The sequence below is a fragment of the Cervus canadensis genome, chromosome 16, assembly GCF_019320065.1.
Source record: "Cervus canadensis isolate Bull #8, Minnesota chromosome 16, ASM1932006v1, whole genome shotgun sequence".
Taxonomy (NCBI): domain Eukaryota; kingdom Metazoa; phylum Chordata; class Mammalia; order Artiodactyla; family Cervidae; genus Cervus; species Cervus canadensis.
In genome coordinates, this window is record NC_057401.1 from 62,428,777 (window position 1) to 62,499,261 (window position 70,485).

At 44.7% G+C, this 70,485-nt stretch overlaps 2 protein-coding genes across 11 annotated transcripts; one reads left to right on the forward strand and one right to left on the reverse strand.

Moving 5' to 3' along the window:
• Nucleotides 1-12,332: 12,332 nt before the first annotated feature.
• FASTKD3 (FAST kinase domains 3) lies at nucleotides 12,333-23,346 on the reverse strand. Of its 4 annotated transcripts, none has more exons than XM_043489081.1 (7): nucleotides 23,254-23,346; nucleotides 19,348-20,812; nucleotides 17,929-18,014; nucleotides 15,546-15,720; nucleotides 14,213-14,282; nucleotides 13,762-13,876; nucleotides 12,333-12,667 (listed from the first exon to the last, which is right to left on the reverse strand). In XM_043489081.1, the coding sequence occupies exons 2-7, from the start codon at nucleotides 20,777-20,779 to the stop codon at nucleotides 12,569-12,571; spliced, it is 1,977 nt and encodes a 658-aa protein (XP_043345016.1). In that variant the 5' UTR covers nucleotides 20,780-20,812; nucleotides 23,254-23,346; the 3' UTR covers nucleotides 12,333-12,568. The 4 variants fall into 4 exon arrangements, 3 of the variants coding, with proteins under 3 accessions (XP_043345016.1, XP_043345014.1, XP_043345017.1); XM_043489079.1 differs by having other exon boundaries at nucleotides 19,348-20,825; nucleotides 23,254-23,337; XR_006273430.1 differs by lacking the exon at nucleotides 12,333-12,667 and having other exon boundaries at nucleotides 13,800-13,876; nucleotides 14,213-14,396; nucleotides 19,348-20,825; nucleotides 23,254-23,337.
• Nucleotides 23,347-23,444: 98 nt separating this feature from the next.
• On the forward strand, nucleotides 23,445-56,456 carry MTRR (5-methyltetrahydrofolate-homocysteine methyltransferase reductase). Of its 7 annotated transcripts, XR_006273367.1 has the most exons (16): nucleotides 23,462-23,621; nucleotides 25,722-25,886; nucleotides 28,109-28,262; nucleotides 31,036-31,153; nucleotides 33,724-34,102; nucleotides 38,499-38,621; nucleotides 40,468-40,621; nucleotides 41,704-41,792; nucleotides 44,827-45,007; nucleotides 47,227-47,269; nucleotides 47,827-48,013; nucleotides 50,518-50,636; nucleotides 51,837-51,929; nucleotides 52,045-52,227; nucleotides 54,888-55,417; nucleotides 55,989-56,456. XR_006273367.1 is itself a non-coding variant. In XM_043488813.1 (15 exons), exons 2-15 carry the CDS (start codon nucleotides 25,758-25,760, stop codon nucleotides 55,027-55,029), a joined length of 2,094 nt encoding a protein of 697 aa, XP_043344748.1. In that variant the 5' UTR covers nucleotides 23,445-23,523; nucleotides 25,722-25,757; the 3' UTR covers nucleotides 55,030-56,456. The 7 variants fall into 7 exon arrangements, 6 of the variants coding, with proteins under 6 accessions (XP_043344748.1, XP_043344747.1, XP_043344752.1 ...); XM_043488813.1 differs by having other exon boundaries at nucleotides 23,445-23,523; nucleotides 54,888-56,456; XM_043488812.1 differs by having other exon boundaries at nucleotides 54,888-56,456.
• The last annotated feature ends 14,029 nt before the right edge of the window (nucleotides 56,457-70,485 follow it).

The window sequence follows — 70,485 nt, forward strand, 5'->3', positions numbered from 1 at the left end:
CGGGACCAGGGCCCAGGCTTGACCACTCAAGAGCTTTTGTGTAGCAGAGTTTTATTAAAGTATGAAATGGACAGGGAAATCTTCTGACACAGACATCAGAAGGGGGGCGGAGAGCGGCCCCCTCGCTAGTGTCAGCAAGGGAGTTATATCCTTTTTCAATTGGTTATTAAAATAAATCAAAAGAATGTCTCAAGGTTGTAAAAATCTTACTAGACCCACTCCCACAGTTTACATTTTAAGATGGCAGGATTAGAACTAACAATAGAAAGATCTCACCAGACCCACTCCCATAATATACATTTTAAGATAACAGGATTAATCAGAAGGTTTTCAAGAAGGAGAAACTGTCCTCAAACAGGATACATTGTTGTTAGATAATCCTCCGTACAAAGTTTAAGCTGAGTTGTTTTGCTGTGTAATCATCAACTCCAGGATTAAAGAAAAAAAAAAAAACATTTTATGTGACTAAGACTAATGTGTCTTTTTCTCCTCCTTGACAATTTCAGACCCCTCTCTCCTCCTGGAGGACCCTGGACTTCTTATCAACCTACCTAGGAATTGACTCTTTCAGGTACACAAGCCCCTTCTCCATGACAAGGCAGTGATCCATGAAGGGGAAGGACCTGGATGCTCTTGCTTTATTTGAGAAGTAATTCCAGGGATCAGGGGCAAGGCGCCCGAGGAGTGCGGGCAGCAGGAAAGTCCATATAAGGCTGATTCTCAAGGTCACCCCTCAGGGCAACTGGGGCTCGACCTTGCCCAGGACTCTGTGAGGAGCGTGGAGCAGCATCTCAGAATCACCAGCAGTTCACCATGGAGGCACCTTTTATTTCTCATTCCCCGTCCTCCTGGGGTGAGACTTCCTTCCTTATCGTTCACTCCCGACCTTGTGTGACCCTAGCCCAGTGCTGCCTTGGCGCCCCTGTGGGTCTACCTGGTGTCAGAGAAGCCTGGGGGCCTGACTGTGAAAGTCTCCAGCATCACTTGAGGTGTAATGTGTGGTTAGGAGGTGGTGCAGCCCTGTGGAATGGCCACCACCCCGGGGGTGAATTCACATCCTGCAGGGCTGGAACCGGAGGTGGAGGAAACAGTAGACAAGATGAACTTTGCTGGTTTCAATTATTAACAGATTTTAGTTCCTTTTTAAAAAATACTTTCCTATACGATCCTATTACATATCCCAGGTACGTGAGTGGAATACAAGGTCAAAAAGTCTAATGTATTTAAGTCCCTTGTGTCTGTGACTTGTACTTGCCAAGTCCTATGTGAGGGAAGGGAAGGATAAAGGAACAAAAACCCTACTTTTAAAATAAGTGGGATAGTACCCACAAGCAAGCTGAGGATGAATAACTGCAGGTCAGATAGCTGTGTTGCAGTTGACAGCCTCGGTAATCTGGGAGGCTATTGTTCACTCATTCAGTCGTGTCTGGCTCTTTGCGACCCCATGGACTGCAGCACGCCAGGCTTCCCTGTCCTTCACTATCTCCCAGAGTTTGTTCAAACTTATGTCCATTGAGTCAGTGATGCCATCCAACCATCTCATCCTCTGCTGCCCCCTTCTCCTCCTGCCCTCAAACTATCCCCGCCTCAGAGTCTTTTCCAATGAGTTTTGGAGCTTCAGCTTCAGCTTCAGCATCAGTCCTTCTGATGAATATTCAGGGTCGACTGCCTTTAGGATTGACTGGGACGTCTGCTTTCCAAATCCCATTCCACCATCACAGAATCTACACCGGTGCCCAGAGCTGACGTTGGAGGATGACTTTGCTCTGGTCTGGTTAAAACTTACTGTTTAGGCAGCCTGCTCTGTGGGGCCACCAGGACCTCAGCTGCCTGCAACTCCCCACTGGGTCTGTGAATCCAGCAAATTTAGTTTGTTATGAACTCAAGGGATATGGCAGAACGCTCCTGCTACACATGTTCCAAATGTTTGACAGAATAAAATCGTAACCTTGGCTCCATCAACGGGAGCCACAGCCCATCCTCCAGATCATCTTCAGCAGATGTGGGGTATGGGCAGTGATAACGTGGTGGGGTAACAAGCCTTGATCTTATTCGATACTTCCTCCCTGGTAAAGAGGCCAGGTCAATTCACTTCCCTGTAGGATACTGCCAGTAGACTTAGAAAACATGTTTGTCATCAGGTTTTTCCTGGAGGCTGACTCGTTCAATTGATGGAGTCCCTATGAGTCCCTTTAAGCATCAAACTACATTTCAAGGCATTTAAGTGTAAATTTAATTGTGATTTGTTCCCCTTGTTGATTTTGAAATCAAAATGAATGTGATTTCATGGATGTCCCAAATGAAAAATCCCCAATACCCGTGACTCTAGCAGTGAGCAGGACCGCCTGTCAGAAAGGGGTCTGACCCCAGGGCTGAGACAGGAGAGGTGACTGAGCCTGGGACATCCTCTTCTGCCAAGAAATTTTCAAAAGCGGATATGTCCAGGTCAAAAGGATAGACAGATCAACATGAAGGGTATTCCACTGTGGCAGGGAGGAAGCCAGTGCTGACTCTATGTTGGAAACTGTTTCTTTGACTTGCTTTTATTATTGTGAGTGAAAGTCACTCAATCGTGTCTGACTCTTTGGGACCCCATGGACTATATGGTCCATGGAATTCTCCAGGCCAGAATACTGGAGTGGGTAGCCTGTCCCTTCTCCAGAGGATCTTCCCAACCCAGAGATTGAACCCAGGTCTCTTGCATTACAGGCAGATTCTTTACCTGCTGAGCCACAGGGAAGCCCTTTTTAAATTAGTATTATTTATTATTATAATCATATTCAATGGCTTGCCTAGAGGACCCTGCCCCTCTGCTTGACTGTAGACTTAAGTGCCTTTGTTCAGCTTAAGGAGAGATAACTTGTCCCTGCCCACCTGTGAATAGAAGAGATTAACACACCCTTCTGAAGGCTGGATGTTCCCTTGGAGATGTTTTACAAGACTGAAGACCCATACACTTTATTTCCCCACTGCATCTTCCTCTCTATCTGACTTTTGACTTCAGTTCCTCCTTGCTTCTTTCTTTCTGATCTATAAAACAACCTGGCATCCAGGCTCCAATAAGATGGTTATCTTGAGGCGCTAGCCTGCCATCTTGAGAGTCTGCCGGCTCCCGGATTAAAGTCTCTTCCTTGCCTCACCACCTCGTCTCTCGGCTTCACTGGCCTATCGTGTGGCGAGCAGAGCGAGCTTGGACTCTGTAACACCACCAGTCTAAAATACAAGGTAAACATCCAAAAGATGACTGTAATAGACTGAAGCACATCAAGTATATAAAACATCATGAATTCACAGATAGCCTAAAACAAACAACAAACAAAAAACTGACCAGAAAAGCAGCTCTTTATTCTAAAACCTGATAAAAGGAAAGACACATTTATCTTGTTTTTTCTGTTTAATTCATCATTTTAAAATTTTTATTGGAGTATAGTTGACGTAAGATGTGTTAGTTTCTGCTGTCCAGTGAAGTGAATCATTTATACACGTATCCATATGTATACATATATCTACTCTTTTTTAGATTCTTTTCCCATATGGGTCATTACAGAGGCTCGAGAAGAGTTACCTGTGTGAAATGAAATGTTTTCTGCTTTATGCTCTACCAGTAAACAAGCCTTTTCCAAATGCAAATTTCTGAGCCCAGGTGAAAAACACAGCCAGCTATTTGGAAGCCATTAGCTACTTTCCTCCCTGGTAAGCGCTGAGGAACTGGGGGATATTTACAGGCAGCCATTCACCACATTCGCCATCTCTTACAGTCCACAAGGAATTAGTGTGTGAACAATAAAGAAAGCAGGATTGGCCCCAGATAGCTAGAGGCTTATGAAAGAAATGATTTCAGCAAGTCCAGATGCTTGCATTTTCCCACACATAGAAGATCGCTAAATCTCTTCATGTAGGAGATTTTGTTTTCTTTTGATTAACAGTAATCTTCACATATTCAGATTACCTGGCCCTGGCTGCAAAATTGTATATAGCTTGACTCTTCCCCCGCCTCCTTGGAGTCAGCTCTCTTGGGGTCACCTGAGATCCTGTCTCCCGGACTCAAGTCCTAATATTCCCACTGAATAAAACCTCTCAATTCTGAGGTTGTGTGTATTATTTTTAGTCGACACCTGCATTATACAGTAGGTTATCAATTTTTATATATAGTAGTGGTATGTATATGTCAATCCCAATCGCCCAATTTATCCCTCCTTCCCTTTCCCCCGGTAACATAAGTTTGTGTATAAACCTTATTTTGTGCTTAGTCATTCAGTCTTGTCCAACTTTTTGTGACCATGTGGCCTGTAGCCTGCCACGCTCCTCTGTCCATGGGGATTCTCCAGGCAAGAATACTGGAGTGGGTAGCCTTTCCCTTCTCGAGGGGATCTTCCCAATCCAGGGATCGAACCCAGGTTTCCACATTGCAGGTGGATTCTTCAACGTCTGAGCCACCAGGGGAGGCCAAACCTTATTTTCAGTTCAGTTCAGTTGCTCAGTCATGTCCGACTCTTTGCAACCCCATGAACCGCAGCACGCCAGGCCTCCCTGTCCATCACCAACTCCCAGAGTCCACCCAAACCCATGTCCATTGAGTTGGTGATGCCATCCAACCATCTCATCCTCTGTCATCCCCTTCTCCTCCTGCCCTCAGTCTTTCCCAGCATCAGGGTCTTTTTAAATGAGTCAGCTCTCTGCATCAGGTGGCCAATGTATTGGAGTTTCAGCTTCAACATCAGTCCTTCCAATGAACACCCAGGACTGATCTCCTTTAGGATGGACTGGTTGGATCTCCTTGCAGTCCAAGGGACTCTCAAGAGTCTTCTCCAACACCACAGTTCAAAAGCATCGATTCTTCGGCGCTCAGCTTTCTTTACAGTCCAACTCTTATATCCATATATGACTACTGGAAAAACCATAGCCTTGACTAGATGGACTTTGGTGGCAAACTAATGTCTCTGCTTTTTAATATGCTGTCTAGGTTGGTCATAACTTTCCTTCCAAGGAGTAAGCATCTTTTAATTTCATGGCTGCAATCACCATCCACACTGATTATGGAGCCCAGAAAAATAAAGTCAGCCACTGTTTCTACTGTTTCCCCATCTATTTGCCATGAAGTGATGGAACTGGATGCCATGATCTTAGTTTTCTGAATGTTGAGCTTTAAGCCAGCTTTTTCACTCTCCTCTTTCACTTTCATCAAGAGGCTCTTTAGTTCTTCTTCACTTTCTGCCATAAGGGTGGTGTCATCCGCATATCTGAGGTTATTGATATTTCTCCCAGCAATCTTGATTCCAGCTTATGCTCCATCCAGCCCAGCATTTCTCATGATGCACTCTGCATACAAGTTAAACAAGCAGGGTTATTTTAGAGTTCAACAATAGTTGATTGGAGAAATTTCTTCTTTATAGATGAATACAAGCAGATAAAAGTAGAAGGAATGATAGAGTGAGGAAATCTTTTTTAAAACACCTATTGGAAGAATGAGTCTAGACAACTGTCATTAATAGATGCTAAAGCCCTTAGGTGTAGACGGGGTCTACAGAGGAGGGATCAGGCTGGTGGTAAGCCAGGAACTCACTATCAATCTTAATGAATACCACTAAGAGGGTAACAGGACATTATGGTATGATGCAAAACAAATACACAGTACCTCCTCTGAAGCAGCCTTGCTGGAAAAATTAAGCTGAATCTAAGCAAGCCTCTGGATCTTTTCATTTAATAGGAAATTCAGCAGAGAAACCAGTTAGAAAATGTCAGATCAATGCTGTGGGACTTTTTCCACGGCAAATTGACCTGACTTCTCCAGTGAATTCATGACACCTAACCTAGGTGAGGAGGCGGGTAGTTACAGACATGAGATTTAAGACTTAGAGGTGTAACACCTAACATTAGTATGTGGACTTTGTTCAGATCCTGATTCAAAGGACTCAACATTTAAAAGATATTCTTGAAAGACAAATGCCATATGATACCGCTTACTTGTGGAATCTAAAATATGGCGCAGATGGACCTGTCTACAAAGGAGAAACAGACTCAAAAACTTAGACAACAGACTTGAGGTTGCCAAGAGGGAGAGAAGTATGGGACAGATGGACTGGGAGTTTGGGATTAGCAGATACAAACTATTCTACCTACAGTGGTCCTACTGTATAGCATAGGGAACTAAAGTCAGTATCCTGGGGTAAAGCATCATGGAAAAGAACATAAAAAAGAATGTATATAGGTATAACTGAGTCAGTTAGCTGTACAGTAGAAATTAACACAACATTGTAAATCAACTATACTTCAATAACAAAAATTAATTAAAAAAAATATTTCTGAGGCAGCATAGAAAACCTGGAATATAGACCGGGTATTAAATGACCATAGGCAAGAATTATCAGCTTTGTTTGTTGTAAGAAAAAAAAGTTTATTGGTTATGGATTCATACTGAAGTGTTTAGGATAAAAGTAGATGATCGTTTGGATTTTTCTAGAAACATTCCAATATAGGAAAAGAAAGAAAAAGAATAAGGGAATAAAGAGATGAAACAGGATTGGAAAATAAGGGTATTTTTTCATGATGATTAAAGAAACATGAATCCATTATGCTAGTCTTTCTAATCGTGCATGTATGCTCATTCGCTCACTCATGTCTGACTCTGATCCCATGGACTGTATCGCCTACCAGGCTCCTCTGTCCATGGAATTTTCCAGGCGAGAATACTGGGGTGGGTTGCCATTTCTACTCCAGGAGATCTTCCTGACCCAGGGATCAAACTCACGTCTCCTGCAATGACAGGCGGATTCTCCACCACTGAGCCGCCTGGGAAGCCCTCTTCCTAAGCTTGTGTGTGCTCAATGCTTTCCATAATAAAAGTCACAGTCGAGTCACTGAGATATTGCTTCTTGCAAATGTTAGATCCTAGAATACAAGTTCAAGACACAAAGAGTGTGCCCTATATGCTAGAGACTGCAAGGAGTCACGGAGAGAGATGTTCGGGCTTTTCTGAGATGGGATTTCAAGCATGTTAAGGCAAACTATCTTATGATGGAGCAGGCAACCGAGGTGCGTTCCGTTCTTATTACAGAAGAGGTTTTATAGAACAAGGTTTCTCAGCACGGTGTCTGGCAAGCAGCAAAAGGAGTGGCTGTGGGCTCTTTCTTGGGGGCGGCTTAACCAGTGAGGCAGCGCTACTGTCGGCAGAAACCAGCAATCGAGAGATCAAGCACCACACTCGGAGAGCTGGAGATCTCAGGTTAATTACGCCGGTGGGCCCAGAGGTGTGAACACTCCAAGCTCTGAGGCCCAAACAAAGGGGTTACAGAGTGTTTATGTACAGATGATAGTGGGCAACACTAGCTGCTATATGCTGGTTTAAACTAAGGTGTTTCCCAGGTGCGGGGACAGCGGTCAAGACCGGGAGGGGGATGCCTGACCTTTACACACGCAGGCATGATTAAGCAGGCTTGCAGGGGCCGGGCGATTGCAAAGATCAGGACAAGGGTGAGTGAGACAAGCTCCAGCTCCTAGTATTGTAAGCCCCCACTTTCTGAGACTACCTGACCTACGTGATCCAGACTTTGCAAGGAGCAAGCTGAGTTACAGAGGCAGGAGGAGCAGGAGGTGATGGAAAAATTTCCACTTTTCCTCTTCGCTACTGCTCCTTGTTGGGGGTCTCTGACGGGCTCCATTTCTGCAACAGTAGCAAGGAGGCCTGACTGCACCGTAACTCACTTACTAATGACAAGAGCCCGTGTGGCTCGCTGGGGATTTACTGTTTTCCAGTTCCTGCCGTACAGCTGACCAGGAACATCTTGTTTCATGATCCTGAAACTGGGTGGGACCCTAAGGGGCCTTCCCGCGTCGGATCCTCCCCCCACACCCTCTACTGAGGCTCCTCTCTGAAGTGCCTAGATAATAGCATCTGATGCACACTTCCTGAGTTGATTTACAGATGCTAAAACCACCACCAAATGGAAGAAATTAGCCACTCGATGACCCTGAGCACTTAGCCCCCAGACCTGCTGGCGCCTGAGGATTGATTCCGTCAACCCCTGCAACAAGGCCCCTTTATGTCTGCGTCAGCCAATCACAGAATTGTGCAGGAGCTGATCACAGCCCCTGAGAGGCCCTCCCCATCACTTGGCTTTTAAAAACGCTTTGCTGAAGTCCAAAGAGTTGATGCTTTTGAACTGTGGTGTTGGAGAAGACTCTTGAGAGTCCCTTGGACTGCAAGGCGATCCAACCAGTCCATCCTAAAGGAGATCAGTTCTGGGTGTTCATTGGAAGGACTGATGTTGAAGCTGAAACTCCAGTACTTGAGGCCACCTGATGAGCTGACTCATTTGAGAAGACCCTGATGCTGGGAAAGACAGGGCAGGAGGAGAAGGGGACGACAGAGGATGAGATGGTTGGATGGCATCACCCACTCAATGGACATGAATTTGGTGGACTCCGGGAGTTGGTGATGGACAGGGAGGCCTGGCGCATCAGAGTTCAGGTCTTTTAAGGCTAGATGCCTGGACTCCTTGCCTGGTGGCCTGTAATAAACCCTGTGCTTTCCTTCAACACAACCCAGTGTCAGCCGACTGGCTTTTCTGCGCATGTGAGCAGACCCAAGCGTGGTTTGGTCACAATCCTACACTAAGTGTTCAGACTCCAAGTGGATCTGGATATGTTTCCAGTTGGGGAAATTTCAGGTTTCGGAGGTTAACTCATCATCATGGATACAAGAGTCCCCCTTCCCTGAATTTGTACTCAGTCTTCCAGTGGGGCCAGCGTTTTTTTTTTTTTTTTTTTTTTTTAGAGGGAACTGATCTCCCCCTACTCCTGGAATTCTATTAAATATGCTCAATTCTGCTTCTTTCTATTCTTTCTTCCACCTAACAAATACTTACCACGTCTCCATATGCACCCAGGTGTGCAGAAATTCTGTAGGTAGGATCCTGGTCTTCAAGATCCAGCCAGAATCTCTTCATCCCAAGATACCACCTACCCTCTTCTGATAGGCCTGGTTCAGCCAAAGTGCATTCTTTCTTTTGTTCAGGCAAAACTGTCACCCACAGCGCCGGGCCTGTAAAACACACGTTTATTAGGGACCATTCCATTATCATTGCTGAATGTCCGAACCTTTGCTGCCCTCTAGTGGCTGGTCCGAAGATAATCACTTGCTTTCAGGGGCTGTATTTGTTAACTTCTTTCACCTATTTTTTTCTTTGCTTTAGTTTCCCCGCTTTGCTTTACTTAAAAAAAAAAAAAAAATCAAGATTATGTCTTATTTAAAAATGTTATTAATACATTGCAACAAGGTCTATATCATACTGTATATGTAATTTAAAAAGAAAATTCACATCATATTTGTTTACATAGGGTTAGGGTTAGGTAGACTGAAATTTTACTGGCCTGAGGATTCAGCTTATAAGCACACATGGCTTTATAATCTTATGGAGCTTGCCAAATTTACTCCAATTGGTGAAATCAGCAATCTCATATCTATTTGTTAGCCTAAACTCTTTTCCTAACATATCCCCACACATTTTCAGGATTAAAATTTGCTTTAAAACAAAGTGCCATTTAGTTTCAACCCTGAGAGCTCAGTTGGTAAAGAATCCACCTGCAATGCAGGAGACTCCAGTTGATTCCTGGGTTGGGAAGATCCGCTGGAGAAGGGAAAGGCTACCCATTCCAGTATTCTGGACTGGAGAATTCCATGGACTGTATAGCCCATGGGGTCGCAAAGAGTTGGACAGGACTGAGCGACTTTCACTTTCACTCCCATTTCCTGTGGCAGCCTGTCTGCTTTGTGCTGGGTGCTCTGGGCACAGCAGTCAGAAACCTGCCTCCGTCCTCTGAATTCAGCTCACGAATTACTCCAGGAAGCCCCTTCTCTCCCCCCGGCAGGCCCGAACTCTGCCTTCCAGAGTCCTGCTCCTGCTTCAGGACTGCCAGCTGGCTCATCATTGTAATCACCCCCTTGTTTGTCTCACCCCACGCAGAGCCTCTCCTCTTTCCTGCGTCCCTCCGGAGCTCTGACGTTCAGTGGGAGCCCAGCATCATCGGGGCTCTTTAATGAATGTTTGGTGAGTGAATGAATGGAGAGCCCAGTGAGACAAAGGTTCAGCAGAGTACATTACTAAAACTGTAGAACCAGTGTCTCATTCCGATTAGAACAATAAGGAACAAAAGTCCCAATGGATGAGAATTCAGGTAAATGGAAAAGGTGGATGAAGGTTTTAGGCTATGCTGCTTTTTTCATAGCATATTTAACGAATTACTGTAACCTCTTTGTACTGAAGCTTCCACAAAACCCCGCAAGGATCAGATTCAGAGTTTTCAGGTCGGTGAAGAGGTGGAGCTTAGGGGAGAGTGGTGTCTGGAGAGGGTAGGGTAACCCCACAACCTTCCCCATTCCTTGCCCAAGCATCTCTTCCCTCTGGCTGTTCCTGAGTTACATCCTCTTATAATCAACCTATATTCTGGTAAAACATTTCCTTGAGTTATGTCAGCTGCTGTAGCAAATTGATGGAACCCAAGGAGGGGGTCATCATTACTTTGCCAACAAAGGTCTGTCTAGTCAAAGCTATGGTTTTTCCAATAGTCATATATGGATGTGAGAGTTGGACCATAAAGAAGGCTGAGTGCCAAAGAATTGATGCTTTTGAACTGTGGTGTTGAAGACTCTCGAGAGTTCCTTGGACTGCAAGGAGATCCAACTAGTCCATCCTAAAGGAAATCAGTCCTGAATATTCATTGGAAGGACTGATGTTGAAGCTGAAACTTTGGCCCCCTGATGCGAAGAGCTGACTCATTTGAAAAGAGCCTGATGCTGGGAAAGATTGAAGGTGGGAGAAGGGGACGACAGAGGATGAGATGGTTGGATGGCATCACCGACTCAATGGACATGAGGTTGAGCACACTCCGGGAGACAGTAGAGGACAGGAGAACCTAGCATGCTGCAGTCCATGGGGTTGCAAAAAGTCAGACATGACTGAGCGACTGAACTGAACTGAACTGAAGGAGGGGGGTTATTGGAACCTCTGACCTATAGACAGTTGGTCGGGTCATGTGACAACCTGGACTTGTTTGTGACCAGCATGTGAAAGGGTGGGGGTGAGGGGACAGTCTTGTGGGCCTGAGCCTTCCACCTGTGGGATCTGGAGCTCTCTCCAGGCAGACACTGTCAGAACAGAGTTCAACTGTAGGACCTTCGGCAGGTGCTGAAGCAGTTTGGTGGTGTGTGGAGATCCCTACCCCCCAACCCCCTGGCCAAAGCACACGCTGAACCTTTCTTATCCCCCAAAACTTATAACTCACCATAATGGGACAATGAAGCATACACAGTGAACTAGGTAATTTGAAGCCATGCTAAACTTAGAAGTTTCTCCCTCCAAATACCCCCCAACCCTGCTTAAGTTGTCTTTTTCACATCTTTATACCTTTATGAAAAAAAGGCTCACATACCAATACAAAATTTTATTAACTAAAGGATTACTTCTGCGTAAATCTATAATTCTATATGTTCATATGCACACCTATTTTCCTTGCTCCTTTTCTTACCATATATTACTTCCTCTAATAAAATACAAAAGAAAAAAATAGGAGATAAAATTTCTTACATTTGTTAGAAGAGCAAGTAAAAGTTTCTCAAAATATTTTCAGTTAGCAGATAACCATCACAAGACACAAGACTTAAAAAAATATAATGACATTTACTCACTCCTTTATTGTACTTGATCAGTTCTGTTTGATGTATAAAAGTATCTATGATACTAGTATTAAATAAAGATTAATTTTAAATTTGCTACTGGTAAGTGCTTAAAACTCAACATTGAAAAGACTAAGATCACGGCATCAGGTTCCATCACTTCATGGCAAACAGATGGGGAAACAATGGAAACAGTGGCAGGTTTTATTTTGGGGGGCTCCAAAATCACTGCTGATGGCGAGTGCAGCCACAAAATTAAAAGATGCTTGCTCCTTCGAAGGAAAACTATGACAAACCTAGACAGCGTATTAAAAAGCAAAGACATCACCTTGCCAACAAAGGTCCATGCTGTCAAAGCTATGGTTTTTCCAGTAGTCATGTATGGATGTGACAGTTGGACCATAAAGAAGACTGAGTTCTGAAGAATTGATGCTTTTGAACTGTGGTGTTGGAGAAGACTCTTGAGTGTCTTTGGCCAGCAAGGAGATCAATCCAGTCAATCCTCAAGGAAGTTCACCCTGCATATTCATGGGAAGGACTGATGCTGAAACTGCAATACTTTGGCCACCTGATGTGAAGAACTGGCTCATTGGAAAAGATCTTGATGCTGGGAAAGATTGAGGGCAGGAGAAGGGGGCAGCAGAAGATGAGATGGTTTGACGGCATCACTGACTCAATGAGTTTGAGCAAAACTCCGGGAGATGGTGAAGGACAGGGAAGCCTGGAGTGCCACAGTCCATGGGGTTGCAAAGAATCGGACCCGATTTCGTGACTGAACAACAAAAGTGTATACGTAGTACAAGGAAACAAGAGACCCTTTCCAGATCATTCCATAAATAAATGGCTAATTCGCAAGTTCTTTCACTGTGTGAGCTCATAAGTCCATATTCATTCTTATTACCAATGACCACCTGAGTTTTGAGAAAATAGTTTTCCTTGTAAATAGGCCACTAATTCCAGTCTTGATTTTACCATCTCGATCTCATAATAGGGTATCTGTGAAGAGAAGAAAAGAAAGCCATCATGATCCTGCATAATCTGAAATCACCTTGGCTTCAGGGTACCCTGTCTGTCCGTCACGCCCACCCCCACGGTGGAATGTCGGCTCCTGGGGGGAGGGCATCACAACCGGCTCACGTGTCCCGTGTGCCCAGAGCCTGTGAGGGTGCTGCCAGCGCTGAGAGGGGTGACCGGACAAGCACTAAACATGATCCTTGTCCCCAAGGAGCCTACAAATCAGGTACCAACTTAAAATATGCAATAAATACAAAAAATAAGCAGAAAATACAGTGAACATCATGCTTTAGTACTGAGAGGGAGTTTCTGACACTTTACATTAGGGTGAGAGGTCGACCTCACTGCGAGTTATGAAGGACTAGAACTGGGACCCTCCGAGAGGTGGGACCACCTGAGTAGCCTGGGCGAGGGAGAAAGGCCAGAAGGGAGACCGCTGAGCTTCGAGCAGACAGCCTGGCTGCAGGCAAGACCACGGAGCGTCTGGAACGTTGAGATGCAGAGGAGTTTGACTTTATCCCATAAGCGGTAAGGAAACAAGGAAGGTTTCTGAGCACACTGGCAATGATTTGTTTTAGAAAAATTAATCTGGGTATGTACAAGACAGAGTGGAAAAAAGTAACCACACAGGAAAGCAGAGAGCAGGGTGGTAGACAGCTTGGGGACAGGAACCTCCATTACATGCATGGTGACTGCTCACTTAAGACCCTGCTGAGCGATCCTCAATGTAAAGACAAGTAAGAGTCTTAAACAAAGAAGGTCCTGGTTTTAATGGGCCATCTTGTCCATTTTATTCATTATATCAAGGGAAATTAAAATAGTCTAATAATCTAGCAATTCTAAAAGCAAAGTAAAACATAGCTTATATAGAATTTAGGGATGTCTCACTTTTGGAAAACAAGTTTAAAAACCGTGTTTCAAAGTACCAATCAGGAGATGAGCGTAATGAACAAAGTTGGCATTTAACTAGACATTAGTCTTGGTCCATTGAGCTGACACACCATTTAGTACCCTGGAAAAAGCAAATCTGAACTAGAAATGGCTTTTGGGGGAAAAAAAAAAAGGCAAAACCGTACCTGGACAACTTGATAACCAAGCAAGCGCAGGTGTCTTTGTTTAGTAGCCTCCTTCCCCAGTAAGTGTTTGCTATTCAGACAAAACCTTTTTGGACCATCAATGCACAGTGCTACTCTAAAAAACGGAACAGGAGAGAGGAACTTCATTTTTATAACAATCCAAAATATTCATATAGTTTTAGTTGCCAGAGTTTATTTGGGATTTGGCCATGCCTTTGTGCCCATACTGTTTTCAAATGACTCATGACTGTCATCCAATTATCTGATGAAAAAAGCACTCAACTTTATCAACATCAAGGTTCACAAACTGTTACAAGGAATTTCTAAAACTGGTATGCCATAGTGTTTATCTCCAGAACTATGTCTTCTTTTTCCACTTTCTTAAGAAACAATCCTTGTGTATTAACCTGGACAAGTCTCGTAACGTACAGACCACAACGGTTTTCTTTACCTTTTATGTACATCTTCATCAATTGTAAATGGTAATACAAATCCGTCTTGATCTAATTTAATTTCAACATCTGGTGAGAGAAGAAAGGAAAAAGTCTTCGTGTGATACCCTCACAAACACTAGCTTCCTTCCCTTCTGGCTGTTTTGATTTCTTCCGCACTGCGTTTATCAACTGGGCAGAAGGCTGCAAAGTAACAACCACACCAGACAACGGTGAGAACTTTAATTTAATCAGAGCTTTGCCCAACCACATCAAGGTAAACTAAGAGGGCTCCCCTGAACTCGAACAAGGAGGGGGCCCTCCGGGTCCCTGGGGCATGACGTGAAGCACACACACTTTCAGTCTCTCGGTAACAGATGGTGGGAACAGTGAAGACGATCCTACACAACTGGCACCCAGCGTCCCCGCGCCCCCGTGCCCCAGGGGTGGGTGAGGCAGCCAGAACCCTGACGCGTGGGCCCTGGGCATGCAGCCTCCCCGTCCTTCCCTGTAAAAGCAGCTCATGAAGGAGGGGAGTGAGAGGTGACCGTGTGAAGCCCACTGTCCTCTTTGAGCTGATTGTCCTCGACGCAACAGTGTGAAAGGAGAAGGCCCTTGACTCTCTAGGCAGTGCCGTCCAGCAAAACTTTCAGCGATGATGGAAACACTTATACCAGGTACGGAGCACTTGAAGGGTGGCTAGTGCACCTGGGGACCTGAACGATGAATTTTTAAGACTGTAACTGGTTTAAATTTATACAGCGACCAGCATGTGCGGCTACTGTATTGGACAGCAGCCTAGAGGACAAGTGCTCGCGTGCTCAGTTGTGTCTGACTCCTCGTGACCCCAGGGACTGCAGCCCACCAGGCTTCTCTGTCCTTGCGTGGAATTTTCCAGGCAAGAATACTGGAGTGGGCTGCCATTTCCTTCCCCAGGGGATCTTCCCGAGCCAGGGATCAGATCCGCATTTCCTGCATTGGCGGGAGGGTTCTTCACCTCCGAGCCGCCTGGGCAGCCCCGAGAGGACAAGAACAGCTGACAATTACTGAGTACTTACTGTGTCCCGGGTATTAGTCTGAGCTACTTCGTTTGTTTACTTTGGGTCACTATTCCTCTAGAATGAATGCCCCGAAAGGATGTCCAAAGACATTCTGCTGCATGAGGCTAACCTGCAGGACTCCACCCAGAGTCCTGACCCTTCATCCCTACTGCCCACCCCTGTTCCCATTTGCCTTCAGTGAAGGACCAGCTCCACTTTGTTTCCAGACCAGTGGCGGTTACTAAGCCCTACGTGTTCCATCAGAGGACTGTATGCCAAGGTTTAGTTACCAACAAAACTCCCTACTACTTACCTATTGTGTAGCAATAGGGTGTTAACACTTTTGAAGCAAAATACAGTCTTGCTCCTAACAGGTCGATCAGTCCAATCATCACAGATTTATAAAGGTGAAAATCCATGGGGGTCTCCAGGGAAGAGCACGGAGTAAGAAAGGATTTCACTTGAAACTTAGGAAGAAGTTTTGGACCCTAAAAATGTATGTGCATACGTGAAAAAGAAAAATAAGATACAAAACCAGAGAATAAAATGAATGCTACCTGAGTATAAAAATCTGACCCAAAATTACTTTATAGGCAGGATGTGTCTCTAAGATTTAGCACAAATACCTTTTTCAAAATGGCAATACCAAATATTCTTTTTATAAAAAACGTTTCATTTTGAACTGGGGTTTGGCTGATTTAACAAACAGTGCTGCAATGGTTTCAGGTGAACTGGTAAGGGACTCAGCCATGTACATACAAGTATCCATTCTCCCCCAAGCTCCCCTCCCCTCCAGGCCGCCACATAACATTGAGCAGAGTTCCCTGTGCTATCCCTGGCTGGTTATCCATTTTAAACACAGCAGTGTGTACATCTCCAACCCAAACTCCCTAACTATCCCTTCCCCTTAACCTTCCCTTGGCAACCATAAGTTCATACTCTGAGTCTCTGTTTTGTAAGTCAGTCCATCTGTATCGTTCCTTTTAGATTCCACATATAAGGGCTATCATACGACATCTCTCCTTCTCTGACTTCACTCAGTATGACACTCTCTAGGCCCATCCATGTTGCTGCCAATGAGACAATGCCAAACATTCCTGTTATAGTTCAAGACCAATAATTCAAAATATCTTTTAAATGTGTTTTAAATGTAGTCAATGGTCACAAGAAGAAAAAAAGGATGGAAGGAAGGAAGACAAAGAAAGCAAGCCAGCTCAAGAAATATTCCTAGAGCTCTTAGAACCACTTTAAGGGGCTTGAGGCCACCCAACTGAGTTTTCAATAGTGGAAAATGTGATAGAGCTGACATTTCAATTTAGTAAGAAAAGGAAAGCTATGTAATGGTGCTAGAAATTGGTTATCCATCTGGAAAAGAAATAAGCTACAGTTCTGCCACACATTACAGACTTTAATCAACTTCAAGTAGATTAAAGATCTAAATGTAATAGGAAAATAGTATCTTTTAAGTTCAGTAAAATATTTATACTACCTTAGGAGTCACAAAATATTCAAAAACAACACAGGAAACCCAGCAGCCATAAAAAAATGAACTGATTTGACAATAGAAAACAAAAATTTCTGTGTAGCAAAAAGGCATAAACAATATTAAATTGAAACTAAAAAAATTTAAAACAACAAACCAGGAGAACATATGTGCAACACACATAATAGTTAATGTCTTTTACAATGTGTTCTAGGGCTTCCCTGATAGCTCAGCTGATAAAGAATCTGCCTGCAATGTGGGAGACCTGGGTTTGATCCCTGGATTGGGAAGATCCCCTGAAGGGAAAGGCTACCAACTCCAGTTTCTGGCCTGGAGAATTCTATACAGTCCATGGGGCTGCAAAGAGTTGGACATGACTGAGTGACTTTCACTTTCACTAGGACAAAAAAACAAAACAAAAAAGACAAACAACCCTAAGAAATAAGAATTAAGGCATAACGAGGCAATTCACAGCAAATGTAAATGACCAATAAACACGTGAAAATATGTTCAACTTCATTACTGTTCATTAAAATGCAACTGAAGCATGTGACATGACATTTCATTGAGTCGAATGACAAAATTAAAGGCGCTAAGAACATACTGTGACAGAAATGGAGGGAGACAAGTCACTTTCATTCACTGCTGGTGAAATGAGGCATCTACAACTATTAGGGGGAAATAAATCCATCAGTGTTTGCCGAAAATCAATCCAGCCATCCAGAGGACGAGGTGGTTGGACGGCATCACTGACTCAATGGACAGGAGTCTGAGCAAGCTCCGGGAGATGGGGAAGGACAGGGAAGCCTGGCGGGCAGCCCATGGGGTCGCAAAGAGTCGGACACGACTGAGCAACTGAACAGCAACATCCCATGGTCAGGAACCTAGTCTTTAGATTAAAACAACAAGAAGGCTTCAGTATGAAAGGGTATGTATGCATGTTTATGACAGCACGGCTGATCAAGACAAGTATTGGAAAAGGCCTGTAAGTCCATCCACGACGGGTGGAATTACTAGAAAAAAGTCTACCTGGTAGTAACTGACTCCAAGTGAATGAAAACTCTGTTTTTTAAAGCGGTTACTCAGCTCAAAAGAGAAGGAACTTAAAAGATGACTGGGGGTGGGGGGTTAATGGGAGCAGTGGTGGAGGGGAAGAAGGAAGCAAAGAAACCCATCCCTGTAGGGAAATAAAGCAATGAGCTCATGCTTTTACCTTATAGAATGGGCATTCCAGAATCGAGGTTAAGAAGAGTTGGGTCAGTTGCGCTAGGCTCAGTCTGTCCAAATAGGACTCTTCACCTGAAACACAAAGCATCTCAGTCAGAGTTAAGTTTGAACTTTGGTGTGTGCAATCAGAGAAAGAACAGCCAGAATGCACAACGTTAATTGTGACCATAAAGAAGCACTGAGCACTAAAGAACTGATGCTTTTGAACTGTGGTGCTGGAGAAGAGTCTTGAGAGTCCCTTGGACCGCGAGGAGATCAAACCAGTCAATCCTAAAGGAATCAGTCCTGAATATTCATTGGAAGGATTGATGCTGAAGCTGAAGCTCCAATACTTTGGCCACCTGAGGCGAAGAGCCGACTCACTGGAAAAGACCCTGATGCTGGGAAAGATTGAAGGCGGGAGGAGAAGGCGATGACAGAGAATGAGATGGCTGGATGGCATCACGGACTCAAAGGACACGAGTTTGAGCAAATTTCGGGAGATGGTGAAGGACAGGGAAACCTGGCGTGCAGCAGTCCATGGGGTCTCAAAGAGTTGGACATGACTGAGCAACTGAACCACAACAATGTTAATTAATTCACTCTAATAAGATACCTTTAAATGACACTAGGGAAATAACTTGTTAGAATTAATGATGCCTTCCTGCCTGTCATCTCAATGAAATCTCATTCTGGCTTTCAAGAATGCAAGCTCCTAACTGGAGAATATAATTAAAAGTGACAAATACATGTTAGAATTAGAATTAGTGGGGATTCCTTTTACCTATGGAGATCTAGATTCTTACAGATTTGGGTGGTCTTGAATTAAGATGAACATCTCTCAAAAAAAGGACAGGATGTCCCTGGTGGTTAAGTGGGTAAGACCCCAGGCTTCCACTGCAGGGGGCATGTGTTTGATCCCTGGTCAGGGAAGTTCCACATGCGGCCAGTTAAAGGAAAAAGAGTGATACAACTGCTGTCATCAAAGCTCCTTACATGTTATTATGATACTGCCATTGTCATCACCAGATCTCTACAAGAAGATTCAGTTTCTCAGCTAGGGCAGCAGAGTCCGTTTACTCAAAAATGCTTTATCTCTCCAAGCAATGTTCTACCAGTCTTTAACCTTGTGTTTATGTTAGCACCTGCAACTTCAGATCTCTTCTTCAGATCATAGTGGAAGAAAAAATAAAGGCTCAATAAAAAAGGTACATGCTGTGTGTGTGTGCTTAGTCACTCAGTTGTGTCTAACTCTTTAGAGGGGTAGCCCATCAGGCTCCTTTGTCTGTGGGATTTTTCAGGCAAGAATACTGGAGTGGGTTGCCATCTCCGTCTCAAAAAAAAAAAAAAAAAGCTATATATGTGACTTGAAAACATCAAGTTCAAATGCTAAGTTTCCTACTCTCAGAAGTTATAACCAACTCACCTTGAAGCCGCTGGAGAAAATATGGGCTGAATATCTTGGCCATAAAGTTGACCGGATGGCACTCAATAAGTGAACATGAATGGAGAAGCTTCAGCAGTGTTTTTGGGGGAAAATGATTGAAGTGGGTTAACAGCATGTTTTCTAGCTTTCTAAATAAAGCAGAAGCATTTGGTGGCAGATAGTTGAGTTTTCCAAATGGCTCAATTAACTCGGCAGTTTGACTAGGTGAAAATTTTTCTGTTTGACAAACAAAAGTTTCTGCCACTGCATTGAAGATGGGTTCTGAAAGGATCAGCTTTCTGCTGCAGTACTCCATGACTCTGCTGACAAGCTCAGGATCCAGAGTGAGACACAGTGAAGCGACATGCTGCTCCAGGGTTTCTGTAAAGAATCTGTCACTGTGCCCAAAGTATATGAATGCCTCTAAGACCTTTCTGAGCTCTTCACTAGTGAAACGAGCGATGTGCCGCACGACGTATTTACTCAGCTTGATAACCAGGGGAAGTGCCCGAGTCTGATCAAGGACCACTAGGGCAGTGAGCATCTGGCTCATCAATTTAGGACTCAGGTTGGAAACTAGTGATAGAGAAAAGTGATTGATCTTATTTAAGAACTTCTGCTGTTGGTCTGCTTTTTCAGGACTCGCCTGCAGTAGTCTGTAAAGGGTCACAATATCCTCGGGGGTAAATGTTTCCAAACTTTCCCCTTGCAGTTGATATATGATCAGGTCTAGCGTCGAACAACCTGGACCGTGCAGTTTAATCAGACTTTCCCCCAGAATACAAAGACTGTGAACGTCCAGGCCGCCCCTTTCAAGACGATGCTGGCATTCTGCCTCCAGGTTCATCAGCAAGTGACTCTGGGCATCCCCATACAACAGAGTCAGGGCTTGAAAAGCAGTCACCAAACCCGCATTTGACAGATTCGAGGGATCCCGTCCAAACCGATCACACAAAGCTTGAAAAGCACTACTCTCCAGTATTTCTTTCGGCAACCTTTGATTTTTTTTTTCCACTTCACAAATCCGACGTAAGGCTTCTGCCATCATAGTATCAGGCAAAGTCTCCAGTGTGCTTATAAAATGTAAGACTTCTCCTGATGAAGTGAAGCTGTTTATTTTCCTGTAAAACGTCTGTTCGTCCACATTTTTAACATTGTGCTCAAATCTGTCCCAGTTGTGTACTTGAGAGAACCCTGGCTCCCCAACTGGATGGAGGTCATTTCCGTTTTCTGAATGAAACTTCTTACAATGGGCATGATGGAACCGGACTCTGATGGGCCCAGGCTGCAGCGACCAGAACCACGGACACAGATGCTCTTTCACTGTCCTGTGAACATGATTTACATGCTGAGTTTTCAGAGCAGCCAGAGCTCCGTGTATCCGAAAATCAGATAAGTGACAGAGATTCCTCCGTAAGGTAACTAAAGCCATGCCATCAGATTCTCAGCTCCTCTTGAGTTACAACTATGTTAAAAGGCTAAAAAAAAAGAAAAAAAAAGTGGTCAAACATATTAGAGCACAGTTCATTCAACATCAATGCTTATGAAACTAAGGATGAGTACCCAAAAGGAGTCATTCCCACTAAACATCTCCCACTCAAACATTAGTACCACGTTACTCAGATGTAAAAAAAGAACAAAATTGTGCCACTTGCAGATACTTGGATGGAACTAGAGGCTGCTATACAGAGTGAAGTAAATCAGAGAGAAAAACAAATATCCTATATTAATACATATATGCGGAATTTAAAAAATGGTATAGATGAACTTATTTGCAAAGCAGGAACAGAGACACAGACATAGAGAACAAGGGGGGAGGAGGGGTGGGATAGATGGGGAGACTGGGATTGACATATAAACACTACTGATACTACATATAAAATAGATAACTAAAGACAGTGACTGTGGCCATAAAATTAAAAGACGTTTGCCCCTTGGAAGAAAAGCTATGACAAACCTAGACAGTGTATTAAAAAGCAGAGACATTACTTTGCCGACAAAGATCTGTACAGTCAAAGCTATGGTTTTTTCCAGCAGTCTTGTATGGATGTGAGATTTGGACCATAAGGAGGGTTGAGTGCCAAAGAATTGATGCCTTTGAACTGTGGTGCTGGAGAAGACTCTTGAGAGTCCCTTGGACTGCAAGGAGATCCAGCCAGTCCATCCTCAAGAAACTCAACCCTGAATGTTCATTGCAAAGACTGATGCTGAAACTGAAGCTCCAATCCTGTGGCCACCTGATGCAAAGAGCCAACTCATTGGAAAAGAACCTGATGCTGGGAAAGATTGAAGGCAAAAGGAGAAGGGGATGACAGAGGATGAGATGGTTGGATGGCATCACCAACTCAATGGACATGAGTTTGAGCAAACTCCAGGAGAAGGTGAAAGAAGGGGAAACCTGGTGTGCTGCAATCCATGGAGTCACAGTGTCTGACATGACTGAGTGACTGAACAACAATAACAAATGAGAACCTCCTGTAAGCACAGGGAACTCTACTCAGGGCTCTGTGGTGACCTAAACCGGAAGGAAATCCAAAGAAGAGAGGATGTGTGTATACATGTATCTGATTCACTTCCTTGTATAGCAGAAACTAACACAAATAAAGTTGTAAACTAACACAAAATAGTGGTAAGGCAACACCTATACTCCAATGAAAACAAACAACAGCAAAAAGGCCTAAGTACCAGAAGAAGAGTGACTCTGCAACCTAGAGCTTAGAATTGAAACTGTTTACCTCAGATTCCGACTCAAACTCACATGGCCAGACTCGAACCCAGCCAAAACCCTGCTTGGGACTTCAACCCACGTGGCTGGGATTGCAACCTAGCCAAAACCCTGCCTGGGACTTCAACCCACTTGGCTGGGATTCCAACCTAGCCAAAACCCTGCTTGGGACTTGAACCCACGTGGCTGGGACTCCAACCCAGCCAAAGCCCACAGTACCTGGTTTCAGGACCTAATGAAGCTCAAGTTCTTGATGAATTCAGTGAGACATAAAGTGATAGGTAAGAAGTGGATTTACTCAGATACAGAGAGAAGCACACTCCATGGAATGTGGGCCATTGCAGAGGGTGAATGCGGCTGCGAAATTAGGTGTGGTTAGTTTTTATAGGCTGGGTAATTTCATACGCTAATGAGTGGGAGGATTATTCCAACTATTTTTAGGACGGTGTGGAGATTTCGAAGATGTTACAGAAAAGCGGTTGGATATCATAATCATCGCTATCATCTGCCAGGCAATATTATGTTTAATTCTCCCAACACCACAATGAACTAAGTACTTTAACGTCATCTTAGAAATGAGGAAACCGAAGCACAGAGATCTCACGTTGTCCAGTTCACACAGCTAGTAAGCGGCTGAGCCAGACTTCACCTCGGGTAGTCTGGTTCCTACGCACGCCTCCTGTGTGTTGGCTGACGGAAAGAACTGCACTTGGTGCAACATCCTCAAAACACACAACTGAAGTGACCATGAATTCACACGGCAAGGGTGAAAAGAGCAGCTTCAAGATCTCCGAGGGGTCGGTTTCCCCTCAGAGTTAGGATCTGGCACAAGAAGGTCTAGCTTTGCAGATGGAGGGGAAAAAAAAAACAATTAAAACGCTTATCAACGAAGGGGAAAGGTGGCCGGCCGGTCCACCCCTGACCAGCCCCGCTGTGGGAGACCCAGGAACACGAGGGTGCGGGACAGCGGAGGACAGGGCGCCCGAAGCGGGAGCCGCGTCCTCTCTGGAGGGAGAGGACCTGATTGGCCGGGCGCCCCCAAAACGAGCGCCGCGGAATCCTACGCTCACGCACCGGGAAAGGCGGGAACCGCGTTTGAAGAGCGGGACGGCGAGACGGGGAACTAGTGTGAGGCCACGCACGCCGGGACAGCCAAGCCCACAGCCCGCCTGGATACCTACCGGACTCCGCGCACGCCGGGGTCCCAGCAACCCACGCGGCTCCGCAGCCTCGCCGGCCTCCGTAACTCTCGCCCTTCACCGGAGGACGCCTCCGGCGCGTGAGCCAAGAAGGGGCGGGCGCCCCACGCCCAGGCGCGCGGTGATTGGCCTCAGCTCCTTTGCCCGAGCCTCCTTATTGGTCCCCGGCGTGAGGCGGTGTGCGCAGGCGCGGGAGCCGGGGCCTGCGGACCCTGAGCTTTTTTCCTCAGCAGCCCGGCCGGATTCCTTCAGGTGACTGTACCCAGCGGCCGCTGCTGCCAGATCTGGGCGACCGGCGGCGCTCTCCGCGCCCCTCCTGCCGGCCCAGGCTGGACCCGCCCGGGGAGGAGGTCAGGACTCCGGCCTGGCAGGGCGGAGAGCGGGCTGCGCCGGGGACTCGGCCGTGTGCCCTCACGGTCGCCTCCCGGAGGCGCCGCTGGGCGTGCAGAACGGCGGAGCCGGTCCCGCAGGTTCTTGTGGGCCGTTCCTCCTTCGGGGTCTGTGGTTCGAACACTTTTCCTAGACGGGAGTCGAGGGGCACGTTGGGGCACCGGGTTATGAGGAGGGACGCGGGAGGCAGGGACGCGGGGGACGCGGACCAGCTGCAGGCGCTGGTTCTCCGCCCCGACCTTGTCCTGCGGGTGCCGGGGACCCCACCCCCTGAGAAACGTGGGCTGCAAGTGCCTGCTCCGTAAGGTGGTTGAGGGGCCGAGGGTCTCACGCAGCGAGCATCTCGGACGGTGCCTGTGGCTCCTGCGAAGTGCCCCGGGCCCTTGGCTTGGATAGTGTTTGAAACCCTTTCCATCACTGCGCTGTCGTGCTTCTGGATCAGCTCCGTGTGTAGTGCTAACGTGTCGTCCCCTTACCCATTTATCAAGAGTTGGAAAGAAAGAAGAAAGATAGCGCTCAATCGTGTCCGGCTCTTGCGCTCCCATGGACTGTAGCCCGCCAGGCTCCTCCGTCCATGGGATTTTCCAGATAAGAATACTGGAGTGAGTTGCCATTTCCTTCTCTAGGGGATCTTCGCGACCCAGCAATTGAACCCAGGTCTCCCGCAATTGCGGGCAGATGCTTTACCGACTGAGCTATGCAGGAAGTTTTTTTTTTTTTTTTTTTCCAATCCAGAGTTAACCTCTTGCATACCCGCCGTATCCAGCGCTGTTTTGTTCCGCAGGTTGTTACCTGCTTTTAGCATCCTGCTTGTTAGTACTGTGCTTTTACCTTTTAATTCCTTCGTGTCTTTTGTCCTCAGATCTAATTGGCCAGAGGAGCAAAAAAGTATCTGCGGTTCGTTCCCCAAAAGACAAGTTTTGGTTTGAGTTTCAGTTTGCCCTGCGTGCTTAAATCGCTTCAGTCGTGTCCTACTCATTGTGACCCCACGGATTGTAGCCCGCCAGGCTTGGCAACCCAGTCCAGTATTCTTGCCTGGAGAATCTCATGGGCAGAGGAGCCTAGTAGCAGTAGTTTAGTCGCTAAGTCGTGTCCGACTTTTTCGACCCTGTAGACAGTAGCCTGCCAGGCTCCTCTGTCCATGGGATTCTCCAGGCAAGAATACTGGAGTGGGTTGCCATGCCCTCCTCCAGAGGATCTTCCCAACCCAGCGATCTAACCGGGTGTCTCTTTTATCTCTTGTGTTGGCAGGCAGGTTCTTTACCAGTAGTTTACCTGGGAATCCTGAATCCTTACGTATTGACAGTCTGTCAGGTTTAGACACTTGAGGTGTGGTGAAAAATCTGTGAGCCCTTTATTTTACTCCTGGTTATCTGTTCAGGAAAAAACATAAAACTAGTAAAAGATTTGAGTGGATTAAAAGTGTTTCTCTCTGTTTAGGTATGTAAGTATGTAGGTATGTAAGGTATGTAGGTATGTTAAGTATGTCTACACATGCATGCAGATGTATATGATATTGAATTAAATAAGAAAGGTATTAACTAGAGTACTGTGATTTATTTAGCATTGGGATCAAGTAGGAATCAATTTTAATTGAGTTTTTACCATTTTAGTGAATTTTTAACTTTACCTTCTTTTAAGAGAGCAAAGGTATCTGAAATTTATTGGACACTGCTCTGTGTCTCACCATTGTCTTTGTCAGGTAGGTACCGTCATTGTCCCCACTCTAAAGGTGAGAGAACCAAGAGACTGGTCAGTTGAGAAGCTGGCCTGAAGTTCCCCTCCTGTGAATGGTCACTCCTGGCTGGATTCAAGGCCCGGTGGTCTGGCCCCAGACTGATTTCTGAGCTGTGGCATTAGAGTTTTCCTTGTATTGGCCTTGATTTCATGAATACTCTCTTTCTTAGACCTTAAGAATTAATGCTAAAAAAGTTAGTAAGCCTGTTTCATATTATCCCTGGATATTGTTGCAGTCTGTTTTTAATTAAGAAAATTAATACCTGCAGGTTGTTACTGCTCCATTAAAAAGAGAAATCCCTTTTTCCCTTTCCATTTTACAGTGTAACTATTACAGCTGTACCATATGCCTTGAGGTGATGAGGAGGTTTTTGTTACTCTATGCTACACAACGAGGACAGGCAAAGGCCATAGCAGAAGAAATAAGTGAAAAAGCAGTTACGTATGGTTTTTCTGCAGATCTCTACTGTATTAGTGAGTCGGATAAGGTAAGTCATGGTTTTTACTGTGTTTCACGCTTTGAAGTGTTTTGCTTGGGAATTGATGTTAAAAAACAAAGTGGGACCCTAAATGCCACCATGATCCTTTTTTTGTTTTTTTAAACACTCAGAAATTCATTTTATCAACTGTGTTGTAAGACTTCTGCCAATTTTTTTCTCTGTGTGTGTGTTAAATTAAACTACATGGTCTTAAAAACTAGGATGACTAACCGTTCTCAACTATAAATGGAACTAGTATGTTTGCCTTGTTTTTCTCACTGGGTGCCTGGGAACAAATGAGATGTGTGTGTTCACAGGAACATGTGACCTTTCCACCTTGTGAATCCTGGTGCCCTATACAAACTTCCCTGAAATAATGACCTTGTCATTCATGCCAGAGTTCTTCCAAGTGCAGAACCACTGAATTCTTTTGTGAAGATAGAATTTAGAGTGAAGGTGTAGGATCTGCGGGAGACTTGGGGACTGCTTATGTTTCTGTATTCAGTCTCTGCAGAAGTTCCCACCTTAGGATTGTTGTTATTGTCATTCAGGCGCTATGTCGTGTCCCTCTATTGGTGACCCCGTGGACTGCAGTGTGCTGGGGCTCACTGTCTTCCACTACCTCCCAGAGTTTGCTCAGACTCGTGTTCACTGAGTTGTTTACAAGAGATCTTAACAGATCTGTGCTTAGAATACCTAGTCTGACTGAGGCCCTCAGGTTATAGTCTCGTGCATTTCAGGCCTTAGGGCATAGCAGCCCACTTCAGTATTCTTGTCTGGAGGATCCCATGGACAGAGGAGCCTGGCAGGCTACAGTCCGTGGGGTTGCAGAGAGTCGGACACGACTAAGCAACTAACACTCACTCAGGCTTGAGCCACGAGCAGGGCTCTTATAACACCCACGGTGAGGTGCCAGCCACTAAGTCCTCGGATTCAGCTCAGTACTTGAAAAACCACCCAGCCATGCACTCTGGCTCCAGTTCACAACCTCCTCTGTTCCTTCCCACACGTCTGATCGGAAAGACTAGCCTGTCAGCCACAGAGGTGAATTATAAGCTTAGCTCCTAGAGGGGAAACCACCAAGTTCCTTGATGTAGCAGGGCCAGGCGGAGTCCTGATGGAGCCACTCACCCAGCCGGGAGGGTCCTGGGGCACCGCCAGTCGTGGGCTCCGTGAGCCTGCAGCACGTTCAGAGTGAGGCGTGGTGCCACAGGGTGGAGCTCCGTCCAAATCTGTTACTAACCCCAGAGACAGAGTAGGCAGCGTCACACAACTAGCCCTGACGGGCCAGCAGCTCTTTGAAAAGTTAAGTGAGCAGTGAGTTGTTTTTTGATCCCACAGTGGTCATGTTGTTTGCTTTCCTCAGCTGAATGGTTTCTTCAGTTGTTCCTCATCCAAGTTTAACCTAATTGCTCTCTGCCCTCCTCAATCACAGTCAAGTCTTTTTCAAGGTAAAGCCACTCACTGTGAACTGCAGAGTTCTGTCCCATAAGTGTTGGTCACCTGGTAAAATGTTAGCTCAAATCTTCACCTGTTACATCAGCATGAAAAATAAAGCAAATACCTTGGAGCCCAGTGAGATGATATTCATTGATAGTAGAGCTCATGATTGTGAATAGAGAGAGTGAAGTGCTTTATTGGGAGTACTTAAATTTAGGTGAGAGTTAGAATAAGGAAACGTGAATTTTAAGACTTGGAAACACCAGTGATCCTAGTATTCCATATTCTTGTCTCTCTGGAACCCTGAGGAGGTCGGGCCTGTCCTGACAGCTAGGTTTCCTGATGTCTGAGGAGTAACACTTTCATTTTGCCGATTTAAAATGCTCTTGTGTGCCTGTCTGCCATTACACGACACGGACAACGGGTCAGAAGATAGAGCTAATTGTTTTGCTGATGTGTTAAGTCTGTTGCTTGCTGTTGCTAAGTCGCTTCAGTCGTGTCCGACTCTGCGCGACCCCATAGACGGCAGCCCACCAGGCTCCGCCATCCCTGGGGTTCTCCAGGCAAGAACACTGGAGTGGGTTGTCGTTTCCTTCTCCAATGCAAGAAAGTGAAAAGTGAAAGTGAAGTCGCTCAGTCGTGTCCGACTCTTTGTGACCCCACGGACTGCAGCCCACCAGGCTCCGTCCATGGGATTTTCCAGGCAAGAGTACTGGAGTGGGTTGCCATTGCCTTCTCCATGTTAAGTCTACATAGCAGTAGATCTCTGACGTGACACCCTTGTTTTATAGTATGATCTGAAAACTGAAACGGCACCTCTTGTGATGGTGGTTTCTACCACGGGCAACGGAGACCCGCCTGACACAGCCCGCAAGTTTGTTAAAGCCATACAGGACAAGACGCTGCCTCCTGACTTCCTGGCTCACCTGCGGTATGGATTACTAGGTGTGGACTGCGTTTTGTGTAGTTACTAGAGTGTTACTGCTGGCTTAGCGCTAGTATCTAAATGTGTTTTTCAAAACCATGGTGCATCATTGTATAGATTTTGTCTTCCTTGGGTTTTTATTTGTTTTATGTATGTATAACATTTGAGGGTAAACAAGGTGCTACTTCCTAGCCATCACCCCCAGCAGCTCCTCTGCAGAGCCCCAGAATAGCATCTTAACCTCGGGTGCACACCAGACTCAACTAGGAAATATTTTTGAAATGTAAGTGATTGGGCTCCACCCCAATTCTGCTAAAACCAAGGGAGCAACCCTGCATGCTGTGTTTTTTTTTTTTTTTTCCCTCAAAGTTCTTATGTGTCTGTGACAGCTTCCTTAGCAGATGACCATTCCCCTAGGATACTGGTTCTCCAGCCTGGGTACACACTAGCATCCGCTGGGAGTTTTCCTTCCAATGTCATTGCTTTGAGTGCCTCCCTCCCTGCCCCTCTCACCCCACCCCCACCCCACTGTGATTCCGACTTAATCATTCTGAAGTAGCGTCCTGGGATCAGTATTTTTTTTTTTTTTAGTTCTACCAGTTTATTGCTGCCAACCCATCTCCCTCCACCCTCATGCACACATGCTCAGTCATGTAACCCCATGGACTGCAGCCCGCCAGGCTCCTCTGTCCATGGACTTTCCCAGGCAAGAATACTGGAGTGGGTTGCCATTTCCGTCTCCAGGATCAGTGTTTTTTAAAGCTCTCAGGTGACTCTACTATGTACCCCAACTTAAAAAGCACTGGCCTAGGGTAGGGTCTGTGAAGAATAGCTTTAAAATATTAAAGGCTCAGAAGGACCAGCTCAGTGAGATAGTTGCACCAGAGAGGGAATTCAGGATCCATTTGCCTGGCTCGCGCTCTCTGTTCTCCTTTGAGAGCAGTTTTGGGGAGGGTATCGAGAAAGGATGGAATGTGCGATGATAAATAACTGGATAGGGATTGAAATGATGAGCCTGGCCGAGATCTGTCATGTGTAGTGTATTCAAGAGAGCATATTAGAATGTGTATATATAGCTTTTTAATTCAGTTTTTCCAATTTATTTATTTAGAAGAGTGAACATGTACATATTGGTTTAAAAATTCCTCAAAATTATTTAAAAGGAAAGACTGAAGCCTTTCGGCCATTTAGTCAATCTTAGGCCTGTGTATGGGTTGTATGGGCCCACCGATGGATTGCTCACCTTGTTCTTGTAGGAAAAATTCAGGGAGACAAACAAGTATGAAATTTAAGCTCTTAATTTTATATTTTCAACGAAGTATGAAAGTGTTAGTCCATTTCTTACGAGGAAACACAGAAGCGATTCTTATATGCAACACAGAAACAGAGCAAATAATGGTTGGTTGTGTTTCGGAAGTACCTCTTGTTTTAGATAAGGAGTCAGTAAACTCCATAAAAGACCAGATAGCAAATACTTCAGGCTTCATAAGTCACTGGTCTATCTAACAACTATTCATCTCTGCTGTTGGAGCTTGAAAGCTGCCTTAACAAGGTGTGAACAGGTGGACCTGGCTGTGTTCCAATAAAACTTTATTTGCAGAGACAGTGGATGGTAATTGCCCACAGGCTGTAGTTTGCAGACCCTGCAGTGGGATCAGAAAAGCCTGCAAATACAGACATTGCATGTTCTAATGAAAGGAGCAAAGGTTGTTTGCTCTTCAGCAAAGGTTGTTGCTGAGCTGTGAAAGTTGCCAGGATTCTTGGCCTCCAGAGAATTCAATCCGGGGCCAGTGACGAGGCTTGATTGCTCAGAGCTTTTGTGTTATAAAGTTTTACTAAAGTATTAAAGAGATGGAGAAGGCTTCTGACATAGACATCAGAAGGGGGCAGAAAGAGTGCCCCCCCGCCCCCCAGCCTTTAGCAGTAAGTTACATACGTATCAACAGGCTGCTAGTTAGAGAAAGGAGATGTCCCAAAACTCAGAGTGGCTCCAGGCCTCTCACCCATAACATGCATTTTGAGATAACATTGGCACCAGGTGAGTCATCCCGGGCCATAAAACGATTGACATGAATCTTGAAGAAAGGCAGGTTTCCAAGAAAATACACAGTTTCATTAACAGTTAGAGATTAGGGGAACAGTGTATGAGTAGAACATATAGGTTTGTTGAGTCCTTGTCATTCTAAGTCCCAAGAGGAAAGACTTGAAGAAAGACCAGAGTCTAAGGTAAATACATAGTTCATTAACATAGCTTAAGACAAACATTTCCATAAGAAAATGCATTGGTTAGCTCAAGGTTTGAGAAAAGTTAAGTTCTGGTGGAGCCAGGTGTCGTCATGGCAACACAGAATTTTAAGAGAAAACTTTTTTAAAATTTGTATAGAGAAGGGGAAAAAATTAACACTAGTATGTTTCCTCCTGCTGCTTAAGAGAGAGAGAAAAAGTGTCTGACACTTGGAGCCTCTTTCCTCCCTTTGGAGACCCCTGGCCTTCCTGCCTGTCACCCTCTCATTTAGTACGCTAATCCTTATTTTCAGATTACCATATTTTTACATAAATTCATGGAAACAAAAATGTGAGATATATTTCTGTTAACAGTGGTCCAAAGTACTTGTTTTGTTTCTGTTTGCATAGTTAGTATTCCTCAAGGAAAAAATAATACAAAGCTGCACATTATTTCCTGTTACATCAAGAAGAGCTTTGAGTGGTGGTCTTCTGAATGTTTTGTTTCTCTCTTGTGTATGTGGTTAAATTTAAACCTTACTGCATGCTAATAACCCATTTGGACTCTAGGTCTGGGTGATTCAGAATACACGTACTTCTGTAATGGGGGGAAGGTAATTGATAAACGACTTCAGGAGCTTGGAGCCCAGCGTTTCTACAACACTGGCCACGCGGATGACTGTGTAGGGTAAGAGCAATGTACCTCTATCGTTTCCAGTAAACCGTGTTTGTACATGATGTAAGTCAGTTTACAAAAGGGGTTCATTTTTGAACTAGCATTAACTTTCAATCTTGAAAGTCCTATTTTAGTTTTGGGACCAAGGAAAATCCTTCAGAGTTTGATTTATCTGTTTGCTGATTTTTTTTTTTTTTTTAAAGTGCCTCATCCATCTCAGTGTCTGCTAATGGAAGACATTAGGAAGGTAGCCCAGTACAGTTACCTCAGGCATAGAAATGTGCAGCTATTTGCAAAAGTCATTGTTTTCTCTAGGAACTTGGAGAGTGAGTGGCTGCAGGGGAGTGACTGGACTCTGGACCTCCCCGTGGAGGGCGCCCAGCTGCCCGCGCGCATTACAGGCGCATTACAGGTGGAGACGGGGAACAGAGGCCTTCCCAGCACCCCCGCTCCTTGGGGCTCTCCCTCCCCATCTTCATGGGCATTTACTACCCTGCCAACCAGGAATGTAATTTCTATTTCATTAATTTGTTCTTGTTTTTACAGTTCAGTTTTTCACCCTATGTGCCGCCTTACAAATCCTCTTAATGTGTTAATTCAGAGACCTTATAGAATTGTCCTTATTCTGTCATAACAGCACATGCACGCACTCGAATTTTTTTCTACTGGCTCTGTGTATTAAGTAAATCTCACCCACTAGATCTGGGCTTATGCCACATGACAAGTTCAGCAAAGGCTGTGCTTTTCTGCATATGCCGCCTTGCATGGGCATGTAGGAGACACTTCTGTTTGCCCGTAACTCACCTTTTTGAGTCCATACGTCCACCATTTTCTGCAGCTGTGGTGCTGTGAGTTTTTTTCCATTGCCCCAGGGCACATGTCCTTTACGGTGACAGCTCCACCACATTGCCTTGCTTGTTACCTTTCAGTTTTGTCTCGTTGTATTGGGCTCTTTTTCCCATGAGAAACGTTGTTGGCATTAAATGTTTATTGTCTTTTATGAGCTGTTTAAATGCTAAACGCTTATAAATCTGTTAGTCCTATTGCTCAACTCATATTTTACTTCAGAGGCTTTTCATTTCACTGTTGATTTATTGCATTGACCATTAAAATTCTTCAATGTATATTTTAGCAGCCTGCATCTCTAAAATTTTCAACCTAAGTACTCTTTTCTAAAATTAGAATATTTTCAAGGAGACATCTTGGCTTACTGTACCACCACATTGAAGGGGTTAAGAATGTAGACTGGAATTCAAATACCTGCGTTCAGATCCTTGGTTTTCCCCACTTACTGGCTATGAAGCATTGCTCAAATTACTTAAACTTTTTGTGTGTTGGTGTTCCCCCTTGTGAAATGGATAATAACAATATATATTGTTTAAGGTTCTTTGAAGCATCAAATGAATGAATAAAACTTGTTTTAGAACAACATCCACCATATAGTGCATACTCCATGGGCATGAGCTTTCTTTTAAGAGTATTACCGTATTAGTATTTCTGAGTTGTGAGAATTGTGTTTTAAAGGTAGCTGTCATTATTGAACCATTAATTTTATATGCTTGCTCTTCCAAATGCCCCTGAGGAATGGATGTACTATATCACCAAATTTTGAACTATGTACCACATGAGCAGTAAATGAATACAATGAAATTATAGCCAAAGTCTCGATAAGACAGAGGTCTAAAATGTGTCTCCTCTTGTCACTTAGCTCTATGAATTGGAACTTAATTGATCACGCATTGGAGTTGTGATTGAAAATGACAGAGATGTCCTTCTCAAGGTCTTGATGCAGTGCTTAGCCATTCACTCTGTGAACAGAGCGTAGGGAATGTTACTGTTGTCATACTTTACCAGTAGTCAGTTTGTTATTTAGTTGCTAAGTTGTGTCTGACTCTTTTGCGACCCCAAGGACTGTAGTCTGCCAGGCTCCTCTGCCCATGGGATTTTCCTGGCAAGCATACTGGAGTGGGTTGCCATTTCTTTCTCCAGCCAGTAGATGAGCATATTTTACGATGTACTTACGGTTAATTCAGCTCTCCTAAAGTATGATTGAAGGGTTGAGCTATTAGTCAAAGAGCATTAATCTGGAGTGGGTTCTTGGTGGTATCTTAATCTGTAGGAAACAAAGATCAGTAAATTGGCTAGGCAAAAAAAGGTGGTGCATTTGATATAATTATCATTTATGATATTAGAGTAGACTTGGATTTTGGGTATGTTCAGTTAGCGTCATCAGATTTAGCATGCCTGTTTAAAATGACGTCTTCTTAAATATCAACTCTATTTTAGGAAGTTAAGTGGAATCAAACTCCTGTTACCTTTTGCTAAATCATCTTCATTTTTGTTCTCTGACTTTTATGCATGTTCATACTTTTTTATAGCTCAGTGCTAATGAACACAGTGAAGTTTTGGCTTTTAGCTTAATCATAAGTATTTTTGTCTTCTGAATAGCCGTCCTGGTGAATGTTTCTGCCAGTTGCACAGCATTCTCTCAAACAGACAGACTCTCATGTTATCCTGTTGTTAGGTGTTTAAATGGAGAACTTAAGTGTTTGTTTCTTTTTTCCTGTTTTTTTCCAACTCAGTTTAGAACTTGTGGTTGAGCCATGGATTAATGGACTCTGGGCCGCCCTCGAGAAGCATTTTCTGTTGAACAGAGGAAGAGAGGATACAAGTGAAACTCTCACGATGGCATCTCATGCTTCCCAGAGGACAGATGCCTTGACACCGGAATTATTACATGTGGAATCACAAGTTGGACTTCTGAGATTAGATGATTCTGGAGGAAAGGCTGCTGAAGTTTTGGAACAAAATGCAGTGAACAGCAGTCAATCAAGTACTTTGATTGCAGACTTTGAGGCCTCGCTTACCTGTTCAGTACCCCCACTTTCACAAGCCTCTCTGAATATTCCTGCTTTACCACCGGAATATTTAGAGGTGCATCTGGAGGAGGCCCTTGCCCAGGTAAGCAATGATGTTGGTGGTGTTTTTTTAATTATATTATGGCAGAGGAACAAGCTACGGCATGCTGGGTGAGTGTGGTCTACCATTTCTTGTGTAAATGAAGTTTTATTGGAACACAGCCATGCCCATCCAAGGCTGCTTCTGCACTGCAATGGTGGAGTTGAGTCGCTCCCAAAGAGGCGTCACCTCCAAGTGTTACAGATGTGCTTGTATTATTGCCTGGCTTCTCTTTGAAGAAGTAAATGCGTACAAGCTCAGTTTCTCCATTGCCTTGGAGAAGTAACGTCCTGGCTTCTTGCTTTAGATGTCAGTCAGGTAAGGGTGAGTTGTGGGCAGTCAGGAAACCATCTCAGCAACTAATCTGAGTCGGGTACAGTGAGGTCACTTTTCCAGTGTGGATCTTTGCTGTCCTGGGATTCTCCATCTTAGGGGTTTTTCTTTCTCTTGGTAATATTTTATAGACCTGTTTTTGTCTGTTTAAGTCTTTTTTTCCCCTATGCCTTGAGTATTTTTCCTATCAGTAAATAAATGACTTTAAAGTGGTCTGTACATTTCTGAGCATCAAGTTGAATAATAGCTGATATTACCCCACGATTGTCAGCATATGGTTCCCTGAAATTTCTTCCAACATGCTTGGAATAAGCTTCCAGGGCAGCCAGTCTTGTGACGCCTGGCTGACCCCTCTCTGTTCAGAGGGAGTTCCATGTGGGCTTTCTCAGGTAAACCACACCCTTAACGCAACTGTCGTGGTTTCTGGTTTCATCTTTTTCTTTTATTAAATGAGGAAAGACATTTGAGGAACAATTTAAGTCCAACTTTCTAGTTTATTTGAAAACTGTTTGCAAACACTTGATATGCATACCGGTGTTTTCACCGTCATATTTTTACAATGTTTTTCTAATGCATTCATATAAACAGATAGGTTTTTATATGACCTTCCCTGAGTTATTGTTTTCACACTCATGTTTCATTCTTTATTAAAAGGGATTATCACAATAAGTACCTCTTAGTCGGAATTGGGGACAGGTGCTGTGGCTGTGATAAACATGCCAGGCAGGTGGACTCAGGGTGGTGAGCCGGCCCGGGTTTGCCTTGCAAGGATGAGTGTGTGGCAGGGGTGTCGATCTCTTATTGATCTGACAAGGCGCTTCACTTAGGATCTGCCTGAGAGTTTCTTTTATGATAGGTGTTATTAAATAGACTTGAGTTGTTGGTAATGTCTTCACAAGATTTTTTAAAATCTCAGCTATTTAACGGAAACTTGTGTAAATCTGTTTAAAGGATATACCTAGAGGATAAGGGATTGAGGAAAAAAGTTTCCTATTTTAGGGCCCCATCTTTGGATACCCCCTTGGGGAGCGGGGCGGGTGGGGGAGGGGAGGATGGGCCCCGGGTTGGGCAGAGCGGGAAGCTGAGCTTCAGTGCACGCGGCTCAGTCACTTGATGGCTCGTACCTAGCCCGCAGGCCAAGATTTCACCCTGGGGCTATGCTAACCGCAGGTGAGCCTCTGGGCCCTGTGAGCCAGACTCGGGCCAGGACTCCGGTCCCCCCTGGCCGCAGGCGTCGGGGCTGTGTGGCCAGCAGCTGTACCTGGCCGCTCTCCCCGCGTCCCAAGTCCAGCGCTCCTTTACCCGAGGACTGCGGTCACCCCTGGCTGCAGCCCTCGGGGCTGTGTGACCCAGCAGCCGCACCTGGCCGCTCTCCCTGCTTCCCGAGTCCAGTGCTCCTTTTCCCCAGGACTCTGGTTCCCCCCGAGCTCAGACCTCGGGGCTGTGGCCCAGCAGCCACACCTGGCCGCTCTCCCTGCGTCCCGAGTCCAGTGCTCCTGTTCCCCAGGACTCTGGTCCCCCCCGGGCTCAGCCCTCGGGCCTGTGTGGCCAGCAGCTGCACCTGGCCGCTTTCCCCGCGTCCCTGAGTCCAGTGCTCCTTTACCCCTGGGGCAGCATCAGTGTGGTTTCTGTGCCTCATGGAGTCGCTCCTTCTGGGGGCCTGCCTGCTCCTGCCATCGGGTGGGAGGGCTTCAGGTCTGACAGCTGACTCAGGTCCAGCAGCTGGACAGAGGGCCTTGAGCGTTCATTGGGACAGCTTCCCGCTCATGACGTCTTGGTTTCTTTCCCTTGTGAGGACCGATCAGCGCCCTTGGCGGCCGCCCGTTCACTCTGATGCTCTGGAAGCCATGAGTTCGTCATTCTTGTTATTCCTGGGAGTTGGGCCCCTGGCCGCCCCCCAGCTTCTCCACTCACTGTGGTCCTTGTGCACACCCCTCCCCCCAGCGTTCCTGGCCAGGTGCTCCCGCCTCCCTCTGTCCTTGGTGCCCGGGGGCGGGGGGCAGGGTGGCTCTGGTTTTCCTGTTGCTGGGTGCCCACTTTGTGAGCTCTGGTCAGCAGGGAGCTCAGTGGTGCTGCTGTCCCCCTGACCAGCGCGGGCCTGTTGGCCTTGGCAGTGCGGTGGTCTCTGGGCGCTCCAGGGAGCCCCTGTCAGCTGGTGGGTTTGGCCTTACGTGGTTTTGTCCACTCTGACAGGCCTTCTTCTCTGAGCTTTTCAATCCTGTCCTCAAATGTCTTGGCATTTCTGCCCCACTTAGCTTTTTCTTTGCTCTAATTGCCCTGCTGTCCGTGTGTTTACGTCATCTCTGGGGCTGTGCCAGGGTGAGGAAAGCCTGTGTCCTGGGAGAGTGTCCCAGTTAGAAAGCCCTTCATCCAGACCTGTGTCCTGCCCCGCCTGGCCCAGGACCTCAGCCTTCTGTCTGGGGCACACGTGTTCTGTTCTGTTGATGCGTGTTGCTGTCCTGCCCTTGCTTTGGAGCTGGCCCAGTGCACGGGCAGCCAGTTGCTTCTTAACTGTAGTTTTGGTCCAGCAGCCAGGAGGAGGGATAGGGTGCGGGGTGGAGTCCCCGCGTTGTCTTAATGCAAGAAGGGAGCTCTTGTCCTTAAGGAAGGAGTGGTCCCTTCCGTGGGTGCCAGGGCTTGTCTCACTCAGGTGGCTCTCCCCCATTCTTCCCTGCCAAGTCTCCCTGGCTTTCTCTGCCCTCAGGCTGCAGCTGGTGAGCGCTCATGTGTAAGCTACTGAGAGTGTCCTCTGGCTTTCACTGGTAGATTTTAGTTGTTGCCTCATTATTCTTGGCTTTTTGCATTTTTTCCAAAAGTGTCGGTGAAGCTTAGCCGTAGGCCTCCAGTCCCAGCGGCCCGGTCGGTGCTGCCCCCTCCTTGTCCCGAGCACGTGTCACCAGGTATGTTCTCACTGCCGGCCGGGGCAGCCCTCCAGCGCCACATGCCCATTTTGGTGACTTTCTCGGGCCACTCTGACCTGGCTGTCCCAGGCTGGGTTCCTGGGAATCACTGTGAAATGGTCTTCAGGGCCTCCTCCTCACCCCGGGATGTCAAGGGGCAGGAGCCGGCCGGGGCACAGGAGAAGCTGAGCTGCAGGGCTCTCCAAAGCCAGGCGGCCCTTCAGGTTGCTGTGAGCTCTGCACAGGGGCTGGGCTGTACAGTCGTTGATGAGTCTTTGGATGGGGTGGCCTCTAGACGGAGGTGTGACCTTGAGTGCTCAGGGGTTACTCGGAGGTGACGGCGAGGGGCTGGGGACCCGCTGTGAGCACTGCCGGCAGCCCTGCCGAAGGCCGTGCCCCTGTCCCCGTCACTACAACTCTCAGACCTCAGCCCTGGCCTTCTCCCCGGCCTTCCCACATAGCCACTCATCCACAGTTAACTGACCAGCACTTTCCGAGATATAAGTTTCTATTTTTATTAGAATTTAGAATCATCAGGTTATGAATCTGGTGAGGTAGGACCAAGATTTGGGTTTCTTTCTAGTTTCCCAAGGCCTGTATTGTTTAATTTTACCTGCATGTTGCTACTGTTAATGAAAATTAAATTAAGAATTCAATGCTTGAGTCGCACCAGCCATGTTTCCATTGCCCAGTGGTCAGCTATCGGCCAGTGAGGTCATGGAGCACCCCCGCCGTCCAGAAAGCTCTGTGGGACGGCACCGCCCGCCGCTCTGAGGGCTCTTGTCACCATCTGCAGACAGCTCCCGACCGTAAACATCTGTCACTCCTTTAGAATCTCCTTCTGAAATGTGCACACACACTATTTCTTTTTGCATAGTTCATTAGGAAGACTGTTAGACCTTTCCATGGAAAGTGCTAGTATCTGATGTTTCCCATATACTCTCAGAAATTTTAGTCTAGTAGACAAGTAGTTTAAAATATAGATGAGCTTCTCTTCTGAAAGATTGAGAGGCCTGTCTGTAGGCATTTACCTTAGAAAAGAATTCTGAAATCTCACCAGGGAGTGTTGAAAGATCCTGTAGCTCTGATGTTGCCGCCAAGTGAAGCAGTGGTAAGTATAATTGAAAATCGCATTTCATAGCACTTTATCACATTTCTTTCTCAAGGAGGAAAGCCACGCATCTGTGAGTTCGGTGGATCCAGTGTTTCACGTTCCAATTTCAAAGGCAGTTCAACTGACAACGAATGATGCCATAAAAACTACTCTTCTGATAGAACTGGACGTTTCGGTGAGTTCCAGAATGTGTTTCTGAGCACAGGGATGTTGTCAGTCAGTGTGGAGGCTTACATGTGGTGTGTCCTCACCCGCACAGGCCGGAAGGAGGAGGTGCTGGCTGGACAGCGGCCAGCCACCTGGCCTGTCATGTTTATTCCTGACCCGTCATTTTGTCTCTCCATCTCATCCCTGTTTTCTTTCCACTTCAAGGAGTGGCTGAAATGAGGAGTGACTGGAGGTGATTCCACTTGGAAAGAGTAGTGTTGCTGCCTTGCTCATTAAGCCACGAAAGAGTAATGGAATCAGGACAGCACTGGCATATAGGAGCCCCAGGCAAGGAAGCTGAGATCAGCGGCCAGGGAAGTTGAGCCCAGGCTAGCCCGTCGTGTGACGGTCACTTCTGAGAGTGGTGGTCCATGTTCCTTTGAGAATCTGGGAGAAGTCATGGACCCCCCTCTCCAGAAGAAGGATTACATATAAGCATTTTGCACACAGTTTTAGGGGGTTTCTGTGTGGCTCTCGGGAGCCCCATCCATAGGCCTTCCCCAGCCCCCGCCCCAGCCACTGGCCTCAGGTGGGAAGCCGTGACTGGACCTGCTACAGTCTTGCAGCTCAGCCCTGGATGCGGGTCCCGTGGAGCTCAGTGGGCTGGGCTTTCAGAAAAGACTGTGTCAAGGCTGTTGGTGGAGGTTTAGTTGAATTTCTAATAGAAAAAGAAATACAGCAGGCATCAAAACTGGATGGTTTTGCTTACATGCTATTGTTCTGTTCAGTCGCTAAGCTGTGTCTGACTCTTTGTGACCCCATGGACTGCAGCACTCCAGGCTTCCCTGTCCTTCACTGTCTCCTGGAGCTTGATCAAACTCATGTCCGTTGAGTCGGTTGGTGATGCTTTCTAGCCGTCTCATCCTCTGCTGCCCCCTTCTCCTTCTGCCTTTAATCTTTCTCAGCTTCCAGGTCTTTTCCAATAAGTCAGCTCTTCGCATCAGGTGGCCAAAGTATTGGAACTTTAGCATCAGTCCTTGCAAGTGAATATTCAGGGTTGATTTCCTTTCAGATTGACTGGTTTGATCTCCTTGCAATCCAAGGGACTCTCATACTACTGAGTAATTCCATTTTCTTTTGAACATTTTTATCCCCACTGTTAAATATCTTGTATACACGAAAGCATTTCACTTCTGTTACACATTTCTGTCATAAAGAGGTGAGATTTGGCCGACTGGTGGGTCTGGTCTGTGTCTGCGTCCCTCACAGGCTAGGGGTGTGGGCATGTGTGGTCAGAGGCCCCTTCCCAGAGCCCTCCACACCCTCACCCACTCTGTGCATAGTGTGTAGACCTGCTGTGGGAGGTGGCCCCACCCGGAGCCTGGGTCTGTGCACAGCCAGGGCTGAGCCAGATGCTCCAGTGTTGCGTGTCCCTGAAGGAAGAAAAGCGGTCTCACCCACCCCGCTCCTCCCCGAAGGAAAGGAGTAAGGAGAGACCACTGAAGAGCAGTTTCTTTGCTCCTAAAGTGCGTGTATATGTTTTCAAAAGAGGGTTTTTACATGGATTATTAAAAACACTGCTTACTGGGACACCTTAATCTCTAGAAGAGGCAGGTCTTAATTTCTAGTCTGTGAATACTCGATATAGAGCAAAACATTAGATAATTACAGAATTTCTTTTTTGAAAATAACTCCTAGTACAAGTATGCTTGTTTAGTTAATTGGTCTTATTTGTTAGAAACAAAATAATTCTAATTGCCAAAAATGAATTTATATGTTCAGATGTTCATATAAGAAAAACTGTGTTGGTTGCCCCACAGCTAAAACTCTTAACTCATGTGGCATTTTTTTATTTCGTGTCGGCTCTTCTCTAGAAAACGGATTTTTCCTACCAGCCTGGAGATGCCTTCAATGTGATCTGTCCCAACAGCGACTCTGAAGTACAGTTCCTGCTGCAGAGACTGCAGCTCGCAGACAGGAGAGAGCACCGTGTCGCTGTGACGATTAAGGCAGACACGAGGAAGAAAGGTGCAGGCCTGATGTCTTCCTGCTCTGGACGTCCTTGGGGGGACGGGGGTGGCAGCACGAGTCTGCAGAGGTGCCTGAGGGCCGTCCTTGGTCTTGGGTGGGAGTCCTTAGCATCCACAGCAGGTGCCCTGGGTGAGTCAGTTACCCTGAATGAGATGGCGATAGAGTTTATGCTTATTGGATGCTTACAGACATTAAAAATGAAGTTGAAGAATCAACCCTTCCAGAACTCTAGACATTAGCAAGCTTACAGCAAACTGGGAAACACAAAGATGAATATAACTATGGTTTCAGAGAAGTAGGTTGGTTAGTTGAGCCAATTTGTTAGGTTGTTTTTTTTCAATCAGCATTGCTTTTTTTCTAAGTTTGCACACTAGAGTTGTCATGCAGTAAAACTATAGTATATGAATCTGTTTTAAAAACTGCTTTTTGCTGTGAGTTCCCTGGTGGTTAGGACTCTGGGCTTTCAATTCTGGGGCCCAGGTTTAATTCCTGGTGGGAGAACATCCCACAAACTGCACTATATGGCAAAAGAAAAAAAAAGGTAGTTTTATGTTTGTGTCCCATGGCGTATTTGTTATTGCTTATTTAATACATGAAAGTAATTGCTTTTTCCATGATTAAAGAAAATTATTTTACAGCGATTTGCTTAGAATCTGAAACTAGAGCTCAGGCAGCTCTGAAATTCTTTCTGAGGACAACAGGCAGTGTTGTGGGACCACTGCCAGGGAGGGGCTTCCCTGATAGCTCAGTTGGTAAAGAATCCACCTGCAGTGCAGGAGACCCCAGTTTGATTCCTGGGCTTTTTGTTCCTTGGTTTTAGATGATTTCCCTTCCTTTTGTTTAGTAAACCTAGATTTGGTAGGTGTGGCTGGTACAGTAGTACTGTTGAATTAGTGAAATTGTTTTTGTAAAGTGGATTTTTCTTTCACGTTCTTTGTGAGGAAATCTTTTGACTGAATAAGCGTCATGTTGTACTTTGATAGCACTATAATGTAAAGGATTACAGCTGTTAGTGTTTCTCGGGGTTGGAAACATCTTTATTTTCTGAGTCGTGAGCTCTTCCCCATCTACCTGGACAGGCGCAGCCTTGCCCGAGCATGTACCTGAGAGGTGTTCTCTCCACTTCCTTCTCACCTGGTGCCTCGAAATACGAGCCGTTCCCAAGAAGGTATTGTTTTCTTAAGTTCTTTTGGTATCTACTTAAAAATATACTTATCTTTCTATAGAGTTTATTAAATCATTTGAAGGCTTAGAAAATGTGGTCTTCACAGCCTGTGTTCAGAATAGTTCCCAAGGCATGCTGTGTCTCTGTGATGTCATGGACAAATATTTTTAAATTGCTCTTAAATTGAAGTGTTACGTTTTCTTTTGAAACAAGAATTTCAAGTAGGGCTTTTCCTTAATCTTATTTTACTAGACGTTAACTCAGTGTTGCACGGTAACCAGTGATGAAAGTGGCCCTCAATGACATGGGTTTTCCAGCTGCGCACGGACACTTCTTCCCTAGCTGACAGGAGGCTAGGGGTTTCCCTCGCCTGTCCCTCATTTAAGGTTGGGAAGACCCCTTTTGTGTGAAAGTCTGCAGTTAATTTGTTACGGCCGAATTCTCCAGGGCACAGCGGAGGGTTTTGCTGGGTCACACTGACGCGAGACGGGCTTGGAGGTGAAGGTCCACTAGGTGTCAGTCAGTGTTGTGCCGCTGTTACGGCTGTTTTTCTAGCCCTGTTCCTACAACGGATGTTAGTGGGCGAACTTTCCAAGCTGTTTTACCAAACTTGTATTGCGAATGAGCAGAAACAATACTATTATTACATTACACTGTCCACACTGCAGTGTTCATCTTCTGTTTTATTAACGTGTTGACTGCATTTGTAGTTCTTCAGGAAGTGAACTCAGTGGAGAGGCTGAATCCTGGGTATAATTTGAGTAAATTTACGATGCACTGTGATGAAAATCTCCTGCATAATTTCATAATTTTAGTTCAACTCTACCATTTCTGAAAACTTCACAATGTATATATTTAAAAATGTATTTTTGCTTACTGCAAAAGCAGTATGCTTGTAAAAAGTCTGGACACAAAAGTAATTCAGGAAGCAAAAGTGCTTTTTAATTAGCCCCCTGCAGTTAATAGGGCTTCCCTTGGTGGCTCAGAGAGTAGAGAATCTGCCTGCAAAGCAGGAGATCTGGGTTCAGTCCCTGGGTTGGGGAGATCCCCTGGAGAAGGAAATGGCAACCCGCTGCAGTTCTTGCCTGGAGAGCCCCAAGGGCAGAGGAACCTGGTGGGCTCTGGTCCCTGGGTTGTAAAGAGTCAGACACGACTGAGCCACTGTCACACTGCAGTTAGCATTTGAATCTGTGCTGCTAGTATATATGCTGTTCTGTAACTTGCCTTTTTTAATTAAAAAGAAATCATGAGTTTGCATATCCCAACATGGAAACATACTGGAGATCTCATTAAAAGATGCTGTAATTGTTGATTTGATTAACGACAGTCCATTAGGTCAACCTTCTGTTTGCATCTATATGCACCTGTCTAAATTTTCTTTTTAAAATAAATTCCTTGGAGTACAATTACTGTGTTAAAAATATTTAGAATTTAAGTTTTAGTAATGTTTGTCAACTTGTTTTCTACATAATACAGTATTTCCTATATTAGTCCCGTGAAGTTTCTGTTAACTAAAGTGAGAAATATGCTACTGCTTTAGCCTGTAACTTGGGAAGGTTTATTGACTTGAGAAAGTTTGGCTGGAAGTGTTCTTGGTAAGCTCCTGCGCTCCTGTAGCTGGTGGGTCTCTGGGTAGGTTCGGCAGGGATTCTTGGCTAGTCAGTGGAAACCTGAGGCCCCACGGGAATGTGATCTCGTCGTCCCTGTCAAGGGCATCTGGGCCTGCGGGATGCAGGGGCCGTGGATGTGGTGGTGTCCACTCAAGGGCATCTGGGCCTGCGGGATGCAGGGGCCGTGGATGTGGTGGTGTCCACTCAAGGGCATCTGGGCCTGCGGGATGCAGGGGCCGTGGATGTGGTGGTGTCCACTCAAGGGCATCTGGGCCTGCGGGATGCAGGGGCCGTGGATGTGGTGGTGTCCACTCAAGGGCATCTGGGCCTGCGGGGTGCAGGGGCCGTGGATGTGGTGGTGTCCACTCAAGGGCATCTGGGCCTGCGGGGTGCAGGGGCCGTGGATGTGGTGGTGTCCACTCAAGGGCATCTGGGCCTGCGGGGTGCAGGGGCCGTGGATGTGGTGGTGTCCACTCAAGGGCATCTGGGCCTGCGGGATGCAGGGGCCGTGGATGTGGTGGTGTCCACTCAAGGGCATCTGGGCCTGCGGGATGCAGGGGCCGTGGATGTGGTGGTGTCCACTCAAGGGCATCTGGGCCTGCGGGGTGCAGGGGCCGTGGATGTGGTGGTGTCCACTCAAGGGCATCTGGGCCTGCGGGGTGCAGGGGCCGTGGATGTGGTGGTGTCCACTCAAGGGCATCTGGGCCTGCGGGATGCAGGGGCCGTGGATGTGGTGGTGTCCACTCAAGGGCATCTGGGCCTGCGGGGTGCAGGGGCCGTGGATGTGGTGGTGTCCACTCCCGTTTCAGGTAGTGTTGTTGCTCCCACTCTCCTGTGAAGCCTTTTGGGCAAGGTAGGTGTCCTCTTGTACCCAGTGCCTGTCAGAAAAAGCTCTTAATGGTGGTCAAATACATGTCGAAATCCAGGTTGTAGTCATCAGCTAAGGCAGGAATAGGTATTGTGTCCTGAGATAAAAACATGTGGTTAATGAGGGACTTCCTTGGTGGTCTGGTGGCTAAGACTCTGGGCTCCCAATGCAGGGGCCCTGGGTTTGATCCCTGGTCAGGGAGCTAGATCCCACATGCCGGGGTACCAGATGCTACATAAATAAATACTAAAAAAAAAAAAGTTTGCTTGGGAGACTTGACTTCCTGCTTACTCACATAGACCTATAGTGTAATTTGAGACTGTGCTTATGACTGATTAGGTCAGTTTAAGATCCAGGGAAGGTGACCAAAAAACAAAAGTGGGTCTTCCCACTTCGATAGGCTGCCATCAGAGCAAATACGAAACGAAATGCCCTTTTCCCGGCCACACTCCTGGTGGCCACACTCCCTTTTTCTTTAAGATTGGGCACATCCCAGGTGGACACCAGCCCCGCGTTCTGATGCAGAGCACGTGGTGACTTGTTGGCTTCTTGGCCACAGGCGTTCCTGCGAGCCCTCGCGGACCACACCGGCGACGGCGCCGAGAGGCGGCGGCTGCTGGAGCTGTGCAGTCGGCAGGGGGCGGCCGACTACGCCCGCTTCGTCAGGGACGCCGGCGCCTGCCTGTCCGACCTGCTGCGGGCCTTCCCATCCTGCCAGCCTCCACTCGGCCTCCTGCTCGGTGAGTGGCCACCGTCACAGCCCCGCTCCCCGGGCAGCCCCTCTGTGCCAAGGGCACCTCGAGTTCCTGCAGGCCTGTGGGGGCGCGTCTCCATGACTGGCCGGTAAGCAAGCGTCTCACAGCTGGGCTTCCCGGGGCCTTAGCGGCTGAACTTCCTTCTTGAGGTCAGAGAATCTCTCTCCCGTTTTTTTTTCCCCCCGCTTTTTCAGTTTTCTTTCCTGCCGTCGTCACTGTCATTTTTTTCTCAGTGTTGTTGTCGTTCAGTCGCTAAGAGGTGTCTGACTTTTTGCAACCCCATGGCCTGTAGCACACCAGGCTTCCCCATCCTTCACTGTCTCCTGGAGTTTGTTCAGATTCATGTCCATTGAATCAATGATGCCATCCAACCATCTCACCCTCTATCGTCCCCTTCTCCTCCTGCTCTCAATCTTTCCCAGCAGCAGGGTCTTTTTCTGTATTAATAGAATCAGTTGTAATTCTCTTTTTTCACTCAGCCTTCAGCCTCGAATGTGTTTTTCAGAAAGCTCTTGGCCAAATTTTATCTAAAAATGAGCTTTCCAAGAAAAGGATCTTTTTCAAAGATAGTGATAATTGACGGAGTGTGATGAAGTGTGCGCTCTGTGAGCAGGGTTCAGAAATGTCCCACCTGGGCAGGTCCAGATTTTGGTTCTTTTAAGAGCCCAAGGGTCTCCTCGTGCTGGCCCAGCATAAGCAAGTGTCCTTACTCAGGGTGCCTCCGAGTGTGGACTTGGGGGGATAGGCATCCAGATGGAAGGTCACCTGGTCTTCTGGTTCTTGTACTCCAACAGGAGAGAGTTTCAGATCTTCCTTAAGGAAGATGTTTACCAGGGACGGTGACTGTAAGCATTTATGGGCTTTTAAAACCTTTGTTATTTAATACTTTTTATGCTTGTACTTTTGTCATCTCTTGTCTGTTTTCCTAGCGTGATAAATAGTGACAGGAAAACGTGTACTGTACTTTGCACTGTTAGGCCGGCAGGGCCCCTTCTGATGCCAAGTATGGTAAGGGCCCTCCTTTATAAGTCAGGCCCTGCTTGCTTTCCCGCTTTACTTTTTAATGTTCTCTGTCCTCCAAGTGGTGAGGCTGCTCTTCCCATTTTCCTGTTCAAATGAACACTCTTACCCTCTTTCTTTTGAGCTAATTGTTCAGTTCAGTCGCTCAGTTGTATCCAACTCTTTGCGACCCCATGGATTGCAGCACACCAGGCCTCCCTGTCCATCGCCAACTCGCGGAGTTTACCCAAACTCATGTCCATTGAGACGGTGATGCCATCCAACCATCTCATCCTCTGCCGTCCCCTTCTCCTCCTGCCTTCAATCTTTCCCAGCATCAGGGTCTTTTTTAATGAGTTGGCTCTTCGCATCAGGTAACCAAAGTATTGAAGCTTCAGCTTATAAACTTTAGAAGTTTATATAATTGAGACTTATAGAAACTTCAATTATTTCCTAATTTCTGTGAGAAAATAGACCTAAGGGTTAGTGTTGAGCCCTCTTTTAAACCTTATTCTGACATTGCAACTGTAAGACATTTCAGAAAGGGCTTTCCAAATTTTTGCTAAATAGCTATCAAAATGATAACATACTGAACACAAAAATTTCCAGAGTTTATTAGTGGACAATTCAACTATTGACTCTTAGTCTCCTTTTGAAAGAGTACCTATGTACCTTGAGACCACTGGATTTCTGGGTTACTTGATTTAACAGTGTCCACCATTACACTCTGGTTTTTTGTTATAACCCTATAAATATAAGAAAGGAAAAATATTTTCAGCCTAAGTATTTTCCACAGTCTAATCGTCTTTGGGTCACGATTGTATTTCAAGTCTGAAAACTCTGGAGACACCCCAGAAAACAATATAATTGGTTCCTTGACTCTGAGGCCCATTTGTGGACCTTACTCCTGTTTGCTGTTTTAAAAAAACCAAACAGCCTTTAGATAGAAATACTGGCTTCACATTAAGGAAACGGGTTCTGTTTGGTCTTTACGATTTGGATGTAGTATCTAGTAATGGTCTGCTTACTCACCGTGAATGTGTAGGTACTTAAAAGTATGATGAAAGCTGAAACAAAAGTTGTTTTGAATGTTCTAAGTAAGAGAAAACTTGGAAGTCAGATCTTTACATGTAGTTCACATGTATACATATACTTTATTTTCAGTAGGAGTGAATTAATAGTTACCTGTTTTTGCTCTTTTCTAGAACATCTTCCCAAGCTCCAACCCAGACCCTACTCGTGTGCAAGGTACTGATGCTTATTAACATAACACACAGCGTCTTTCTCCTAAAATACGATGAAACTCCAGCTTTCAAATCCTTGTTAGCTACAGGTCCATTTACTGAAAACTTACCAGACTTGTGGAAGACGGTAGCAGACGTGATAAGGAGTGAAGAAAACCAGGCTTGGACTCCTGTTCCCCCAGAGTTCATAGGGCGTGGCATCTTCCATCGCTCTTACGGTCCAGAACCGTTTCCCCGCTTAGCGAGTCTCCGAGTCCTCCCCCTGCGACCTTTATTGGTGTGCCTCGCCACCTGGTTGGGGGTGGAGGAGGAAGGGGAGAGGGAGGGGTTCTGTATAAATCTCATCTAGTCTTGGGGGCACACAGGTAACCAGAAACTGTCCTGAGTGATATCAGGACGCTGGGGGCAGGGCGGCTTTGCAGTAATTAGCAGAGCTGTTCTCTGAAGGTAGAGAAAGTGACTAGTGCCCACTCGGAAATACCCCAGTGCAGTTAAAAAAAAAACACCTGTATGTGTTAGTCCTGATGCAGAGTTTAAAAACTTGCCTGTCTGTCTTTGCAGCTCAAGTCTATTTCACCCAGGGAAGCTTCATTTCATTTTTAACATTGTGGAGTTTTTGTCTAACACCACGGAGGTGGTTCTTCGGAGAGGCGTGTGCACAGGCTGGCTGGCCACCTTGGTTGAATCAATTCTTCAGCCGTACACGTGTGCAAACAATGCAGATGGCAAGAAAGCCCTGGCTCCCAAGGTACGAGGAGTATGCAGTTTTGGTGACACTGAAAGCATTCATTGCTTAGTTGGAAAAATGTCCCCTGCCTTTTTTGTTACCAACAAACCATTCAAAGGAAACTCTATGCCATGCTTGAGCTTTAGTCTTTTGGAAAGTCAGGAGAACATAATTTTCACTCAGTATTATAAGTCCATGTGTTTGCTCAGTGTGTAAAGTATGAATTATATACAGTACAGTCTTCGCTCCTTCCTCGTCACGTTCGTAAACGGAAGACCTTTTGTGTTTTTATGTTTTGATTCACACTTGTCAAAATCTCATTTGAGACCGTATGCAAAGGGAACAATTACATTCTCCCTCCTCACCCATAAGAATGGTTGAAATCGAAAAAAAAGTTGAGGTTTTATCATGAAGTCTTTTCCATGGTTTTGAAAAATAAGACATTTGTAATGTCTTATTCCTGGTTCGGTTGCTCTAAGTTACTAAAGTTAAAAAGTTGACAGCCGTTGGGGTAATTAAGACTTCTGATATATACTTGAGAGAGCTTACAAGAAGACTGGGGCTTAAGATTGCCCTTGAATTTTGTATTTTCCCAGTCTGCTGCCTGGAACAGGTGTTTTACCATGTGTATTTCCTTACAGCCACAAAATTTTGAGAACTGAGAAACTTCTCTTTTGAAAAGAAATACTGTAGTAATAGTACTGACACATGAGTATAGTGTCACTTCATGGTCTCATAAAAATAGCAGATGATCTCCAGAAAGTTAAAAATAACATATTGAAACACCTGTGTTACAAACACCAAGCATGGTGCCTCTCACATAGTCTGTCTCTCTTTCCTCCTATCCTTTTCCCTCTTCTTCCTTCCCCATTTTAACAGATTTTTATTGACTACCCAGTTTTGAGGCCCTGGAGGTACAGATATATCGAAAGGATATAACTTATAACTACTTAAGTTTCATCTTGCCGTGTAATACTGTATTTTATCCATGATCCATCCACCACACGCTGTCCCCCAACTGGTAGGTGGTCCTGTGGTTCACAGATGCCCCGCCCCCAGGGAGTAGACTTCCCCTCCCGCTCCTGGGTGGCCGGGCCATGTGACCAGCCTCGCAGGGAAAGGTGAGCGGACAGGCTTGTGCCAGGTCTCAGCAGGAGCTCCGCGCCCGATGGGGGTGCTGGACTTGCCGCTCTCATCTTCCCCTCTGACCTCAGATGGGATGACTCAGATCAGGGATGCTCCTTGGCTTTGGATGCAGGTGGAGGAGGTCGTGGTGCAGAGCTGCCGCCCTGAGCCCAGCCAGGGTGAGCATCCCGTGAGCAGCAGGAGCCGACTAGTCCTCTCCCGTCTCCTCGCTGTCGCTGGAACATGGAAGTGTGGTCTCTTCAGCAGTCTTATTCTGCTTCATGGGACTTAACGTATTATCTGTCTTTCTGTAGGTGAATGTTTATTGTCTTTCACGCAGTAGGATATGCGTCCCACCGAGATGGATTTGGTTTTGCTCATTTCTCCATCCTAAGTGCTTGTCGTGTTGAGTACCTGCAGTAAAATTGTTAAGTGGATGAATCAAGTGAATAAGGCTAATGTAATATCCATCACAGCTTCCCTCCAAAACAAAAATAGTCATTTGACGCAACTCTGCCAGTTCTCCATTTAAAAAGTACTGTGTCCATCCTGTTGATGAACTTCAGACAACTTCCCTTGAACTAAAGGCTCAAATGTATACGATTATATCTGTATGCTATATAGGGACGATTCCCGTTGTTCTTGAGTGTTAGTATCACTCAGGGTAACTGAAGCATATGGCAAAGTAAACTGAGAGTCACCTATATTAACAAACTGATGCCTTGTCAGTGTCCCTGACACATGGTTTAGAAGAAAACCCTTTTGAAATTGTAGCAGAAAGATTTTGTTTATCTGTATCTCATTTATTAGCCTAGCTTTGCAGCACACGCTGGACCCACATTGGACCCGCGGGAGCAGAGGTGGTGCAGTGCTCTGCCATCCTTAGGGCAGGCCCTTCATTTCTCTTTGGCTTGTGCCTGATTTCCGCTTAAACCCTTCACCCCATCTTGGCGTTCCTCTGCATTGCCCCTTCATGTCCTGATGTGAAGGACCATGTCCTCATTTTGTGTGTGCATTTCTTCATGATACATTCGATGGGTTGCCCACTAGGACACAGGTCTTTTTCTTTGGGCCTAGAAAAATAACTCATTATTTATTTATTTATTCAGTGTTCTACCTTGGAAATAGCCCTGTCATTTTAAAAATACTTTTGATTTAGAAAGAAAAAAATTTGCAAGACAGACTTGTTTATTTCTCTGCATTGACAAATGTGTTTGTGGTTTCAGTGAGATTTAATGCTGCTGCTTAATTTTGTGATGCTTCTAAGGGAAAGGGGAAGTGATGAAATTAAGGGGAAGTTCCACTTTCTGATTTCCTTGGCAGACATCTCCTTGGTTATATGCTTTTGTTCAATTTTTTTTTTTTTCCCCAAACTTATGAGCACTGGCTTAATGTTTCAGATATCCATCTCTCCTCGAACAACAAACTCTTTCCACTTACCAAATGACCCTTCAGTCCCCATCATAATGGTGGGTCCAGGAGCGGGCGTGGCCCCCTTCATTGGTTTCCTGCAACACAGGTATGTGTCCCTGGTGGACCTGGCTGGGAGTATAATAGAGCGGTTTTTTTTGTTTGTTTGTTTCTTCTGAGGTTTTTAGGATATTGGGATTCAGTTGTAAAATTTTTATTTTAAATTACTGTGAAATGTGTGATAGCATAGCATAACTTGTCACTGTGGGAAAAGTGAATATATTGTCTAGAGATTTTTGTGCTGGAACTTCGATTTTTACTGTGGTATTTATTCCCCCCACCGCCCAGCCCTGAACTGTAGATGATAGTGCATGTGTTGGGGACAGGTTTCAAGCACATCTTGATGCTGTGTTGATGTGCAGCTGCCCCATCTGTGCCTTTGTTGTTCAGTTGCTCAGTCGTGTCCGATTCTTTGCAACCCCATAGACTGCAGCACTCAAGGCTTCCCTGTCCTTCACTATCTCCTGGAGCTTGCTCAAACTCATGTCTGTTGTGTCAATGATGCCATCCAGCCATCTCATCCTCTGTCATCCCCTTCTCCTGCCCTTAACCTTTCCTAGCATCCGTCTGTTCTTTAACTGGGTCGTCATAAAGACCCAATTACAAAGACCCAATTACAAAGACCCAGCATTTCAAAATCAAACCCCTAACACCAGTAATTTTCAACAGAATATTAATTCATGTATCTTCATATCAGGGCATAATTATTTGATACAAATAAAATTGTGCTTCTCTCCCTGTGTGTGAAATAACAATTCTTACATAATGCTCCCCGGGTAGTGTAGTAATATCTTTCAGACAAAATCTTTGTGTAGTTTTTTGCTATTGTTGTTAAGAAAACAAAAAAGTGGGACATGTCAATCATGTCTGAAAATTGCACAGCAGTGTTGTACCTTTTAGAGCCCTGTGCCACTTCTCTATTATGCTAATTGAGAGCTTTTAGTCATAAGATTGTTGCTAGTATTTAGTGTAGAAAGTAGTCTAGGTTTCACAGTGTGGTCATTCGAAATAGCCGTGCTCTGGAGATGTCATATAAAGGTCATAGATGTCTCAGCCCAGAGGTGAGCTTACTTTCCCTAGTGTCCGTTGGAGTGGCCAACTTACCCTGTGGACGATGAAGTATAAATTCAGCAAACGGACCTTGAGTGACTGCAAAGTTGGGTCTTATAGACCTACCTGGAGAGGCAAAAAAGAAAGAGATTTTGTTACCTATTCTTTCTACCAGACCTCAGCTTTCTTTTCCCCTCAGAGAGAAGCTCCAGGAGCGACACCCAGGGGGCCGCTTTGGGGCCACGTGGCTGTTCTTCGGCTGCAGACACAGGGAGAGGGATTATTTGTTCAGGTACTTGACAGCCCTTGTGTTGTAAGGCTCCGCCATACTCTACAGTTGGCATCTCAGACTTCTCCAACTTTAAATTACAAATCTTCCACTGACCTCTTTACGTATCGTGTTTCAGAGATGAGCTCAGACACTTCCTTAAGTGTGGAGTGCTCACTCACTTGGAAGTCTCCTTCTCAAGAGATGCTGCTGTGGGGGAGGAGGAAGGCCCAGCCAAGTATGTGCAAGACAGCCTCCAGCGTCACAGCAAGGAAGTGGCGGGGGTCCTCCTCCAGGAGAGCGGTTACATTTACGTGTGTGGGTGAGTGCAGGGGGCTGGGGACAGTCGGTGGTGTTCATTAAAGAAACCAGGGGCCCATTGGTTAACAGTCCGGACCTGTACGGGTGGGACATCTGATTCTTAAGTACAGGAATAGAAATAAAAGTTCTAAAGCTATTTTTACATACCCTCGCTAGCCAGGAAGTTGTCATCGGGAAAACAAAGTGAAAATTAACTCATGCAGCCCTCCCTGGGTCCAGTGGTTAAGACCGTACTTCCACTGCAGGGGGCATAGGTTCAGTCCCTGGTTGGGAAACTGAGATCCCAAAGGAAAATTAACTCATATGTTGCAAACTGCTCTGTGCTATTTTAAATTAGGTTTCTGTGTTTGTTTTTGCTATGCGTAATTCATTGTTCAGTTGATTTTGATCAGTGAATACTAAACGTGTAATTTGTGCAATTGACCTAGGAAAACAGCTTTGGTTTTGACTGAAAATGGCTTCCTTCATAGCTCAGTTGGTAAAGAATCCGCCTGCAATGCAGGAGACCCTGGTTTGATTCCTGGGTCAGGAAGATCTGCTGGAGATGGGATAGGCCACCCACTCCAGTATACTTGGGCTTCCCTTGTGGCTCAGTTGGTAATTAATCTGCCTGCAAGGCGGGAGACCTGGGTTCGATTCCTGGGTTGGGAAGATCCCCTGGAGAAGGGAAAAGCTACCCACTCCAGTATTCTGGCCTGGAGAATTCCATGGACTGTGTAGTCATGGGGTTGCCAAAGAGTTGGACATGACTAAGCGACTTTCACTTTCACTTTTCACTGAGAATGTGAATTTAGGATTTTTTTCTTTTTTTTTTTTTTTTTTGATTTTTTTCTTAAGACATAATTTGTAATGTCAAAGTTGACATGAGCCAGGAGTCATTCTTATGTTTCATCTACTTTCTGAGACAAGATCCATTGTAGAAACCCAAGATTGCCATAGGGAAAAAAAAATTTAGGAACTAGCTACTTGTTTTAATGGAACTCAAAATGTTTGCTAATTAAAAAGGAGTTTTGAAATGAGAAGCTACACTTTTTTTTTTTTTATCCTAACACGTCCCGGCCTGGTGTTTAAAACATTCTGTTAAGTTATCAGGTTGAGTTTTTTGTTTTTTATTTCTAAAACTGACACAGAAAAAGAAATACTGGCATAATGACCTGGAGTACATATAAATATAATTGAAAAGGTTTATAAAACAGATCTTACTTTTTGGACTTACTCTCTGTGACACATTCTGATAACGTCTATTTGTTCATTGTATCATTTTTAAAGAAAGCTAACTGGCTCCTAAGTTGATTTCATGACCTATTAAGGACTCCTCAGCTAGAAGAAGTTGCTTTAGGTCAGAAAGGACCGAGCTCCTGAATGTCGTGTTGGTTTATGTTTTCATGTAGCTTCTAGTGAAGTTATTTTGTCTTCCTTTTGTTTGCAGACGACAGTGCTGTCAGATTTAGGCTGAAGTTTTAAATGCAGCTCTAAAATAATGGGGGCAAAGTCCGCGTACAAACATACATGTACAAGTATATGAATAACTGGTACTTGAGAACTTAAAATGTTAGCCCAGAAGTAACCCTTCACCATCACTGCTGCTTCATTCTTTCACATCCGGGAAGTGAGGTTGATAGCACTCATAGCCGGTCTGAGGTGAGGGCTCAGAGTGAACCCCCCTTGGCCTCTAGTGTGGACCAAACAAAGGGACCTTGAGGAGGACAGCCACCGAGGAAGGCGCGAGCTTGTCCCTCAGCCCAGGGGACACTGTCTCAAGGGGGAGCCTTTGCTGCTGAGAGTCGAGTAAGAAGACGACGCAGGGCACCGGAGATGTGGCGGCTGGAGCCCGGCCATGAGGAAGGGCTGGGGGGGGCCTTGAGGTGCTGCTGGCGTGCTTGGGGGGAGCAGAAGGAGGACGTTGGGGCGGCCGTTAGGGCTTTCTCAAGGAATCTCGCTGGAAGGGGGAGGGCGAGTTCAGCTCCCAGCACAGTGGAGTCTGCCCGACAGTTACTCATGCCGCAGACGTTGCAGTGCCTGCCGAGCGCTTTGGCCCGTGCAGATGTCTGGAGATGGGAGGTGAGCGAGGTGCTCTCCGCCCCAGCCGCCCGCTTCCCGTGGAGAGCTGGGGCAGCACTGCTCACGGCGCAGCGGGTGCTGTGTGGGTCCTCACCCGGCCTGCAGTGAAAGAGCTGGGCTGTGGAAATGCACCAAGAAGGGGCAGCCCTCAGCAAGCTCTCAGTGATGTGCCTGTTAATAACTGTGTGCCCATGTGCCTGCCGGGTATGAAGGCTTAGACGTGTCTGGGGAGCTCCTTGCCCCCAGGAAGGCCTTGAGAGTGGAGGGAGGGCAGAGACGAAGAGGGCCCGGTGTGCGAGGTCCCCAGGCTCTTCAAGATTCCGGCTGCTCCTGGAGCACAGAGCCCGCTGAAGGGTTTAAAGCTGTGGATGGGGTGGTCAGCACTGCATGTGCCGGTGGTCCCTGGGCAAAGGCCTGGCCTTGGGCGGGGGCGGGGTGTGGTGGTGACCAGTGCCTGGAGACCTGAGGGTCACTTTCCAGAGAGATGGAGGGGGGGCTGCAGTGTGGTGACGCAGGCCCGGCCTGAGATGCGTGAATACAGGAGGACTTAGTGCACAGTTCCTGTTCTTAAACAGAATGCGGTTACTCTTTTTCTTCTAGAGATGCTAAGAATATGGCCAAGGATGTCCACGATGCCCTTGTGGAAATAATAAGCAGAGAGACTGGAGTTGAGAAACTAGAGGCAATGAAAACATTGGCCACTTTAAAAGAAGAAAAGCGGTATCTTCAGGATATTTGGTGATAAACCTGGAAAGTAAAAGAAGAGAATTAAGCTTTTTTTTGGCGGAAAGTACCAACATAAAACTTGACTTGAAGCTTGGGACTTTCAGCGTTTAAATTTAAAAAAAAAAAAAATTTTTTTTTTCAGTGTTTCTTGGAGGAGATGGAGTGGGGCGTGGACCGTTTTAACCATACAGGAAACTTTCAATTCAGCTTTACATACCTCCCCCTCTCACCCCTCCCCAAACCACCCTGAGCGGAAAGGCGGCCCTGACTCCTCCACCAGCACCTCCCAGGCCACCTCTGTACCCTGGAGAATTTTTGCAGGGACGTCGACCGGCTCACAGGGCGTCTCTGTCAGTGTGTGTGAAGGCTTCTCAGCACAGGATGTGAGCTCGGGAGCCAGCACGGTAGGTGGTCAGGTCTTGTGAACTGGTTGCGTTTTTTTAATAATCTAAAATTAATTTATATTTTATATGAAATACACCATAAAGAGTATTCATAGGAGTGTATTAAAATTACATATGTATAGTAAATCTGATTACATGTTTATATATAATTTTATCAGATGGTTTATTACCGAAACTATATTTCTGATAAAAATATTTTAAGGTAATGCTTACAGTGATTCTTTTCATGATGCTAGAAATATAAACTATATTTTGAAATTCCACCCTGGCATATGATTTACTTAGCATGGTTATTTCTTCTTAATATCACAGTTCCAGAATTTAAAGAAATTTGCATTCAGATTATAGATCCATTTCCCATCTTTTGATTTCTGCCCCTTTTGGTGTACTTTTAAATTTTCCCACATAATTTATTGTTATTTCTGTGATTGTAACCTGGGCTTAAAATACCTACTTAATACCCTTGTATTTCATAAATTCCTACTATTGTCTGAATATTTATGTCCCCCAGCTTCCACCCTGCCCCCCAGTTCATATGTTTGACTCCTCACCTCTGATATGATGGTACTAGGAGCTGTGCCTTTGTGGGGTGACAAGGTCATGACGGTGGAGCTCTTAGGAATGGGATTGGTGCCCTTGTTTCAAGACGCCCCACAGGGCTCCCTGCTCTTCCTGCCCTGTGAAGACACAGTGTGAAGTTGGCATCTGCAACCCTGAGGGCTTCACCAGAACCCAACAACACTGGCACCCGGTCTGAACTTCTGGCTTGCAGAACTGTGAAAGATTTCTATTGTTTATAAACTACCCAGTGAGATCTTGTTGCAGCAGCTCGATTGGACTACTGGACTAAGACAATTCCCACTGACCCATTCTCTTTTAGTATTTGTCAGAACAGAAACCAAAGTATAAAAGGGGCATGGAAATTTTTTCTCCTAGTCTCTGGTATATATTGTTTTTTTAATTAAAGAGATTGGCATTAAAAAAAATCTCTACCTGTCAAAGGGTTCTGGTCATTTTGAAAAATAAATATCTAAAATAATACTGTGTATAATCTTAAGATTTGTTAAGACTTCAAAGCAGTTTGTTATAACCTCTAATCTTATATATTTCATGTCTTTTACAATAGAAATACTTCTGGAAAAACTTACAAGGCATAAGAAAACATATCAAGCAAAATTATGTGCATATGTTATACATTAGCCGAATAGACTTAAGGTGAAAACACGAAAAGGGACAAAGAACAGTATTCCTTGTTGATCATCCTAACAAGAAAACACAGCTAAGAATGTGTGTCCCTCTGCCAGCTGCCCGTCCATATTGCTGTGTTAGTTGCTCAGTTGTGTCCAGCTCATTGTGACCCCATGGACTGTAGGATGCCAGGGTCCTCTGTCCATGAAATTATCCAGGCAGCAGTACTGGAATGGGTTGCCATTCCCTTCTCCAAGGGATCTTCCCAACCCAGGAATCAAAGCTGGGTCTCCTGCAGTGAAGGCAGGTTCTTTACTGTCTGAGCCACTAGGGAAGCCAAAACTGACAGATCCTGAAAGAGAAACTGAGCCGTGTTCATAGTGGCCTCAGATCCTGACCTGAGCCCTGTGGTTTGTGCCCAACATCCGGGTTATTTCTGTTAGGTTGTGAGTTACCAGGTTCAGACGAGAGTTAATCAGCTGCTCCCTCACAGCCTTGCCCAGCAGATGAGGGTAAAACTAGATCCCAGGCCAGATTCTGCAGCAAACGCAGCTGTTGAACAGTTTTATTTATTTATTAACAGTTAGGCACAACGCTTCCTATAGCCAGGCCTGTAAGCTCAACGAAGTTCCAGCATTGTCTAGGTGGTCCAGCCACATCCTGCATAAAAAGTTTCACATCAAGGTGGTTATGAGATTCACAAGGGCAGACTTTGGTTCCTCTCAGCATCGTGAGCTGCATCGCCCCGTCCCCAGCCAAGTGGCCGGACACAGTGCTGTTTTGGGGTTACGCCTCAGGCACTACCCCAAGAGTCTTGCTAGAAAAATCTTTTTTGACCTTGTTTGTGTAGAAGTGGGGAGTACCTCTGAATTAATATAGTCAAACTCCATCATATCTTAGTACACTAGGTGTTCAGTAAGAGCCCCTTTCTAACCTCAGTTATTGTAAGAAGCTACCGTTGGACCCATTATTTTCGGTAACATAAGGCTGATCAGCAATGAAATTAGAAGAGCTTGAGGTAGCTATCAGCTATATGGTTTTCCTCATTAGACTGCTGACTGCACCCGGAGGGTTCCTTACTCTCTGTAACACACCTAGGTATCTGTGCTGGAGTTGTCTCAACTGAATTCTAGACACCATAATACTGGAACATAATCTACTTAGTGATAAACTCAGATTAAAAAATGTGGGAATGTGAACTTCACAGCCGGCAAACTAGATGACGTGTGAGTTGCATCCAGGCACCCACACTGGTTTCAGATGCTTGAGACAGTTTTAAAATTGACTGTGAACTAGGCCATAAAGGGAAACAACAGATGGTGTGAAATAAGGCATTGTTCGCTGGTCCTGACAGAGTTAAGAAGCAACTATAATCAGCCCACTGAGGCTGCACTGAAGAATTTTTAAACCCATGCAAATAACTGTGGCATAGGAAATGAAAATGGATTACAGAATATTTAGGACTGATTTCTTCCAAAGTGCTAAACATGCACATGAGTTGCAGCCAAAGCAATACCCAGAGGGAAATTCCATCCATTTCACAGGTATTTTCAGTGCCTACTTCACCAGGTACTGAAGTACTGTGGCAACAGGAGTGAACAAAGTTGATAAAAAGCCTCTGTTCTCAGAACTTGCGTTCTGACTGAGGAGAGCCATAAATGAATGAATAAATATCAATTATGGTGTCTGAGAAGATAATAAAGCTTGTGGGAAGAGGAACTCAAGAGTTTCCTGATGAGAATGAAAGAGAAGAGTGAAAAAACTGACTTACAGAGCCTCTGAGTTCCCTGAGACACAGCAAATTCCCATTGGCTGTCTATTTTATGTATGGTAATGTAAGTTGTCATGGTACTCTCTCCATACATCTCACCCTCTGCTCACCTCTCCCCATGTCCATAAGTCTGTTCTCTATGTCTTGTTTCTCCATTGCTGCCTTGCAAATAAATCAACCTAGAGGGGTGGGGTGGAGAGTGAAATGGGAGGGAGGTTCAAGAAGGAGGGGACATATGTACACCTATGGCTGATTCATGTTGATGTTTGACAGAAAACAACAAAATTCTGTAAAGCAATTATCCTTCAATTAAAAAATAAAAAGCTGGCTTAAAATTCTATATTCAAAAAACTAAGATCATGGCATCTGGTCCCATCACTTCATGACAAATAGATGGGGGAAAGTGGAAGCAGTGATGGGATTTTATTTTCTTGGGCTCCAAAATCACTGCAGACACTTGCTCCTTGAAAGGCAAACTATGACAGATTTAGCATATTAAAAAGCAGAGACATCACTGCCGACAAAGGTCTGTATAGTCAAAGCTATGATTTTTCCAGTAGTCATGTGCGGATGTGAGAGTTGGACCATAAAGAAGGCTAAGCACCAAAGAATTGATGCTTTTGAACACTGATGCTGGAGAAGACTCTCTAGAGTTCCTTGGACAGCAAGGAGATCAAACCAGTCAATCCTGAAGGAAACCAATTCTGAATACTCATTGGAAGGACTGATGCTGAAGCTGAAGCTCCAATACTTTGGCCACCTGATGGGAAGAGCCATCTCATTCACAAAGACCCTGATGCTGGAAAAGCTTAAGGGCAGGAGGAGAAGGGAGCAACAGGGGAGGAGATGGTTAGATGGCATCATTGAGTCAGTGGACATGAGCTTGAGCAAAATCCGGGAGATAGTGAAGGACAGGGGAGCCTGGTGTGCTGCGGTCCATGGAGTCACAGAGTTGGACATGACTGAGGAACTGGATAACAACAAAATACCATGGAAATGAAAGGGAGTATAGTTTAATTAGTGTAAAAGGAGGCTTCAAGAGGCCTTCTGTGGTGACCCCGTGGTAAAGCATCTGCCTGCCAGTGCCGGAGACTCCAGTTCAATCTGATCTGGGAAGACCCCACACACCCTGGTGAAACAGCCCATGTGCCAGAACTGCCGAGCCTGTGCTCTAGAGTCCCGGAGCTGTAAGAAGAGAAGTCACAGCAATGAGAAGCCCGTGCCCTGCTAGGGAGTAGCCGCCACTCACCACAGCAAGGCTTCCTGATAGCTCGGTTGGTAAAGAATCCGCCCGCAATGCGGGAGACCTGGGTTCGATCCCTGGGTCGGGAAGATCCCCTGGAGAAGGGAAAGGCTACCCACTCCAGTGTTCTAGTCTGGAGAATCCCATGGACTGTATAGTCTAGGGACGACTGAGTGACTTTCACTTTCACCACAACCAGACAAAAGCCTGCACAGCAATGAAGATCCAACACAGCCAAAAGTAAATAAATAAAAATTATTAAAGATAAGGCAGCTTCAAGAAATATTGCAGGAGATGGATATTTTTATAGTGATTAGTCAATTGATGAGAAAGACATGAAAATGCTAAATATGCATGCACTTAGTAAGACAGCATAAATGTTGTGTTGGCCAGAAAGTTCTTTTGTGGTTTTGCTATTAGATGCTGTGTGGGAAAACCTGAGCGAACTTTTTAGCCAACTCAATATATTGCTAGAAAGCAAAAACTGTCAAAACTAAAAGGAAAAGGCAAATCCAAAATCATAGTTCAGAAAGTTGACATACTACACGAAAAAAAAGCACACAATATTGTTAAGTGTTTAAACAAGTTTTAACACAATAGGAGCTGATTGACATATATAAAACACTAACACCAACAGCTTCAGAATAGAGCATGTTTTCCAGTTTACATTGAATATTTACCAGAATACACCAACTTTCAAAAAGATGGAAGCTGTGCACTAGGTTTTCTGAGAATTAAAATAGCTAAATGAAACCAGAATAACCTCCAAATATTTGGAAAATAAGCAACACAAGGTAACCTACGACTCAAGAAAAAAATCACAAGGAAATTAGAAAATATTTTGATGAAGACAAAAAAAGACATTTCAAAATTTGAAGTTTGCAACTAAACCAATGCTCTGGGGGAAACTGTTGTGTCTAAATTCTGATCAAATTAAAGAAGCTTAAAAGTCAGTGATCTAAGCTTAAATACTGGGAAGCTGGAAAAGGACCAGTACATTATGATCTTTTAAATGTATATTAATTATAATATACATTTTAATGTATATTAATTATAATATACATTTTAATGTATATTAATTATAATATACATTTTAATGTATATTAATTATAATATACATTTTAATGTATATTAATTATAATATACTTTAATTATAGTTAATGTCCTTTAATTATATTAAATGCCAGCCATATGAAAGAATGCAGTAAAGATAAAGGAAGATTCCAATGAAATAGAAAAAAAATGCAATAGAGAAAACCAGTAAAACAAATGTTAATTGTCTAAGTTTTTTCCCAACTTTTTTGAGGTAAAATTAACAAATAGCGTGCATGCGTGTGTGCTTAGTCTTATCCAACTCTCAACCCCATGGACTGCAGCCTACCAGGCTACCCTGTTCACGGAATTTTCCAGGCAAGAAAACTGGCATGTGTGGGTGCTAAGTTGCTTCAGTCATGTCTGACTCTTTATGACCCCATGGACTGTAGCCTGCCAAGTTCCTCTGTCCATGGAATTTTCCAGGCAAGAATACTGGACTGGCTTGCCATTTCCTCCTTCAAGGAATCTTCCCGGCCCAGGGATCGAACCCATGTCCTGATTCTCTTGCATTGACAAGCAGACTCTTTACCACTGAGCCACCTGGGAAGCCTAAATAAATAAACAAATGAAATTGTATATAATTAAAATGTATAACATAATGATTTGGTCTGTGTAGACTTTGTGACGTGATTACTACAATCAGGTTAATTATCACATTCATCGCCTCACGTAGTTAACATATTTGAGTTTGTGTGATGAGAAGGTTTAAGATTTACTCCATTTCAAGTATCCAATCTGCACTGTTAACTATAGTCACCATGCTGTGTGTTAGATCCCCAGAACTTATTATTCTTAAAACTGAAGGCTTGTACCCTTTGATTGGATCTCCCCTGTTTTCCCCAGCCCCCAGGCCCTGGTAACGACCATCCTACCATTTATTTCTATGACTTTGACTTTGTCCTCTTTAGATTCCACATATAAGTCAGACCATACAATTTCTGTCTTTCTGTGTCTGGCTTATTTCACTGAGCATAACATCTTCTGTGCTCATTCATGTTGTTGCAAATGGCAGAATTTCTTTCTCATGACTGAGGAATATTCCGTTGTGTTTATTTTTAGAGGTATATTAAAATTTTAAGATTTTATTTGAGCAAAATTCAATTCAGGGAATTCCCTGGTGGTCCAGTGGTTAGGACTTAATGCTTTCACTGCCAGAGCCCACCAGGTTTAATATCCCTCAAGACTTGAGGCATGGCCCCCCAAAAAATCCAACTCCTAACAGAGCATTCCACCTACAGAAGTTAGGGAGAAGACTTACAGGGAAGATGGGGAAGTGAACAAGGGAATTCCTTGACGGCCTGTGGCTTAAGAGTTATTTGGGGAAGTCTGTTTGGCTGTTTGTTATTGGATGTCCTTAGGTTTGATTTCTTAAGCTTGAGGCACTACATAAAGCTTTGGTGGCTTACATTGGTTCAGTTCAGTTCAGTTCAGCCACTCAGTCATGTCCACTCTTTGTGACCCCTTGGACTGCAGCACCCCAGGCCTCCCTGTCCATGACCAACTTCCGGAGTTTACCCAAACTCCTGTCCATCGAGTCAGTGATGCCATCCAACCATCTCATCCTCTGTCGTCCCCTTCTCCTCCTGCCTTCAATCTCACATAGGTTACCAAGGCTTTAAAGCCATTTCAGCTCATTATTGCTTTGGCTGTTTGGGATATTTTGTGATTTCATACAAATTTTAGGATTGTTTTTTTCAGTTTCTGTGACAAGTGCCAATGGAATGGGATTTCACTGAATCTGTAGATCACTACAGCTAGTAAGGACATTTAATAGTGTTATCTTTTTCTAGTCCATTAGCATGGACTATCTTCCCATTTATTTGTGTCTTCCACAGTTTCATTCATTTATATTTTATAGTTTTGCAAAATTCACCATCTTTTTATGATATAAACCCTCAACAAATTGGGTGTAGAGGGAATGTATCTCAACATCAGAACCAACCTGCACGCATGGTATCAGACATGTGAGCGAAAACAGTTTGGTTACCAAGCCTGGATTAGGAGCTGTATGAGCAAACTGTGATCACTTAGGATAAAATAAAGGACACTGTATTCCTGTGCATCAGCTTGTTACTGTAAATTAAAACTTGCTATGTGAAAAATAAGCAATTACCTTAAGGAAGTCTAAGTAAGTCTTAAACCTGGGTTTTCTTTTTTTTTTAATCAATTAATTTATTTCAGTTGGAGGCTAATTACTTTACAATATTGTAGTGGGTTTTGCCATACATTGACATGAATCAGCCACGGGTGTACATGTGTTCCCCATCCTAAACCCCCCTCCCACCTCCCTCCCCATCCCATCCCTCAGGGTCTTCCCAGTGCACCAGCCCCGAGCACTTGTCTCATGCATCAAACCTGGACTGGCGATCTGTTTCACACATGATAATATACATGTTTCAATGCTATTCTCTCAGATCATCCCACCCTCGCCTTCTCCCACAGAGTCCAAAAGTCTGTTCTTTACATCTGTGTCTCTTTTGCTGTCTCGCATATAGGTCATCATTACCATCTTTCTAAATTCCATATATATGCATTAATATACTGTGTTGTGTAAACCTGGGTTTTCTGATCAGACTTGAGGGTGTTCTTCTGACTTCTCAAGCTCCCAAGTACCCAAACTATTCCTTGACTTTAAAGTCCCCAGGGCCACAGTATGATTTCCAATAACCTGGGGCTTCTGAGCTGTTCTGCTTTCTTGCCTGTTCAGAACCCTGTGTCTCCACTCTGGGTTTTTTTTTTTTCCACTGGACATGACTTGGTTTTAACTGAATTTTCCTGAAATGTTCTCACTAAGTGGACTCTACTTCAATTTCCTCTTTCATCAGTCAGATTAATAAAATACCGGAAAGGCTATCCACATTAATAAATTTAAGCTTTAACTTCTTTAATCACCACACTAATTTTAAAGTTATTTCATCTGGATTTGTACTTTAAGTTTTTATCTGTTTATCTGCTTTTAATTGAAGTACTTAGTTTATTTTGCTTTAGAGACCGCAGTGATTTTCATGTTTGGTTATGGAAAGTTTTGTTAAGCTTCAGCACATGCTTGAGGGGCACTGTGATGTGAAATTCGGTCAGTCGTGTCCAACTCTTTGTGACCCCATGGACTGTAGCCCGCCAGACTCCTCTGTCCCTGGCATCTCCAAGGCAAGAATACTGGAGTGGGTTGCCATTTCCTCCTTCAGGGGATCTTCCCAACCCAGGGACTGAACCTGTCTCTTATGTCTCCTGCGTCGGCAGGTGGGTTCTTTACAACTGAGCCACCAACGAAGCCCGGCTGCCCTGGAGAATGTCCCGTGTGCTGTGATCCGGCTGGCTCTGGTTTCTCGCTCACTCTGTGAGCCACAAAGATTAGCTCTTTTAGTCACCCAGGTGATGCCGTTTATCTAATGCACGTGTACATTACACGTCTAAGTGACTGATTGTCATCAAAGTTGAAAACTGAGATAATTTAAATAGATTTGCAGTATTTGAATAAATATGATTAATTTTCCCCACTCAGCAAGAAACATTAAGTTGAACACCATTAAAAGCAGTGTTACTCATTCTGTTGCTAAATCAATTCTTCCAGGCTTTCATCTATGCTTCGTTTAAAGCTAACTTTTTTCTTTTTAAGTGGAGTTGGTTTACATTTCATGGAAATCCAAACACTGCTTTTGACATCTATTAAATTTTCATGACCAGAGGTTCAGCTGTGTTTTTTAAGGTTAGGACAACCTTTATTTTTAGAAGTATTCTTTTAAGGTAAGAATGTTAAACTAGAGTTGGCTGAAGATTGCTGAATGCATTTCATTGTTGGGTCAGTCTCTCTTCAGCATTTATGATGTTGAGCGTATGTATGTATATAACATTTGTAAGCAGTGAGTTGTGTGACCTGAGAAGAAGCTCAGCTCAGGGCGGGATTCCTTAGTCTTCCCGCGTCTACCACGCTTCTCATCCCGGGGCTAACAGCGTTAATCTCCTCCTTGTGTCAACCCTCGTGGGCTTCATATAGTCCTCACTGAGTTTCTGTGAGCCATGTGTCATCATTCCTAGTCTGCAAACGAGGAGGTTTGGCTAAGATTTAATAGCCCCATAAACACGCAATCTTATTTTTCTTCTAAATGAGCGTCTCGGTTATTCTCAGGTCTTTGTTATTCTTTGTAGATTTTAGAATCAGCTTTTGGAGTTCATCAACAACATCCTGATGAGATTTTAAAATTGGAATTGCCTTGAATAGACTTCAGAAGGACTGAAATCTCTACCATATTGTTGCCTGCTATCATGAAAATGATTCTCTCATTTTGATTAAATCTTTTGTAATGTTCGTCAGTAAAATTTTGTAATTTTTTTTTTTTAACACAGCGTTTACACATCTTTTGTTCATTTTATTCTTAGGAACACTAGATATTCTGTGATTCTTAAATTACTTTTTAAAAAACTTTAAGTGTATTTCTAGAATTTGAAAAAAATCCAGTTTGGAAATAGGATTTAGATAATACTAACCATAGGAATTTAGTAGATTTATCAAATAATGTTAAATAGCTTTACTAAACCATACAATAATAATATTATTATAGAATTAATTCTGATCAGATTAAAAATTAAACTCCAGGCGTTATTCTGATTTTGCTGCTTTTTCCACTAACATCTTTCTGCCCAGAACCTCACCCAGGACACGGTGTTGCTTTCAACCTTCTTATCTCCTTGGTCTCCTCCAGCCTGTGACTGGTTTTCAGTCTTTGTTGTTTCTCACGACCCCTAAGTTTTTAAAAGCACTTCTCGGGTATGTTGCAGGATGCCCCTGATTTGGGTTTTTCTGGTGCCTACTCCTGGTTACAGGCTTCGCTGGCGGCGCAGCAGTAAAGAATGGCCTGCAAAGCAGGAGACGAGAGTTCGATCCCTGGGTTGGGAAGATCGCCTGTGAGAGGGAATGGCGACCTACTGCAGTATTCTTGCCGGAAAAAAATCCCAGGGACAAAGGAGCCTGGCGGGATACAGTCCGTGGAGTTGCAAAGAGCCAGAAGCGGCTGAGCCATTGAGCACGCTACTTGTGGTTGCCCTCGGGCCATGGTTTTCTGAGAGATGAGAGGTCACTTTTTTAGCACATGGCATAACATGTGAGGTTATAGCATGTGGTGAGTTAAGTCTGTCACTTGGTTCTGGTGGAACCTGCTAGGTTTCTCCACTGAGAAGTTCCTGTTTTTCCTTTTTGGTCTATTTTGAAATGAGTCACTAAGTCCAACCCATATTGAAAGGGAGGGAAATTAAGCTTGACCTCCTGCAGGAGTATCTGTATATATTATTTTTATGCTTTTGTAGGGAAAAAGCATAAAAAACTTTGTCCCGTCTCCCAAGTTATGTATTTTATTTTTATTATCCCTTCCTATTAGAAGGACTCTTGAGTATTAAATACTATGAGTTATAATATTGGTTTTTTGCTCAAATTGTTCACCTTTGGCCATTGCAAGGTCTCTCAAGTCTCTTTGATATGCCCCTTGGTTTGATTCTCTAAGTACTTCTTACTTTCTGGTGCTTTGAGATGCTTCAGAATCGTCTTGAATTCTCACGGTCCCTATGTTACAGTTAAACATTTTCCCAAAGAACCCTGGTTCCTTCTATTAGAGAGCCCCTGAAGACCACCAGTCTCTGTCCACCTCTCTAATTTTGGCTTTTCCAGACTGTGGCCTGATTAGATTATACAAAGGGCTGCTTTTTGGGTGAGTCTTAGGGCCACCCTGGTAGCTCAGATGGTAAAGAATCTGCCTGCAATGCAGGAGACCTGGGTTCAGTCCCTGGGTCCAGTCCCTGGGTCGGGAAGATCCCATGGAGAAGGAAATGGCAACCCACTCCAGCATTCTTGCCTAGAGAATCCCATGGGCAGAGGAGCCTGGTGGGCTACAGTCCATGGGGTCACAAAGAGTTGGCCCCCGCAAAGTGACTTTCACCTTTCACTTTCTTTCATTTAGCAAAATGTCTTTGAGGTTCATTCATGTGATTGTGTGACTTGATATCCGGTTCTTTTCTATTGCTACACAGTATTTTGTTGTATGGATTTACAGCGGTTTTTTCCTTTACCTATTGAAGAAAATCTGCATGAGTATAAGTTTTCACTTCACTTGGATAAATATGTGGGAGTGGGATTTCTGGGTTGGATGCTAAGCTTTTCTTTTTCTTTTCCTTTTGTAAACAAAAATTTCTAAGAAGCTGCCAAATTACCTCCCAAAGTGGCTATCCTGTTTTGTGTTCCCACCAGCGATGACTGGGAGCTCTTGTTTTTATTCTGAGAGTAAATCGGTAGGAACTCAGCCTCATTAGAGCTTTAGGACGGTCTCATCTCCAGTCTCTGCTGCATTAGGTGTTACCACATTTGAACAAAAGAATCAAAATTTCAAATGATGGCATGGGGATGACAGACACAAACAGATAGAACATGAGTTATTTCAATTTTGTTATTCTGTATGACCACTTGAAGTTTTCCTTCATGGTGACTTTCTTTCTAACGTTGTTTTAGTTGTTAAGTTGTGTCCTAATCTTTTGTGACCCCATGGACTATAGCCTGCCAGGCTTCTCTGTACATGAGATTCTCCAGGCAAGAATACTGGAGTGGGTTCCCATTTCCTCCAAGGGATCTTCCCGACCCAGGGTTCGAACCTGCATCTCCTTCACTGCCAGGTGGATTTTTACTAATGAGCCACCAGCGAAGCCCTTTCTAACATTGGAAAGCAATTATTTACTTCCTTCAGTCTCACTGTTTAGGTAAAAACTGCTTTGAAATCTAGGTATAGCCTGGAATGACTCTCCCTGGTGATATAATGTGCTCATATATGAAGTTCTACACAGGCTTTAGACAGACCTAGACGTCCACATCAACCTCTGCAGTGCGCTGCCATCTGAAAATTAACATGGACACAGCAGGTCATTCTTGGATTTTGTTCTCTACTATATGTGATCATCTTTTTTTTTCTGAGCCATCTTTTTTTCCTGGTGTAAACTTTAAATCAACTAAATCAGATAGAGAAATATTTATAAACAGTCAGAAACAACCTTAAAAATGATATAGTGAAGCTCAAGCTTTAAAACTGTTCCCTGAAGATCAGAAATTGTGGATAAAATGACAAATTTAAACAAAAGTTTTATTGATAACTAGGCAACAATAAAGTGTAAGTAGATGGACATTTACGCAGAAAAAGAATCCAATTTAAGGAAGAATGTCAGAGGAAGGAAAAAAGAGGCTGGCCTTGGGTTGCCAGAAGGGGCCACAAGGCTTGCTTGAGTGTTTTATTAATTTTACCAATAACTGGACAGTTCTTCTAAATCAATGGATTAAACATTCTCAATGTTTCTTAACATCCAGCTCTTTACTCAGACTCTGTTGGACATCTTCACGGAATAGAAATTTATGGTGAAGATATCTTAGGGAAAATTCTTCTGTTGCAGAGACATTTGAAAGCCATTAGACTCAGTCCTGAAGGGACAAAGACAGGAACAGTATTTCAGTTTCTGGAAATCATTGTGAAATATGATTTTTTTTTATGAATCTCTGACAAACTTATCCTTATATTTAAGACTTTTCCTAACAATTCATATATCTGTTTCTTTATGTGAAAAATAACTTTCTGAACTTAACATTTAAAAAGTGTTTTTCGGTTAACTATGGGTGAAGTGATATGACAAATCTTGTTATATGTCTATTGAACATGAATATACAAAGAATATTAATTTTGACAAATATGCAGAAGTTACAGATTGAAATAAATGCTGTTTTGTAATTTGCTAAGCCATTAGACGCATATGTGGTTATACATTTTCCCCCTTTTTTCAAAAAATGACAGTGCAATTAAAGAGAAGCAGTCCATTGCTATTTATCTTTTTATTATAATATTTAATTTTGATTTTTATAATTAAAAAATTATATGTATGTTAGTTGCTCAGCCGTGTCCGACTCTTTGAGACCCCATGGACTGCAGCCTGCCAGGCTCCTCTGCCCATGGGATTCTCCAGGAAAGAATACTGGAGTGGGTAGCCATTCCCTTCTTCAGGGGATCTTCCCAACCCAGGGATCAAAACCAGGTCTCCCGCATTGCGGACAGATTCTTTACCATCTGAGCCACCAGGGAAGCCCCGATTATATGTATACCAAGATGAATAAGGGGAAATTTTTGTCATTATGATTATGTTTCTCTTGTCATTATTATTATGTTTCACTCCACAATTACTACTGAAAATTACTGTCATGTAAAGGTTAGTTAGTGTTAGTTGCTCAGATGTGTCCAACTGCTTTTGACCCCATGGACTGTAGCCCACCAGGCTCCTCTGTCCATGGGATTCTCCAGTCAGGAACACTGGAGTGGGTTGCCATGACCTCTTCGAGGGGTCTTCTCGACCCAGGGATCGAACCCAGGTCTCCCTCATTGCAGGCAGATTCTTCACCATCCGAGCCACTAAGATGATGGTAAACCATGATCTACCAGATGCCTGATGTGTTAATTAGGCCACTACTGACCTGAATTTGGCTTCAGAAAGAGGGAGCATCATGGGGTCATAACAGTACAGACCATAGATTCCTGGGGGAGGCGATTCCCGGGGGAGGCACTTCCTGTTGTGGAGGAAGAAGTCTTGCATCAAAAAAACCTAATGAAAGAAGAAGGAAAAGATTTTACCATTTTCTTAACATGCTCTATATTTTCTACTATGTTAAGATGCAGAAATTGGAACACAGAGCATCCAGCACATGAGCGTCATTCCTTTGCTTTCATTGTTTCTGTCATAAAAAAAAAAAGGGACTTTCTGCATCATTTAGCATCTTGCACGGCTTCCAAATGAGCGCTGTTGGGTGTGAGGTCGCTGAAGTGGAATTGCACGTCCCCTGTGATGTATTAGTCAGAAGATGAAGGGGCCTTGGCTCAGGGCTGTTTTGTTCCCTCCGGCTTGTAACTTGGTCTCTGACTCTGAGGGAGCCATGTGGTGGCTGTGAAGGTCAACTTTCCGGGCAGTGGACGGTCTTGGTCACACACATGTGCTCCGGAGAGCCGGTGGCTGGCAGCTTGGATGGGCTTTGGTGACTGCAAGGCACTGACTCCCATCATCTCCAGTGAGCTCCGTTTATCCAGATATTGCAAAGCAGTCTGCCCAAGGATCTTTTTGGCTTTAGATTTTTTTTTAAATTTCATCAAATTAAGAAAATATAAGATGGTGTTCTGTCTATACATCTTAATTGCATTCTAGCTCCTGAACATTCACCCATTTTTAACTCCAGTTTTCAGATACATATAAGAAAATCTGGTTTTTGTTATCAGTATTAGACGATAAGCCAAGGACAAGGGCAATATTCATTATAAAAGACATCTTCTATTTCTTCCAACCGTGTAAGACAAATGTGGCTTAAAACAGCCCAGAGACTTCGTGGGTCTTTATGGCTTAAGTTCTCCTCACAACTCTGTCCACACTTCGATACATGTTTTCTTAAAAGGCGACAGGACACTCTTTTGCTCTGTGCAAGGTGAGACTGAGTTGCATCGTATTTCTTTAGTGGTGAATCATAGAGTCAATGATGTAGACAGAGTGCTGCCTCGCGTCTTTTTCTCTGCAAAGAATCCTGACCGCATTTTGAGCTGGTGGCTCTGGATAAACAGCAGGTCCTGACACTCGATGGCAAGAACACCTTTGGTCTATTTGCCTTCACGGGACAGAGAACTCTGCCCGGCAGACTCGGTGTGAAAGCCTGCGTCACACCGTCTACCTTCTGAGAAAATTACCTTCATCAATATTCGCAACTGGGGAGAAAGTTTA

Bases quoted from the DNA above. Each gene is read 5' to 3' on its own strand.
- FASTKD3 (XM_043489081.1), bottom strand. From the start codon at position 20,779: ATGGCTTTAGTTACCTTACGGAGGAATCTCTGTCACTTATCTGATTTT. The intron at 15,721-17,928 runs GTAAAAGCATGA...ATACATTTTTAG, and splicing joins TGGAATGCCCATTCTATAAG to GGTCCAAAACTTCTTCCTAA. The intron at 12,668-13,761 runs GTACGGTTTTGC...TTCTCTTCACAG, and splicing joins TTGGTTATCAAGTTGTCCAG to ATACCCTATTATGAGATCGA.
- MTRR (XM_043488813.1), top strand. From the start codon at position 25,758: ATGAGGAGGTTTTTGTTACTCTATGCTACACAACGAGGACAGGCAAAG. The intron at 34,103-38,498 runs GTAAGCAATGAT...TTCTTTCTCAAG, and splicing joins TGGAGGAGGCCCTTGCCCAG to GAGGAAAGCCACGCATCTGT. The intron at 38,622-40,467 runs GTGAGTTCCAGA...GCTCTTCTCTAG, and splicing joins TGATAGAACTGGACGTTTCG to AAAACGGATTTTTCCTACCA.